General features: G+C 33.7%; 1 protein-coding gene across 1 annotated transcript; it reads left to right on the forward strand.

Annotated features, from left to right (window-relative positions):
* The first annotated feature begins 31,301 nt into the window (after positions 1-31,301).
* LOC131032838 (uncharacterized) lies at positions 31,302-37,446 on the forward strand. Its single transcript, XM_057963906.2, has 7 exons — positions 31,302-33,132; positions 35,519-35,635; positions 35,797-35,975; positions 36,094-36,187; positions 36,299-36,376; positions 36,556-36,657; positions 36,845-37,446. Exons 1-7 carry the CDS (start codon positions 32,626-32,628, stop codon positions 36,992-36,994), a joined length of 1,227 nt encoding a protein of 408 aa, XP_057819889.1. The 5' UTR covers positions 31,302-32,625; the 3' UTR covers positions 36,995-37,446.
* Positions 37,447-72,089: the final 34,643 nt, after the last annotated feature.

Consider the following 72,089-nt stretch of genomic DNA (forward strand, 5'->3'; position numbering starts at 1 on the left):
TAAAATAAAAATTAATCTAAATTTTTAAGAGTTAAATAATTGTCATTTTTTTAATCAATGTTATTTCAACAAATATTTTGTATTATAATACACAAGGTATTTTGTCAAACAATTTATTTGGTTTGTCTACATGTTTCAACATTTTACATACATGTCTACAAAGCTAATTGCACTAGAAACACCAACTAATAAAATTATTTTCTCCTTTATGCTTTGATGGATGACAAAAATCCAATTAGATAATGACATAGTAAAATGCATTATTTCAAATAAGATAAGAACATGACAACATTTCTTGGAGGCATTTTATCAACAACTCATGTGACTTGTTTATGCTTCCACATTTTGTATACATGTCTAGAGGGTAGACGCAACTGCAACATTTGATGATTGACAAATATTCATTTTGATAATGACATATGAAAGTTTTCAATCAATATTGCTTTAAATAAGGTAAAGGTGTGATGACATTTTTTTGAAATATTTTGTTAAATAATCCACATTACTTTTTTATGCTTCTACATTTTCTTTGTATGCGTAATTGCAACTATAACACCTAACTAAATTCCTCTATTCTTTATTTTTTTATAGCTTAAAAAAATCAAATTGATAGAACAAAATAAATAAATATTATATATTGTAATAATAAAATTGTATTATTTAAATTTTAAATAAGATTCTTGTACAAAGTAATTAATACAAGTACATGTCAGATATTCTTAGATGGTTCCTCTCCAATTTAATAAGAACTCTTTTAATTCTCCAAAATAAATTAAAAAAATATTACTAATCTAAAACAAATTTAGATAAGATCATCCTAAAACAATATGTGCACGACTTCACAAACACCCATTCACATTGTTTAATTATTAAACTTTTTGTTTTAACTTTAATTACAGAAATTTGAGAGTCAATATATACCAGTAATTACCATAAACATGATAGCCATGATTAATTTTAAGATATCTATCACAATATAATTAATACATTAAGAAGAGATGTGACTAAGGAAACTCGAATAATGAGCCCACATGCAAACTCCAATTATTGACAAATTCTGGAAATTCTTTTGTCAAATTAGATGTTATCATATCTTTACTCCATAATATAATCATTTTTGCATACATCTCTTTTGAAGCAAAGAAAGTATGTTTTAAGTTTTTCAATTTGAGTTCATTATCCAATTTTTTTTTCTTCCTGTAAATCTATCAGTTCGTATTTTTTTAAGAATAAATTTATTAAATTTTTACAATTATATATAAGTAGATCAAATGTAAAGGGTAATGTAAAGAGTTTCTTCAAATCAATAATGATTATGAAATGACTATCTAGTCTTTAGAATGCATTAATGTATAAATATGCACAAATTATCTTCATACGTAGTAACTTATACATTAGTACATTCTAAAAATTGGATAGCCATTTCCCAAGAACCATTATCTTCCTAAGATCATACATAATACCAAAGTTGTTGTAATGTTTCGTAGGTTGTACTGTCTCCTTCAACTACCCCACATATGGTGCAACTAGTGGATGGTCTTCCTTAGAGCGTACGGTGGTTACCATACGGTACACTTCCCTCACGCAATCAGCGTACGATAAGATTGGTATGCTCCTTAGGTCGTACGATGGTGACCGTACGAAACACTCCCCTCAGGAAGTTGGTGTGCGATGAGCTTGGAGCTTGATCGTACGGTGGTAAGGTTGTACGGGTCATACAGTAGTGGTCGTACGGTGGGTGAGTTAACTGCCGAGTTTCTCCCTTGCACCCTCCAGACATTTAGACAGTTCAGCATTGCAAAATGGAATGATTTTATTATTATTCCAGATACAAGAGACTTAGATGTAGATAATGAATATTCACACATGTACAGGAAATTATATTGATAGTGATCATAGATTACATAGACTCCAAATAGAAGCAGAATAGGGTCAAGAGAAACTCCCACCGAAACTACGGATGCCAAGTAGGGAGGATCTCTCACCTTCAAAATGACAGACAAGCTGAACTCCAACTGGAATTCACAATTACAAAGAAAAAATACCAAATTTTCATACCTACAACAATGACTAACTCGGCCATATATATGGGCTCTAGGAAGTTTCCCGAAGGATTACAAACGGGCCAACACCAAAATGTTTATAACTAACTAATTAATAAAAGGGGCCCGAGATATATTATGAAGTACGGGGTCGTACAATAAATTATTTAAGTTGACTATTTAATAATAGCGGGGACATTACAATCCTCCTAGCCCAAAAATTGCTTGCCCTCAAGCAATTGTAGAATCTGATGCTCTCTGATCTGTTCATTCTCCCAGAAGATTACCTCCATCCATTTGGCTGAAATTTCCCTTTAGTACCACCTTCTTGCCATCCACTTCGAATGAGAATTTCATCCTCTTGAATCTTTGTGTGTACTGGTCGAGGGTCTCCATCCATTGAATGCCCAAGATGACATCTGTATCATCCAAATCAATCACGAAGAAATCATTTGTCACTGTGTAGTTTCCCATGGTGATGTTGAGTTGTGGAACCAAATGAGTACATGACAATAGATTTCCTCCTGCTAGCTTGACTTCGAACCCCTCATGCTCCTTTGTATGCAAACCCCTCTTGGTGATGAGTGATGAGTTGATAGAGTTGAGAGTGGCCCCACTGTCTAACATGACTATGACTCGTTGCCCTTGGAGTGTACCGTGAACCCGAAACACACTGCACTCTGGAGTGCTGGTCAGAGTGGTAATGGTGCTTCCCTTAGGAACTAGTGTGGAAATTCTCTCTACACGATCTATGTTTTCTTTATCCTCCCTCGTGCTTTACTGACCATCTTCCTCATTCTCTTCTTCATTGTCAGACACCACTTTAATGGCTAAGCATCGGTGCCCTAGTCCCCACGGCTCCTTGCAGGTAAAGTAGAGTTTCCTTCTCCTGAGTTCCTACCTTGTGGCTTCATCTAATGATGTCTTCTTCAAGGCTAGGGGCGGTTTGTCATGTGAGTAACTCTCAAAGGAAGAAGATGAGGTCACCATGTGACGCGCCTTCTTAATCGTTTCAAAGAGTGTGTTGGGATTGAACCCTTTAACCCAACCCTTCAATGGTTCCATCAATCTGTCCATGAATAGAACCATCAATCTCCTCTCCGAGATATTTGTTACCAACACGGACTGTCTCTGGAATTTTGCAATGTAACTGTCCACAAGCCCAGATTGCTTTAATTGAGCCAATTCCTTGAAGTTGAGTTCTGGGTCCTTTCCATCAAAATGATCTATAAGCCTCTCTGTGAATTCGGCATATGAAGTTATTTGATCATGGTCAAGGGTGACCATTCCATGATGCCACCATTCATGAGCGACTCCTTCCAGGTGAAGTGCAAAAAATTTGATAGCTTCATCTTCAGGCATTGGGTTGAGTTGGAAGTAGGTATCTTCTTTTTGTACCCAAGCTCGTGCCGAGGTTGCTCTGATCCCATCAAAGGATGAAAAATTAATCTTACCAACCTTTTGTTTGATATCACAGTTGTAGTAGCCATGACTTCTACCACCTGAGTATTTCGTCTGGAGTTCAACATAATCCTTGAAGGATATGTCTCCCTCGAGATTTGCATCCTTCCAATCTTGATTCGGTTGTTCTTGCAAATCCTAGAAAGTGGCCTCTTGCTCCCCGCAGGGTGATTTTGTTCTCTAGGGAAATGTCGGCATCAATGGCCAAAAATGGGAGCGTTGTGGGTTTGACCTTCCAGTGTCCGAATTATCGCCATGATCTCCATTTGTTTTACCTACGGCCAATTGTCGCAATGTATCCTCCATGATTTTTTGTTGTTGTTCTCCTTTGATCATTGTTTCGTTGAGTTGAGCCTGACTTTTGGTTAGCTCCCTTAACAGTGCCATAACTTCCTTGGTAGGATCTTGTGGTTCCCCCATTCTATCGACAGAACGATACCTCCTTCTGGTGTACACCTACATCCACTACCTGATAGGTTGGCAAGATCACTAGCTCTGATACCACTGTAATGTTTTGTACGTCATACGGTCTCCTTCAACTGCCCCACGTACGGTGCAACTGGTGGATGGTCTTCCTCAGAGCGTACAGTGGTTACCGTATGGTACACTTCCCTCATGCAGCTAGCGTATGGTAAGATTGGTATGCTCCTTAGGTCGTATAGTGGTGACCGTATGGAACACTCCCCTTAGGAAGTCGGTGTGCGATGAGCTTGGATCTTGATCGTACAGTGGTAAGGTCGTATGGTAGTGGTCATACGGTCGAGTTTCACCCTTGAACCCACCAGATGTTTAGATAGTTCAATGTTGCAAAATGGAATGAGTTTATTATTATTCTAGATACAAGAGACTTAGGTGTAGATGATGAATATTTGCACATGCACAGGAAATTATATTGATAATGATCACAGATTACACAGACTCTGAACAAAAGAAGAATAGGGTGAGGAGAAACTCCCACTGAAACTGTGGATGCCAAGTAGGGAGGATCTCTCACCTCCAAAATGACAGACAAGCTGAACTCCAACTGAATTCGCACATACAAAGAAAAAATACCAAATTCGCATACCTACAACAATGACTAACTTGACCATATATGTGGGCTCAAGGAAGTTTCCCGAAGGATTACAAATGGACCGACACCAAAAAGTTTATAACTAACTAATTAATAAAAAGGACCCGAGATATATTATGAAGTACAGGGTTGCACGATAAATGTTTAAACTGACTATTTAATTATATCAGAGAAATTACAGCTGTCTATATTCATTAACTCTATTATCTTTTTTACAACTACTATATATTATTTGATTCATTCATAAGAATAGAATTAGATGCATTTAATATCATAAAAGTATTAAATTCATTGATCTTCTTAAAGTGATGGACACCTTCCTTAAATAATCAATAGAATAATTATTACTTTCAATATCTTTCTTTAAGAAGTCATCTAGAATTATAGATGAAGATATGACTTATTCTTGGGCAATCTCAAACTTATTGTTGATGACTGCCTGAGCTCTTTCCAAAAAATAAACACTCCAGAGGGAAGGACAACAGATTCATCTTGTCTTAAAAAAAACAAAGAAGAATTTTTTTATCTTGCACAAAACTTGTTTAAAGTGGTTGGAAGAGTAGTTGTTGATATGACCTCTATATATGTGATATTAAGACAAGACAACTTCTTATCCTTAAGAAAAAAGGACACATAACAAGACATCGCCCAATGACAGAGTCATAGTTGGTTGTCTAAAAGTGAATGGACCCATTCTTATGAGTAACATGAAAAACTTAAGTGGGTTAGCATGAAGATATTGGATTGAATGATAATAAAATTTATTGTACTGAATACTTCAAGATGGAAAAGTTCATAAAAGAAGCATCTTGCAATTTGAATGCATATTCAAACGGTTCTCTTCAAGGCAGTTTTTTCCCTTTGGTCAGCTTCTAATTTAAGTGCAATTTTGTTGGGAGGGAGTTGGTCTTGTCTTCCTTTTAGGTATGGATGTTGATAGGGTTACACAAAAGGCAAATTCATTAGATGGACATAAAATAGTTTTTATATCATATTTAATAAAATGAATTTTTTTAATATTAGTGTATATATAAGTTCATTTTTCTTTTAATGGAATATGGAATGTGCTTGTATAAGAACTAATTTTAAAAGAATTGTTAATTATGTATGAATTCAATTCTTTTGGTTGATAAATCATTTTATTTATGTGATACATATAAACTAGTATACCTATCTTTAAAAGAATATAGATAAAGTGCATCTAAAGATATCATATTTGTTCATTATTACACTTATTGAATGATGGAGAATAGACATAATTGATTGATTAGTTAAACTCAAAATGAGTGGTAGTTGAGATATGGAAGTGAAATGAATTAAATTTGTTTAATTGAGTGCATGAGAAGAGAAAATAAATTTTAAATGTTTTTTTTTCATGCATTTATGTATCACAAACACGTCAAATTAAATGTTTCTAGTTTTTATTGATGGACATTTTTCCATCCATATCTGACTATAATACGCCTTCAACGAAATAATTATTTTTTTCTTTATATAAATATAATTATCTCAATATCAATTTTATTTGATAGTCATTTAACATAATGTGACATCGTTTTATTAACCCATGCAAATATTTTAATGGTTTGTACTACAATATTGTAATAGTATCAAATGTATATCATATACTTTTATCTCTTTATTTGGACCCATTTTGATAAGGTTATCCTTCACACATTTATTCATGCACACATGTACATTTTAGTTTAAAGTTAGTAAAAGTCATAAACATGATTGGATTCCATCTATGCACATCCCTAAGGACTAATGGACAAATTTTCAATTTAGTCATTCATTATCCTATGTCAAATCCACATGTGGAGAACTAACACTAAGTTAGTTTTCTAGCACCCAAGTTCGTTTTAAGGCATAAAAATAAATCCAAAATTTTCAAAACTTAAATTTTAAATTTATGCTCAATTTGAATCCCTTTTATTAGTCATTATGTGTTGAATTGAGCACAAAATTTGTTAACTTGTGCACTAGGGTGGATTGTATTTAAGTAGAAATGTAATTTAATTTAAGAACTATAGAAGAGACATCCTATAACATTGAATCATCAAAGATCATTTGCATTGCATCACCAACTTATGTTAGCATCATAGGTATCTTTGCATGTTTGCTTTATATCTTTAATCATTGGTACTAAATCATTAAATTGACAAAAGGTGTTTAACTAATGAGAACACTTATTTCCTAGCAAACTCCTAAGAAATCTCAGTTGACACCACTCAAATTTTTTAAATGTTGGTTTTAAACATTGATGTGAATAGATTCTTGACATCAAATTTAACACGATTGAAATCTATATGCAAGTTATTGTTCCTTGGGCATAGATAACAATTTTATAGCTAGGAAAGTGAAACATCAAACTTATTGGAGTCTTGAGACATTTACTTGATAACTTCTAGAGTTCTAACACTTTAGAGAATCTGTTAGCAACATTTTTCATACAAAATATTCATCAAGCTTAGAGCTAAGTATCATTGATTTTTATTTTTATTTTGAATTTGAGCATTTATTTCAATTCATTAGAACTTTCAACTCATCAATTGTAAGGCCAATCAATTGCCTTGTTTGATTATTTGTATAGAAAGGGGTATTTTATTTTTCTTTGTATTTTAGTAAAAAAAATTCTCCTACACCCCATTAGTTTTTGGCCTTAGGGTTTTATTTATAATTTATTATTTATTTTCAAACTTGAGATGTTCTAATTTTTTGAGATCAATATCATAATATTATTTCCCTTGTTATATCCTTGTTTATTATTTTAAATTATGTATTGAGTTTATCCCAATCTCTCATTCTCATCATCCCTTCCTTTTGAGATGAAGGTCCCCATCAGTAGCACTACTCATATGATGGATAAAAATTATAATGAGGAGGATGTTTTTATTATGATGTGCATTTAGATCAAATAAATAGATATGATTTTTATTTTGATGTGTAATTACTTTCTCACAAGATTACAAAATTAGTTATAGTTTCTTCTTCTACATAATTGGTTGATGCTTTTCACTAGTTATTGATTTATAAGCTTTGCAATTTATACATAATTTAATGAATTGGTACTATGGTTAAATCTCAAGTTATTTGCATGGAGCATCTTCCCCTCTCCTAGACCCATATTCTCCCTCCATTGCAACTCCAACTTCCAAGGTTCCTCATGTTATTTCTTCTTGTTTTCTCCAATTTTTTTATGTACCTTCCTCTAGTGGCATATCTATCCCTCCATCTACTTGTATCCCACCTACTTTCCATATTCACCCTTCTAGTGTCATCCATTTACCTTGTCCTACTAGTTCCATCACTTTCTCTCATCCTTCTAGGGACATAATCTCATGTTGTTAGAAAAGGTGTCTCAACCATGCAATCTTATGTGTAATAAAAATCCCCCATGATAAGTGGGACTCAAAGGGCCCCCAAATGAGAAGCTAAAGAATTCCCTCATGCTATTGTTAAGGGTGGAAGTCCTCCTAGAGATCTCTTGTTGAAAAGGCAATGTCCCTTAAAAAATAGCTTTTTGGGTAATTTCGTATCATTCTTTTATCCCTTGTTTTTGGTGCCCATGGTATTGTAAGCTACTTTTTTGGTGTGCCTATCAATATTTATGAATGTTTTATAGGTATAATAGTAAGTCTTTAGTGATAATTCTTATGCTACCAAAATTGCCTCAAATCTATAGTTGGTGATACTTTTGTAAAGACAAAGACTCTAGAAGTGTAATGTAATTATTGATTATTGAATAATGCACTGGGATTCTTTAGAGTGTGATGTTTTTTCCCCTATAATGGTTTTTCCCACATGATAAATAATTTTGAACTATAGCATATTATTTTTGTATTTATTTCCTTATAGTTATATGACCAATTTATTTTTTGTGAATACCTCCTCGCATAGATTAGTGTAGGAAGTGAACTATACACCTATGATTCCTTTCATTTGATATTAGAGCCTAATCACCTCAGATGATCTGTGTTATGAATACATCTTGGAGTGGATGCTTGTATAGAAATATCATATTATAAGAAATATGGTAAGAATGTCAAGGATAAAGATGGAGGAATTTATACACACTAATTTTGATATTTAGAAGCTCAATATGGAGTATGTGCTTATAGATAGAGGTCTATGTGCTACCATAGCCAAACCCAAACCCAATAAGATGAATCAAGTTGACTAGGACATATTGCATAGAAAATAAAAACACCTTAGTAGGCCAAATTTGGTGGCTTTGTGTTGTTAAATATACATATAAAGAGACTAATATATTTTACCTTTGCAAGAAGTTGAGTGAGATTTATTAGAATAAATATGTGGTAAACAATATTTTCCTACGAAATTAGTTCCATGCCCTTAGGATGGAGGATGGTGGCTATGTAGTAAAGCATCTATTGTAACATGAGTGTAGTTGTACACCTTGTTGGAGTGAAGAGGATGTAGGAGGATCATTGCATGGATTTCTTATGTTCTTTTTTAAATTCACAGTATCACTCGATGATGACAATTTAGAGTATTGTTTATAAATTGAAAATGGATGAGGTAGCTACATCATTAGTCTCAAAGGAAATGCCAAAAAAAACTTCTAAATCTACTAAGGATTTAATATCTACTCATCAAATATAGAAAGAGAAAGGAGATAATAAGAAAAATATTAACGAAAATTTTTGCATTTAGATCCCAGGTGATTTTCTCAAAAGTTTGGCTTGATTTTTGGGGACTAGGTAGCACAGATCCACCCCGGTCCTCTGAATTTTCCATCATCAAAAGCTAAACCTATTCATCATTGTCGACATCACTGGAATTCTTGAGTACAACTCCTATACTTGTTTCCTACACACACAAAGAAAGGGAAATATGTTAGGGATAGGGGTTTGCCTAAGTTAAACCCTAGATTAAGAATTAAACTTGAATAAAATAATGCAAATATTGAAATAAATGTTAAGGAGATATACCTCAAATCTGCAATTGTTGATGACGATGCAATGTTTTTTGAATGTAATCATAAATGTTGAATTTAATGGCATGACAAACACATGAACATGAAAAATTCTAATCATACACACATGCTTGCATGAAGATTGATGTAACTTTCCTCCATAATGCTTGAATGATGAATATGTAGCCTTGAATATCTTAAAATGCTTGATGATGAATGCTTCATGGATGCACGAATACGAGGGTATGTGATTGATGTCAAAATGGATTGATAGGATGTCTTTGTATAGGATTCCTTAGGTAGATTACCTATTAGTCCAACCTATAATGGTCATGTGTAGCCCCTGGGATCAAATGGCATCAAAAATATATAACCCACCCCATTTCAAATTGGAGCCCATTTGAGAGGGACCAGGGTATTTTGGAGTCCCTTGGTCTAGGCTAGGGCATAGGGCATCCCACACCTTGGCCCTTCTACAAACAAGACCAAAATAAAGAGCAAGGAGGGAGGGGATCCCATGATGGAACCCACCAAAGGGTGTTCATTACGTCAAAGTTGGAGAATAGGATCAAACTGGACCTAAGAGGGGATGGAGATAGGATGCACTAAAGTAGGATAAAAAAACTTAAGGTGTAAATTGGACCGATTACAATTTGCAATGCTATAATATGTATGTTTAGTCTAGAGACTAAACAGATTTAGGTGTTGTTATGGCTTTTCATTTGTGGTTTTGTGCAGGAGATCATACTTGACACAATTAGCATTTAAAGGTGTATGTAGAAGGACATGCTAAAGGTTTTTATTTGTAGTGTTTCTCTTTTTGCTCTTGGTTATCTTCATGTATGCTTGGTTCCACATTACATTAGATTTGAGGTTATTTGGAGCTATGAGTTAACTAGTTTGAATTCATGTGTTGCCATGTGGGGGATTACATGGAGGTTTATTTATCTCTTTCTTTTGTTAGTGTGGAGAACAAGGGAGAGTTTGGAGACTTGTTGTGAGAGTTGTACTTGTAGGTTATTGGTTTATATGTTATACACATTGATGTGGATGTTCCTTGATACTAGATGGTTATTGTTACACTTTCTATGTAATGCTATTACTAGGTTCATTTCAGATTTGACATTACCTATGCGGTTGGAGTTTTTAGGTTTGTATTTGACAAGCATTGCATTTGGAGCATATGTTTTCGCATGTTATAGGTTGTATATGTTGGTGCTATGTCACTTGATATTTTTTGTATGTCTTGGAGGTATGGATAGTTGGATGTGTTAGCACTTAATGTGGGTTCTATTTCAGCTATGGCTATTGGTTCTTCACAACTACCTTTGCATTTGATGCCTTTGGATTGAGTGCTTGTGTTTGGGATGTTAGTTGAGGTAGGACTTATCATTTTTTGTGACAAATTGTGTGGCTTTCTCTTTACATGACCTCTTCTATGTGCAGTGGTAGTGGAATGGTGGAGGATGAGAGCATTCATGTATGACATGGTGGTCACTTTGTTTCTTGTTGTAGGTACCTTGATGGAGCACATGGAGCACTCAGATTCCATGATTGTATATTTGGCTAGAAGGATCATTCCCTTGTTCATGATCAATGTGGTTACTTATTGTCCCTTATGAAATGTATACAACAAGTGGGAGAATGTTGGGAAAATAAGTGTTGTACACCTTGCATAATCAAAATTATAATTGTAATATTTTTTTATTGCATGAGTTGTGCATGGACATATAAAGTGTAGAGATTATCTTAGAATATTCTTGGGGCCAGTTGATGAGTTGTGTTGTAACATTGGGGTATATTATATTGTATTTATTTAATATTAGGGAAAGTAATTTGATAAAGTACCCAATATTAGATGTGGAGTCAATGGACTAGTTAGCCCATGGTATTAGCACATGGTTTTGATGTAATACCACTTGGTGGTTTTGTGGGATCTTGTGTCTATAAAAGAAACCACAATGGTAGTTGTTTGGGTTAGCTAGGTTTAGCATTTAGAAAGTTGGAAGCATGGCATGGGATGTGAGGTTACGTGCTTGTTCACATGGAGTGTTTGTTGATGGTTGGGGTTTCAAAAACTTTCATGGTTGTATTTTTAATGTTACATTGTTGATAATACATGGATGATAGATATTTCTGGAGGCTGCGTTTTTCCCTGATGAAGGCTTTCCTAGGATATATATTGTGTCATCTTGGATGAGTATGTTTTCTATTCTTTGCATGTGGATCATAAGTGTTTATTTTGTTGATTTCTCAATTGGGTTATGTGGAAATTGTCATATGTATGGTTGCAAGTTTCCTTTAACTTAATGGTGCTTTTTATTTTATCAAACTAAATATTTATTTTAGTTATGATCAAATCAAAATTATATATGAGGATGTACATAAGACCATTTCAAAAGGGCAATATCTTTTGGCCTCACAAATGCACCATTTACATTTCAAAGTTTGATGAACTCTATCTTTGGGGCATTATTGTGGAAAAATTATTCTATATTAATTTTTTATGACATCTTAATATATAATAAAACTTGGGAGGAATACTTGTAGTACATATAAAATCAAGTTTTTAGAATTTTTGTCCAACAACAACTTTATGTTAATCCATCCAAATGTGTGTTTAGAGTTAAAGAATTAAAGTATCTAGGTCATGTTTATTCACATGAGGGTCTTAAGGTAGAACCTCATAGGATCAAAGGCCATATTAGAATGGAAAATTCCTAGGAACCAAAAGAACCTATAGTTTTTTTCTTTTTTTAGGGCTTATAGGTTATTATTGTTGTTTCTGTTAAGAATTTTTGTAGCATATTATCATCACCTCACACAAAATTGTTGAAGAATGATTACCTCTATTATAATGAAACAACTACCAAGGCATTGTAGAAGATAAAGCCACATGCACAAGCTACCCCATTTTTTTCTAAAACATTCATTGTAAAATATGATTATTCAAGACATGGTATAGGAGTAGTAATCATGTAAGAAGAAAGACCGATAGTATTTGAGAGTCACCAAATCAAAGTTAAGAACATATTAAAGATAGTTTATGGAAAGAAATATTGGTTATCCTACATGAAAGAAAATAAAATAGACCTTATCTACCAAGAAGATGCTTTAAGGTATAAAGAAATCATGATAGTCTCAATACTTCTTGGAACAAATTTTGTCATCTAAATAACAAAAAAATTGGATAAAAAAGATATTAGGATATGAATTTAATATCATAAGAAAGGAAAGAAGAATACTTTGTTGATGCGCTATCTAGAAGGAATTAAACCATAGAGTCAATAGTGTATGGCATTTTCATATTACATGAAAATTGGGTAAATCGGGTATTTAAGAGTGGAAGGAGGATAATGGATACTCAAACCCTTAGTAATAAATTCCAACGAGATTGAAGTGTTTCCAATAATTTTTCATGGAAAATAAATGTTGTATGGTCCAAGGATAGGTTGTACTACCTATATAATCTCAACCCTTAAGTTTAATTTATTAGCATAACTACATGCTTCTCCAATTAGTAAGAACTTAGGATTATTAAAAAATTATCATAAAATTAGGCAAGACTTGTTTTGGGTTCATCTCAAAGGAGATATTTATAAATTTATAATAGAATTCATGGTATTCCAAAAAAATAAAGGGGAGATAATTAGTATTCTATCATTTTTATCTATTTCATGTAAATATTTTTGATTAAGGGTAAAATAGGTTTTGAAGGGACCCAAAACCCTTTTTACAAAAGTCAAAATGTTGTCACAAGGATATTCACATCTAACCAACAGCCAACATACAACACAAACTCAAAAAAACAAAAGAAAGAAAAAAGCCAACACAAGAAAATAGGAAGCAAACCCACAAGACACTAACAGAGGTTTTTGAGGGCTTTTGCTACCTCAACCTCCAATTGGTCAAGATTTTGAGCTCGATTCTTCATATCACTAAGTTCCATCTTAGCTTGCTTTACAACCTTCTTAAGGTTGCCCCAAGTTTGAGTGCATGGTCCCTTGTCATCAAAAACTTGTTTACCCTTATCAACATTGTCATCAAAAACTTGTTTACCCTTATCAACATCATCATGATCAATGTAAGTATTATCAGAAGACGTAGGATCCTGCATCTTCTACCATTCATCCACCAGGTTCTTTATGCTACCAGCACTGCTATGGATAGTCCTATAACTCACATTAACAAGATTAATCAGATTATCATTGATATTTTTCATCTTTGCCTTCAGTACATCAATACGCTCCTCATAATCAATTTTTAGGATATTAACATAGTTGGCAATATTTTCCAAAATCATCAACATTTTCTTTTCATCCTCCTCTAACCTAGAGCTACCATCTCTTTTTTCAAGGGATTTAATTTTTCTCTTCATGGATCAGATGTTTACATCAATATGGTTATTTTTTTTTTTTTTTAAACTTAGACATTCTAAATTAGTCCATAGCTACATCTCTAGAAACATCAAAGCAAGTCATTTGGGTCCTCTCTTTCAAAGTTTAATAATGGGGAATCACTCTGCAGATATCTAGGAAATGGGGACTGGGAAGCTCTTTCTTCACCATCTAAAGAAGGAGATGGAGGAGAAGAGTGTGCCCCCAAGCCACGAGTACCAATTTTATCATGGCCTTCCCTCAAACAACCTTTATCAAAATTGTCATGGCCTTCCCCACTAGGATTATGATCCTCCTCATTACATGGGATTTTCTTGCCACTATAAATCTCATCCCCTAAAAGAGGACCTTTGGAACCCTAGCCATCCACATTCACCCTCTTACTTTTATTACTCTTGCCATCCCCTAAAATTAGATATCTAGAACCTCGAGTTACCTACATTCACCCTCTTTCTTTTCTTCCTCATACCCTTCATAGTTCAGGTGAGAGGGGGTGCTTCCTTATCTTGGCAAGAAGAAAAACAAAACATTACCAGCTATGAATCAAACCAGAGTTGATAATATCTTCCACATTAGGGGGAAGGGGGTCACCCCTATACCAAATAAACTCATCCCTCCTAAGCACCCCCATATTGAAAAATGAGTGTGCCTAGGTATTTCCCTCCCTAAAGATATGGGAAATAAAAACATTATCAAAGGAATTGATGAAAAGCAACAAGTCATTAATCAAGCTTTCAATAGACTAGCTAGGCTTCTAAATTTTCTTCAAACATTGGATGATGTTGAGGGAATCACCTTCAACCCAAACTTACTTAAACCCCTAAGAGTAAGTGAGTCTAATCGAGCTATAATCAGTAGCTACTTCAGCAAGGTGATTGGTCTAGTTCTTAAAGGGAGTGGCACTGTTGAAAGTAGCCTACTAAATTCATTTCTCAACACACCCACCCCCCCCACCAACAACCAACTGGCCCTAAAATATTCCATGTAAATGATGAGAGGAGATATCCATGGATTTCATCATAGGGTTGTCCTTATCTAAAGGAATATTTTCATCATAGTTGTTGTGGAATATGTCTCTAAATATGATCATATTATGCTTTGACATAGCTCTTTGTAGCAATTACTAAAACAATAACCTTTATGAATACTATTCAAAAACTATATGACACTTCAAAATTCATGGTAAGCAATCATGACCTATATTCACAATAAATTTCTGGACTGACTTTAAGGAATTCACCTTTCTCATAGTTCATATCATCCTCAATCAATTAGATAAAAATTGGGTTGTAAACAAGCACGAGGGCTTCACTGGCTAGGCAATATTATATCATGTGCATTCATATTGGGGGGTTTAATATACTAAAGATTGACAATAATATATTGCCTATCTGGTGAAAATAGGGGGGTTTTTAATTTGGGTTGTGTATTGAGAGGGGGTGACAAAAAAGGAGTTTAGGGCAATATTTTTTGAAAATGGGGGGGATTCTTTAGTATGTCATGAATGCACGTGATATAACTCAGGTTCACTAAGTGAAGCCCCTGTGTAAACAAGTTCTTGGAGACTTATCTCTCTTTTTTACTTTAGATAAACAAGAGAGATGGATGTGATGACTACCACTAGCAAAAATAGTCCAATAATACTTCCTCCAAAATATCTCTATTTTTTGCACTATATGGATACCAACTACCATTAATTACCTCTTGATTGAAAGAACACCCAAAGGTTTGAATAGTTGAAGAACACATTTAACATCATAAGTAGATAATCTCTAGTCTAAAGGAGAACTTAGCAATGTCACAAAATATAATGATGAAACAATCTAATCAAAATGATGGTCAAAAGACTTTTGAAGTGTGAAATTGGACCTTTGTTTGATTTTAACCATATAGGAAAATATCACTAAAGTTGAAAAAATGATACCAAGCTTGCATTAAAAATTACTATTATCCTTACAAGGTGTTGGAAAGGATTAGCAATGCAACACACAAATTGTAGTTAATTGTAAAAAAAATACTCAATCTTTTATGTTTCATGCTTGAAGAAGGTTATTGAACAAAGAGTTGCCAAATAGATTGAGTTGTCAACACGTGATGAGGAGATTAAAATAATTCCGAAAGCTAAGGAAAGTCTTAAAAACACAATAAGAGGCAATGAATGAGGTTGAACACATAGTATTTGATCAAGTAGAATACTTTTTAGTTGAACATACCATGTAAGAAATGAGGATTTTATGCAAAAGCATCTACACTTAATTAATGATGAGGATAATACTTATTTGAAGAGGAGGGCATGCTACACCATTAATCATATAGTGTATACAAGAATATGATAATTAGATTGATTTCATAATAACGTATAAGAAATATACATTTTTTTAAATGTCTAAATAAAAAAATAAAAACTATTTATTTGACAAATCTGTTTTACAATAAAAATTTCTATATGAAGCTAAGGATTAAATTTTATATATAAAGACACATACATATATAAACTAACACTTATTTTAAAAATATACTTATCAAATTCTTATTTATTTATTTTTAAAGAAAAGTTATTAGAAATCATGGAAACACACGTTGGGATTGATAATGTATTAAATTGGTCATGCTTAAGAAATTGGGTAGATTTTTTTAGTTTCTTAATTATTTAGGCGTGATTTTATTATTTTTGAAAAAATTATTAATATTTTTTCTAATTTTTAATTAAAGTTGTAATTTAATGGATTGAATATTATTATATTATCTTAAATAATTTTATTAAATGTTGAGAGATTATTTTAGACGCATTTTCGTTATTTTGTCATAAAGTCAATATAAAATAGATTAGAAATTTTATTTGTATTTTTCTTATTTCTAAATGAAAATAAATTATTTATTTATTTCATATTTAATGAGAATTATTTTATTTAAATGACATAATTAACTTTCTTTTATTAAATATTAATATCTTGATTTGTATGTGTATGTGTATGTGTATGTGTATGTGTATGTGTATGTGTGTATACATATGTATGTATGTATACACATATATAAGAAAGTTAGGTACAATCTTTTATTATCTTCATCTATATCAAGAATTTTACTCTGGTATTTAACATTAATATTGCTTGATCTAATAGTTTTGTAGTATACTAGATTACTAGTAAACAATCACTATAGCCTTACCTCTTTATAAACTTCAATCAAAATGAGAAATAACTTTAGAGTATGATCTTTGATTACACTATTTATTAAAGTTCAAATCTTACATAAATATATAAAATAAGATCAAAATCACGTCTTAACTAATTTTGATGAAATAAATATTCTCCAATACTTAACTGTAATTAAAAAAATTTATTAAAAATAATATTAAATTAACACAAAATCTTCCAAGAAATTTTTCATGATAATGACCTTAAAATCTTTACAAAACTCTTGTAAGAAAGGAACCCTAGAAAGTTGATATTGGAAAAATGTGTTGCGTAGGAAACATGAGGGTAGGGGACTTTTTAATTGAAGTGTAGGACAACAATGGGCCTTTGATTACAATATGAAACACTACCTACAAAAATCAAGGGATTCAAATATATATTAAGAGAAAAGCAGCATTAGAAAAAAGCAAGAAAAAGTGGTTAACACTTCACATGGAATGTGTTGCTTGCATAATAAGACATAATGCCAAAAAAAAACAAAGTATGGAAATGGGAAAAAGTGGTTACATATTTATATCATAAAGTAAAATTTGTATAAAGCTTGCTACCTTATGAAGATGTACGAGAAAATGGTGGTTTTGAGTTGATAGTTTTATACCTCATACAATTTTTTTTAAAAATATTTTCTTTAATGTTACCTCTTAAATTATAATTTGATTATTGTTTTTATTTGCACTTTACAGAATTATTGATAGTTTTATCGTCGTTCGATTTAGTGTCATTTGATAATAGTGATACTTCTATGAGTTATGAAGAGAGTATAATTTGATACTAGAATATAATGATGTTGAGTTTAAACAAAATTCTTTAGTAAACAAAAATCTTATTTTTATTACAATTTATTAAGGTATTAAAAATTTGTAGAATTTGTTACTCTTATGATGGTCATTATTCTATTATTCGATATTAAGTACAAGAAGTGGCAAATTAATATAATCATCTATTTTAAGTGGGTTTGCAATTTGAAATTTCATACATAGCTAATTCCTCTTATACTAATGTTAAGTAGGATGTCCTTTGCAACATGCATCAACGTGTAAATGGGGATCTCCAAATTCTAAGGCTAGTTTAGAAAAATATATTTACATGTAACTAACATCTATGACATGCATTTTCAATGTTGTCATATATGAGTCTTAGATTGAAAGAGATGTCAGGAATCATTATTAACCTACACTTAAGTGCTAAGAGAGGATCTCCATTTTTCCCACCAAGTGGCAAATCCTAAATTATATGAAAAATAATATTTAAAAATAATTAAAAATAAGATCTTAATTATTTTTATTACCATTTAAGAACTTAAGATTCTTATCTCAAACATAAATAAAGAAAAAGTTATTTGATTAATATTTGATTATTTGAAACACTATTTTTTTTACATTATACTATATCATTCCATTGTAAAAAAATGCTTATACAAATATAACTAGCTATATACATGATGAAGCTTTCATTCCATGACTAATATTACAAAATGGAAGTTCTTGTCTTTATTAATATCACCTAGATTAAGCATGTAACACCATAAATTATTACCCCTAACAATTTCACGCTATGTCTAGCACCCATTTTGACCCTTGTAATTGATCAAATGGAAATGCATATATCTCATGACCATAGCGCCAAACTTGATGACATCCTATAGTACTTGTCCTATTGTATAAATATTTGCTAAGGAATACATAAAGACATTATACTTAAGGCAAAGCTTTGCTAAATTTATTCCATCCTTTGAAACTTGTTATAAATTCTAACTTATAGTATGTAAGGTGCACACCAATGGTGGTACAAACATTTTAAACTAATATTTTATCTACATGTGAAGCAACATTAGTTCATTCTATTTAAACCAATGGGATAGTGTCATTCATTGGTGATAAGATCAATGGTAGTGGATAGTTGCCTCAACCCACATAAGAAGCTAGTAGTAAAAATTTCAATTTTAATTCCATGCATGTTATTGATGGTTATGCAAAATAGGAGTTGTATTGTTTGAAGTTTTGTAAGTTGTAAAATATCAACCACTTCTTAAATACGAATGATATAATTATTATAAAATAACTTGCTAGTGTCCAACACTAGTGTCCTCACAATGTAGACCTTTGAATTGTCAAAAAGGCCAAGGCACTAGCATCAAGCACTAGTGGCTTCCATATTTGGCCCCAAATTTAAAAGTTTGGATGTTGGCTTGAAGAAATTAAGATGTATAATCGTGTGTTGGCCTCTCCCGAAAAGGTTGCTTGTGGAAAGGTGTTAGTTGCATATAAAAGCAACTCTCTATCATAAACCTTCTAATAATATATCTCTCTCCAATCCTAAGCAATCAAGAGAAATCAAGTTGAGAATTCTAAGGGAACTATCAAGCTCACAACGATCTACTATCAAGTATCATTTATTGTTTATGATTCATCATTATTATTCTTTTGTAGTAGCCTTTGCAAGACTTCATGAGAGAAATTCAAAGCTACCTTACATGAGATTCAAAAAAAGGTTTCATGTCAAGGTAACTATTTTAGTTTATGTTGTTTATTTTCCTCTACTCATGACAACACATAATGGTTATTCATCAAATCATCATCATTGTTGTTGTTATGGAGATGGGAACACCAACAAGGCTTTTGATTTAGGTAATCCCCTATACAATATAATATTTTTACCCTCTTTTCATGTGTATAGGTTAATATCTTGAGACTATGATGAAGATAGTAATATATTTAGACAAAGTAGATAGTAATAAATAGCTTCAAACTTTGAATGGCAAAAACCCCTAGGATACCAGTGCTAAATGCTAGTGTCTACATACCTTTTTAAAAATTCAAAGGACAAAAACCCAATAGGATCTTGACCTCATTTTTTATATTGACTTGGGATGAAAGCACCTTCAAGATAGACGTGCTTAACACAATCAGAACCAAATTATTCTCTGTATCTCATTTCTAAATTTTTAACTATCTTCTACATTTCTAGTTTGTATTTTCCACATTATGTCAATCTTGTTTAATTAGCCTTTTTTAACCTAGTTTGTCACACACACACAACCAATCCCAATCACATGAAATATAAAAATGTGTAAGTCTAGGACAATATGACTCTTCTTTGTGGGCAAAAAGATATGCCCTTCCACATATTTAATGTTTTATGGGAGAAGGATTAACCGGGTTAATGCACATGTTAGTCTAGCATCACTTTTCCTACACATCATTTTGGTGAACTTGACTTAGCTTGCACTTATAATTGTTATAATTCATTTGCATTATATTCAAATATAATTGCATAGGTCTTATTTATTGATAAATGAATAAGGTAGTTAAATTGATTCATTGATTAAACATTACTATTGTATATGTTGTATAGAAAACGTAAAGAGATTAAAACAAAATTTTCCTTTTCTTTTAGATTAGAAACAAAACATTTAACAATTTTCATTATATCCCTTAATTATCATATTCATTTTGTCCTCACCTTTTTTCTTCTTTAGCATGGTTCATGCTTGTCCCTCTCCCAAAATTAGTCCTACTCATGAGGATATTTGGGTGCAATAGGATGATATCATTATTACTTTTTTAATGCTATTTTCTCTAGAGATGAAGAATCGACACATAAAGAGCCTAATCAAAGTCTAGTCAATGCAATTTATGTTTCCTAATCCCAACCTAAACCTGTTACTACTATTAGAGATTATGAAATCCCTAACCACAAACTAAACTAGATATTGTTGTTCAAGGTGTTAAAAACCCATCTCGACATCTTCGATACATCTTAAACTTTGCAAAATAAATAACTCAAAATAATAATCATTATCAAGATGTTTTGCAACAATATCATTACCATATGGTTGCTCACACATACAACGCTTGTAATAATAAAAAACCAATGTTTGTTCTTCCTCCTTCTCAACCTATACATCCTCCAACACCTCTTTTTTCTCAACATGGTGGTAAAGCATATGATCTTATTGAGCAACTTTGTGCTACTCTAACTAAGATATAACTTTGGGAATTGATACAATGTTCACCTAAATATCATGAAATGCTTCAAGATGCCCTACAAAAGGTAGTTCTCCCACCTAAACTACAAGATCTAATTATATAGTGGATCTATTATATTGTATGCATGCGACAAGTTTGGACATCATCTTCTCACAACATGAGATACCTTCCCTAAAATCTCAATTGAAAAATTATCCTCTTATGATTATGGTTGTAATTAATTAAAATGGAATAAAGCATACTCTAATGGATAATAGATCAAGCCTTAATGTTTGTAGCATAGATAATTTGTTACCCAAGATTAGTGTAGACATGTCTCTCATTAAACATAAATCTCTATATGTTTGTGACTTTGATAATGTGGGTAAATAGTCATTAGGTAAATCATGCTACTAGTAAAGGTAGGACCTATGAGTTTATCTATGCTCTTCCATGCCATGGATGATGCTCTCATACAATTTTCTTCTGAGTAGATTATGGGTTCATGGGGGAAATCCTATCTACTCTTCACCAAAAGATAAAATTTCATATATTATAATAAAATTCATACAATTGAGGTTGATAATAGTGTGAGTAGCTACTTGTGAGTAGAGACCAATTGTTAACCTCCTATATCCACATCTCTTAGCACTTTGATTTCTTAAAAAATAAATTGATCCATTATTATCCACTACTAAAAATAGTGATGGTCTGAAAAGTGCTTCATCTTTGAGTGTTCTCTTTGGTGATGATTAGGGTTCATTATAACTTACACCTCACTTTATTAGAGACTATAAAGTGTCACAATAAAAACCAATGACCCTAACATTGGCTTATGTTGCCTTTAAACAAATCAAATATACTAAGGATGTGATTTCTCCTTCTAAAAAGTGTCCTGATGATGGTTGGGGCTCTTTAAATTTTACCCTTGATGGACCAGTTAAGTCTAAGATTGACCCTCCTCATCTTGACATCTCAACACCCTTAAGGATCTACATTATTTCAAAGGAATCACTCTCTCTTCTCATGTTGATTCTACTATGGTTTCTTCTTCAAAATGTAATAATACTTCTCATCTAGACAAGGTATATAATATAGCCTCTCAACCTACATGTGAGTTAGAGACATGTTATGGGCCTAGATTTAAATTTATTTCTAAACTTGTATACAAAGGAAAATTTTTAGGGTGTATGGAACAAGAATTTAAAGACCTTGTGAAATCTACACATACTTTTATAAAAGAGGTTTTGGTTTCTGACCTTCTCCTTTGTCTACATTCCCTCCTCCATTATCTAATATCTTTAAATATTCTTCTTATAAATAAGAGAAAATATTGTCGAGGATCCTCAAAGCCCACTTGATTACTCTTCCTCCCCTAACATATAAGAAATTTCATAAACATAATTTATTTGTTTCTCTGCATATCATCAAGTGCCACTAGTGAATGTTGGACCTTAAGGGATAATGTAAAACAAATCATTGATTATGGTGATATCACCCTCCATTGGTTGATTCACCTATTTGTTCTTCATGTGATAAGCGATATTGGGTTTCTCCTTTGTCATGTCCCTTATAATTGATAAAAAAATTCTATTATGATGCTCCACACTATGTGACATTGTAGATTTATAAGGGGGCTCATAGTCATTCACGGTGGTACAATCTCAATTGCAGCCATTATTTATATTGGATAATAGCATATTAGTCTCTAGTACAATTATCATCACCAATACACTAGGGGGCAAGGATACTTAATTTTTGAACTTAGGTGTATATCCTTGTTTTAGGATCCCTTCCTCTTGTTTGTAATGTATTTTGATGATGAAGATCCCCTTCCTCTTTTTTGGAAGATGTATATTTAATTAACATCTATTCTTTGCTTTGAGGTGTTCATATAATGAGAATCCATTTCTTCTTCCTTAAGATATCAACATAGTAATATGGAAACATCTTGAGAAGGGGAATATTTTGTTCCTTTTTATGTTGTTCTCATTGGTGAGCTCTCTTTATGGTGGTGTTGTTTTCAATATGCCCCTTGACGCATGGCTATCAACCTATCTCTTATAATTTTGGTGGTCTATGATTCACCTAGCATAACATAGCTTGTTGGCTAGTGAATTTCACATGACTCAATTTGATTACCTACCATGACATGACTTGCTAGTTTTTTTATCATTATTATTTATGCTCCCTAAGGTATTGGTCATCCATGATAATATATCATAACCCAACTTTCTAGACCCATGCAAGCTTTTGCAACATTTATGACCCCTAGTGATAAAGCAAGTCAGTGTCAAATTCATGTACCCTTATGTGTTTTATTGTATACCTAAATATATTTATGTTATTGTATTAATTTATTTCATAGTAATTTAATCCATGTGTTTATTATATTTTGGGAATAATGCTTGTTATTGAGACAAATTTTCATACCAAAGTATCCTTACCTTGTTCAATTGGAAACTTTGTTTTCTTACATTATTATATATTTCACAATTGTCTTACATTCCTTGCATGTCTTATGTGTTTACCTCATACATGGCATGAATTCTTGATTTCTTACATGTTTTCTAAGTGACTTAAATGTGTCTTCTATATTTCTTGCATGTATGCTTTATGTCTTGAATGTCTTCCATGTGTTTTGTGTGCATTTGTGTGCCTTGTGTGCTTTCAATTCATGTCTTCTTTGTGCTTTCTCTATGATTTATATGTGATTTATTCATAATGAGTATGTTTGAAAAGTACCTTGACCTTTGTTTCTCTCTACTTCATTGTGGATATTTGCGTAAGCAAATAACCCTACCAAAGTTGGGGTAAGTGTAGCATTATAAACTGTTACCCTTAGCAATTTCATGCTATGTCTAGCACCTATTTTGGACCTTGCAATTGATCAAATAAAAATGTTTATATCTCGAGACTAGAATGACAATAGATTATGTCCTATAGTGCTTGGCCCTTCAAACTATTATATTTGGCTAGACAATAGTGCCCAATGCTAGTCCTCTCAATTTGGACCTTTGAATTATCAAAATACCTCTTAATTTGGACCCAAATTTAAAAGTTTTGATGTTTCATTTGGGCTCTTAATGCATATAATCTTATTTTAGCCTCTCCCAAAAAGGTTGCTTGTAAAAAGGTGTTGGTTCCATATAAAATCAACTCCATATCTTATTCATAACACCTAAGAATCTATCTCTCCAATCCTAAGCAATCAAGATCAATCAAGTTGAGAAGTTTGAGGGCACTATCTCACAGTAATATGCTATCAAGTATCATTCATTGTTTATGATTCATCATTATTATCATGTAGTATTAAGATTTTTCGAGACTTCGTGATGCAAGTCAACACTACATTACATGAGATTCAAGCAAGGGTTGCATGCATAAGGTAACTATTTTAATTTATGTTTGTTATTGGCCTCTACTTTTGAGGGAGCACGTGATGTTTTTTCATCATAATCACTGTTAATGTAGATGTGGGAACACCAACACAAGGTTTGACTAAGGCAAGACCCTATACAACACAACGATTTCTCCTCTTTTCATGTGTGTAGATTTAGATCTGAATATTGTAACCAAGATAGTGATACAGTTAGATAGAGCATGTAATGACGAATAGATTCAAACTTCAAACAAAAAAACCTAGGACAATAATTCTAGATGCTAGTGTCTGAACAAAATTTTGTTCTAAAATTTGGAGGATATAAACCTAGTAGGCTTTTGACCCCATTTCTGACATCGTCTCATGATGAAACCAACTTTAGGATAGAGGTACCCAACACCTGTGTTAGGCACAATCAACAATAGATTTTAGGACCAGGTTCTCTTTATCTTATTTCCAAATCTATAACTCTCTTCTATATTTATGTTCTATTTTTTCTAGATTTTTTTAATCTTATTCAATTTAACCTTTCTCAACCTATTTTTTCACACATGCACAACCAATCCCAATTGCATGCAATCATCATAAGTATGAGTCCTATATAGCATGGCTCTTCCTTATGGATAGAAAGCCAACCCCACTTACATCTCTAATGTTGTATGGGAGAAGGATTGACCTAGGTTAATGCACATGTTAGTCTAAGGATTATTTTCCTACACTGCAAATTCATGTAATAATATGAAGTTGAGGAGCTATATTGGGGATAAATGATTAAAATTTAGGCTTTATTGTGGAACCAATCATTTATGAGTGTTATAAATAGCATATAAAATATAATGGTTATGGAACACATGATTGTATAATTTATGTTTATACATCATGTATTCTTGAAGTATATATATGATTGTCTATCATTTATTATTTATTTCGATCTAATATTTTATATCAATTATCTATCTAGGTGATCATCCAAAAGATTTCAAATATAAACAATATAAACAACTATTATCAAGAGGAAATCATTGATTTTATAGCTATAAAAATATGATTAATTAAGTTATTTTGAGATACACTTTGTTACGCTTAATGAGAAAAAATCCCCTCAACTCTATAAGGTAAACCCTTAAGTCACATGAATGAGATACATAATTTTAAGGATTAAGGAAATGATGTACTTAACACTTAGTAGCATGAAATGTGAGAGGTGCCTTAACAAAGTGATGATTATCATTAAAATTTGATGCATCATGGGATAAAACTGCATACTTTCTTGTAATGTTCGATGCTAGTGGAAACATGTATGTGTTATTGATAACTTGTCTACAAGTTACAATATCTGATTCTAATACAATGACATCAACAAATATTGTTAAGGGGAACCTACCTAGGTTTTGCAGGACCTAAGGAGTAGAATATAACAATCTTGTGATTGTTTCTTATCCATTGGCCACTTATCCAAGGACTTAAAAATTGAACTTGGTTGATTCATAGAATTTCGTGGGAAACCAGTTGGAACAACCAACATCATCTTTGAACCTTGTCATGTTATATTACCTCAAATAGTAAGTTACCCATCAAGAAGACAATGTTATGACACTAACACATGGGCTATATTGGTGAGAAAGGCTTGTAAAACTTAGAAAATACAATTATCTTAAAGAGATTATTCTCTCAAGTTTGATTTTGTTAGCATTGTAATTTAGTCCTTATAAGTCTTATAGATTGTTGGATCTTATTCAACCCAATATATTTGATCCTATAGATGTTCAACTTCTCAATCAAAATTTTGGTATCATGTATTTTTTATCAATGATTGATGTAAAAGGACATGGATATATTTTCTCACAAGTAAATCCAAGGCCTTTTATTAGTTTAGAGAGTTTAAGGTTCTCTTGAAAAATTAGACTAGTACAAAGATTAACTTGTTAAGAGTTGATAATAATGGTGATCATTATTACATAGACTGAAAAAATTATTTGAGGATGACCTAGAAATTTGAGTAAGACTACTCCATACATTCGTCAACATAAACAAGAAATTTATGGAGAGGGATAGAAATATGCTTAATGGGTTTAGTCTATTGTTGAAGTTCCAAGAATTATAATTGTTATTACATGTTGCTTGATCAATAGGTCTTCTACATCAATGCTTGTGAAAACCCCCAAGGAGGTTTATATGGGAAAAAATCCCTCACTTCATCACCTTCATGTATTTGGTTGTGAATCATATGCTCTTGTGTTAAAGGAGAAGCAATCAAAGTTGGCTAATAAGGTTTTTAAATTTATCTTCATTGATTATGGCATCAATGTGAAAGGGTGCAAGCTTCGAGATATTATGCCTACAAAATTTCTCTATAATTTGAATTTTATTTTAGGGGATGCTAAGCTTTCCACTATCATTGAGCAATCAAAGGATGGCAAGATCTTATTTGTGTGGATATATCAAAGACTAAATGGTTGCACTAGATGCGGAACTAAAGGTTCAAGTTAAAGTGGATGAGGAGGATACTATAAAGAGCTCAAAGAGTTTGAAAGAATGACAATATTCACCTTATCTTTTAAGGATGTCCACTTGGTAGAGGAAGAAACTACAAAGGAATAGCCCACCTAAGTTTATATGTGTATTTACTTTGTTGACTAGCATAGATGATTCCAAAATAGTTAAAGAGACAATGAAATTGGATGATTGAGTCTTGGAAATTTGCCATGGATAAGGAGATGACTACATTTAGAAAGAATGATACATGCAAGTTGGTATAGTTTCCTAAACAATAAAAAACACCATTATTGGCAAATGAATGTTCATAAATAAGTTGATTTCTAATAATAACATTAACACATGTGAAGCATATTATGATCCAAAAGTTATTCCAAGGTTGAAGGAGTATATTTCATGATATTTTCTCCCTTCTTACAAAGTTTATATCTATAGAATTATATTAACTTGTGTTGTTTCTTTTAACCTTGAAGTTGAGAAGATGTATATAAAGACATCTTTCTTAGATGGTGATCTACAGGATGAGATCTACATGCCATAGCTACAATAGGATGAGGAAAGTTTGATTTGTCAACTAAAACAATCCCTCTATACTATTTTAAGTCTCCAATAATGTGGTAGCGTGAGATTTATGACATCTAATTCAAACCATTACATTTACTATAATAAAATAGTGATTATTTTATCATTATCACTTAACTACCAATTCTATATTGTGAGACTTGAAATCTTAGCTATCATTATATCTTGAAAAAGGAAGACTTAAGGAATACTATGTATCCTTGTGGTGGATATCAAATGGCATGGGCCTAATAGAAAAAAATGGATTGGTTAGATGAAGTATGATGAGTTTGTTTTGTAGTGTTTTAGTATCATTGATGAGAATCCGATGACTATTCCTATTTTCGTGTCGACCAAAATTTTATTTGATTAGTATCTTAAAGTACTTATAGAGATGGAGGATATCAGTTCAATGTTGTATGATAGTGTAGTTGGGAGGCTTATGTATTCTATTTTCTACACCAGACTAGGCATTGCCTAAGTAGTGGGAGTCTTGATTCATTAAATGACTAATCCTAAACAAGAACATTAGGTTATTGAAACAAGGCCTTTAGGTATTTGGGCAGTATTGTTTAGTATTCCAAATGTTATCATGTTGATTTTTTAAAGGACTATTTAGAGGATATACAAGGTTATATGGATTTAAATTGGGTAGGGGATGTCACCAACAAAACATTTACTAGTGGTTACATGTTTAGCTTATTTAGCGTTGTAGTGAGTTGGATGAGTAGTAGAAAGCTTTGCTTGCTTTATTTGTAATACAAGTGGAGTTCATCAAAGCTAATCATAGCCATTAGGAGATCATTTTTCTTTTGAGATTGTGTTCAAATGTCAGGTTGTGTAGAAAAGTATTTAGAGTTTCTCATGATAGTCAAGAAGCAATGAACCTAATAAAGGAATTCACTTTAAAACATAGATGAAGTAAAATGATATACAATATCATTTTTTTTGTGAAATGGTGGAAGATAGATTTTACAAATATTTTGATGTAGTTAGTTAGCATAGAGAGATCTAGGTGGTGTACTAAGTCTATGAGACTCTTCACTCCTAGCAAATAGTATAAAATGTTTTTATTATCTTTGTCCTTGCAAGGTGTTTGGCAAAGTGGGAGAATGTTAGAAAATGTGTCCAACCTTACATCCTAATGTTCAAATGTATGTATTAGGAACTACAAAGGTCACTTTTAGCTCACAAATGATCAAAATGAGTTTTAACTAGCCAAAATTGGTTAAGTTGATGTAGAGATCTTCAAATATTTTTAATTTCAAAAGAAAAAATTCAATCAGAGTAGCACTTCAAAAGTTATAGCCTCCAAAAATTAGGCTCTTGCTTTAGTAATGTAAGAGCATCTATGCCACATAAGAGAGATGTAAGGATTTACATATGTTGACCAAGAACATTCACCAACCAATGGTATATCTTTAGAGAGTTTGAATAAGAAAAATCAAAGCATCTAATTGGGAGAACAAACTTGACATTTTATAATAGATTATTATAGAACTTCTCCTACGGTTCAGGTGTTGGAATTTGATGAGGGGATTTGGGTGCCACTTTTTAGTGCTATTAGCTCATAGTTTTTGGATTCTCCTTTGGTGGTTTTATATATTGGTTTCTCTATTATTGGGTGCCTAAGATGGAATTTATATAATGTATTTTGTAGGTATTGTCATGCTACTGCTATTATTCTATATTTGAATGTTGGTGTTGTCTCCTATGAAGGCTCCTTGCCCAAATTGTATTTTACCAAATATTGTTGTTGACTAATAAATTAGTTTGAAGCTTAGAGGTTGTTTTTTCCCCTCAAGATGCTTTTTGTAAGATACCTATTTATCTTATGTTGAATGATTTCATTTTCTTATTTATTTCTTACAAATTACTTCACATTTATAGTTTTTGTTCATCTCTCCTTTGACATTAATGTAGGAAGAATTTTTGTATCTTAGCTTCTTTTTAGAGATGTACAAAAATTTGGTTGGCTCCTATATAGTGGTGCAAGATGAGGTGGCATTGGGGTCTTCTACCCTCATTCATTGAGTTTGAAGTTTTTGAGATCAAAAGCCTCCTTGTTATGGAGGTGTGATCTAGAAAGGATTTGATTTCATAACATGACAAAGTGAGGACTTGATTTGTAGGTCAAAAGCATGCCTTCAATGGAATCAAAACTTGATTATTTTTACAAATTTTGAATCATTTTGAAAAATTATATAATTTTTAAAAAATGACATCTCATTTCAAGTTTGCACAGAAAAGTCCTAGTTTTTGGAAGGTTGAAGTACAAAAGCTACCAACAAGAGTGATTTCACAATTGCTAATGATAATATTGAAATTGCTTGGGCATTTTTAGAAATATATGGGCAATTTTGAAGGTATCAAGTTGTTTTTGGTACCACCTCTCTGTTGAAAGCAATAGTTTCACCCAAGCTTATAAAAACATCTTGATACATTCTAGTTTTGATTTTTATATATCTTTAGTTTCTTAGACTTTTTTACTTCTAGGGGGTTCTTAAGGCTTTATTCCATAAATAGGCAATGTAAGCTTGAATTGAGCATGACAAAAAGCAAGAAGGGGATTCATAATAGCATTTTATGTATATTTTGAGTTCCTAGTGATTATTGCAAATTATCATGTAGGGTTTAGGGCTCTTGAGAGGTTGTTGAGGTTTATGAGGTGACATATTAATTTATTGATATTAATGATAAAGTCCACAGAGCTTGAACCAAGTTATATGACATTTTGAGTGATTTCTAAGTGAGATGTGCTTATGTTTTACTAGAGTTTTCACTCAAACTAGGCTTTTCCAAGGCATAATAGTGTTGTTCTTTGATGGTTTTTTATTTCTCTCTAATTTCTTCTAATTTGTTGATTCTTGCAAGTTAATTATTGTTTATTGTATGTTCTCATTAAATTTCATACATCAATGACTTACACATACTATAACCATTGGAGTTTGCAAATTAGGTTTCATGCATGCTATCTAGTCTAAGGAAAAAGATTGACGACCAAAAAGATACATGTAAACTACTTAAGATTGAGATAGATTGAAGACTTACTAATTTCTAGCCCCACCAACTAACCAACTAAATAAGTCAAATTACATTAAGATATTCTATATAAAATGAATAAAATAGATTTAATACCCAAAATTTAGGCCAATCTATTATCCATCATCATTGTAACAATACTCTTGTGGAGAATATCTATCCACATTTGACATTCATGATAAATTATTGAGATTTACAAATTAGATAGGTTTCATACATGCTATCTAGTCTAAGGAAAAAGATTGCCGAAAGAAAGATACATATAAACAACTTATGGTTGAAATAAATTAAAGACTTACTCTTTTTTAGACCAACCATCTAACAAACTAAATAAGTCAAATCACATTAAAAAATTATTCAAAATAAATATAAAATAAATCTAATGTCCAAAATTTAGGCCAATCTATTATCCATCATCATGGTAAGAGTGCTCTTGTGAAGAATATCTATCTACTCTTCACATTAATGATAAACCATGTTGGCCCTTAGCATACCTGCCCTACCAAATGAACATCCCAATAAGTGTGAAACACATGTAGTACTTTGAAAAAAAGAGTAAAAAAAAAGAAAAAGAAGCCCACACGCACGAAAGGCAAATGATGCATGCCACCGCTCCGCCGGCTGTGGGGCCCGTTATACACTCGGCAAGTTACATCGCCACGTGTCCAACATTACGCGCTTTTTAAGCTCAGCTAAAATCAAATAAAAAATATAAATAACGCTCAAGATCCGCATCACCGAAGCAACTAGATCTAACTAAGACTAGGTTCTGACAGATCCAACGGTCCACGAACAAGCCCCTGATTAAGGAAAGCTCGAGGCTCGGTGCCGAGCCTGAATGGGCTGTATACGAACTAGTCCTGTCTGTCCGTTCGGGGGATTGCCGGAGCCAGTCTTCTACGACCAAATCGCCGCTTTTATGGTCGACAATGTGCGCTTTCGATTCGGTGGGAAGTTTCTGCATATAACGAACAGATCGAGCTAAGTATCTCTAGATTTGGTGCAGTATCGGCTGTAGAATTTTGCTATATCAGGAGCTGGAAGGAGGCAACAGGGTGGCTCTTTTGTCTGGTAAACATACTTTTCTGTCTGGGAAATGCAGATTTTGGGATTGGGTTTTTGATTGTTTTGTAGATTGGTTGCTGAGAAAGGAGTTTGTAGTTGCCATGGTGTTTGAGTCAAAGGGGCAATGGCTGCCCTCCTTAGCAGGCAACTACATTGCATTTGAGTGGGGCAGGAAAGAAGGGTTTTGCAGAATTCTATTGGCTTTGATGGATTTTGGACACAAATTAGAGAAGAAATAGCATTGTTTTTACAGATGTTTGTGTGACTATTGTATTTTGAGGTCAGTCTGTGTAAGGATATTGATGCTTTGGGGAAAATTAAATGTCTTGGTGCATTAATAAGGCCTGATTGGGAATCTCAACGGTTGCTTTAAGGGAGTTATTGGTCGCTTTCACCAGTCGGCCTGGTTTTGATGGATTTGGTGTTCACAGAGGAAAATATTCCTTTTTGTTGAAGACCGTTTCTAGGAAATCACATGTTTGAGATTAGTGTTATAAGAAATTTGATGCCTTGGAAAAAGTGAAATATAGGAACTCAGCATTGTATCGTGGAGAGTTAGTAATTGCTTTCTCTGGTTGCCCTGTGGGATATTTAGTAATATCTCGAAAGGAATTTGTTGAATTTGAGTTCTTATATTGTTTTTCATAGTTTTTTGTCTTCACATTTACAAAAAAAGTAGTATTCTGTTAAAGGCCACAAGAAGGAATTTATGTGTTTGAGGTCATATCTTCCAAGGATTTTGATGCTCTTGGAACATTGATTCACTAGAAGCTCCAAGAAGCTTGGCCTAAGAAACCATTAGTGCTTTTGTGAGCGTTTGTCATTGCTTTCACTGGTTGGCCCATGAGGAATAACAGTATCTATCATGAATAGGAATTTTGTATTTTGAATACCCGTTAGGGGTTTTGTACATAAGGATTGATTTTGGGGTTATGTGATAGGATCTATGCTATAAGCAAGCTTTGACAACTCTTTTGTACATACAGAGGGTATTTTGGGATATATGAAAATGTTTGGAGCCCAAAACAAGCACGGGGAAATGTTACCCCTTATGTGGGAAAGCCAAAAGAAGAATCCCATATGGAAGGGCAATAGTAACGCACTTAGAAGGAATGTCATGGTAAGGTTTTCAGATCTGTACTCATTTACTGTTGAGGGGAGTCTGGAGGATGCAAATGTTTTCAATGAGGTGAGGGAGAGGGTGAAAGAACAAGGCAGGGTGTGGTGGGCATTGGAAGCCAGCAAAGGGGCTGCCTGGTATTTGCAGCCAAAGATATCATCTATGTCTGAAGGAATTGCTGTATCTTCATTATCACTTACCGTTCTCACTAATACCATTGTGTTGAAGAGGCTGATTAGGAAGGGGATTCCCCCTCAGTTGAGACCTAAGGTTTGGCTATCAGTTTCTGGTGCAGCGAAGAAACGGTCTACTGTGCCAGATAGCTATTACGAGGATCTTACCAAGGCTGTTCAAGGAAAGGTCACTGCTGCGACACGCCAGATTGATCATGTAAGTTGCATTGTTTATGTTTTGTCACTGTTGAGAGACACCGGAATGCAGCAAATATCATTACTATGCTTCTCTTTTGCTCAGAAGGTTTACTGTATTATCATTTATGCATCATTATTCTTCTCCTTTTGGACTTAAACAATTCCTTAACAGAAATAAATAAGCCACTTGTGGACATTTTACATTGTGTATGACCAATAGGATTCGTAAGCTTTGGTTGTTGATAAGCTCCATTTTGTAAATTAAATGCAAAGTTGGGTTTAATCCATAATGAATTGAACTATGGATAAAAGTTCCAGGTTACTTAATGCAGAGATTTGTTTATGAGGTTTATTAATGATTAGAATTTTTTAAATGTGAAGAACTCAAATGAAGATGATGGATCACAGAGCGTGATCCAAAAACATTGATGTAAAAAATTGCACACAATCAAAACCAGAAACATCAACAATAACTATTATGGATTGTGAAAAATTAATACATTCATTTCAAACAAAGATGTTAAAAACTAGCTTGTTATTTACATGTCAGGGCAATAGGTTAGTTTCATGTCATGTCATCCTCATTTCAAGTTTCATGTTGCCTGACTTCCGTTTCAATGTTACTGAAACTTGGAAGATTTTGCACTGTTTTTACCATATATGGAACAGGAAATGAGTCACTTTTTTTATGTTTATCCTTTTGTGATAAAATTATCAGGGTTTGAAAGTCCAATTTTTTTCATAGGAGTTCTCACAATATATAGCTTTTAGAGAGTCTTAGAGTTTCTGGTATGCAAATTATTGTCTAACAGTGTGATTTGAAACTAGTCATGCTGTCCAAAATATGTGAGGCTAATATAAAAGATGGTTTCTGATACAACGGGAAATGATAGCAATCTATGAGTAAATATTGGCCATTTTTAAATTCAAAGAATATTATTTTGGGATTCCCATTGGATGAAATATCTTTTTGATAGATCTTGACCTAAATTCAATGAACCTATGGCACTGCATTTGCTTTGAAAGTGTACAATTTCATCATTTCAAGATTTTTTTTAACAAGATACTTATAAATGTGTGTATAATTTGATAGACAAAAAATACAAATCTATTCTTTGTAGTTAAATCAAACTTTATAAATAGGGAATGTGATCCCTACATTTTATTTTTCTATTTATCATGACACAATTTTAAAGTTCTCTTTCAGAGCGACAATTTTCATATACATCCTTTTGCTTCAAACACCATATTGAAGCCCTATATATAATGCAAATTGTGAGCTGTCTTGATCAATATTTTTGATGCATCTTTATCAAAGGCTAGACTGTCATGAAAAAGATCCGCTGTAGAGCTCATATGAATGGGTGGCTATCATCAAGGGGTCTGTGATTTGGTGTAATAATACCTTCAAAATTGCTAGGAAAATTGTGTGCAATGTTTAACAGGAAAATGCATTTTATTGACTCTTGCAAGGGTGGGAATTTTTTTATACATGTCCTCAATTGCAAGACTCAATCTGTAATTATTTGGTGGTGGTGGCACATAGTGCAAATTCCATCTCAAGGTGAGGTTGCACAATTATGAAACTTTATTTGTGATATGGATTAGATAATGATTGGAACCAAAGCTTGCATGGTGAGAAACAGTTTTAACAGCTAAATTACACAAGAGAATAGAAAATAGTTATAGCTGAAATGGGGACAAATGCAAAAGTGAATTGAAACATTGTTGGGTTGTTTGGTTGTTTGGTTGCAGTGTGCATAATTGTTTTGGGACTATATTGTGTCAGAATTCGCTACACTCATTTTTGGTATCCGTTTAGAAGAAACAGTAGTTGTCAACACATGAATGATGAGGCAGAATAGTACAGATATTCTGAATGCTTTTAGGCTATCTGGCTTTTCTTAGAAGACGTAGGTGCCATGCAACCATTAATGGATATGCCTCTAACTTGTAACTTAGAAATTGTCAATTTCATTATGATCAAAGCTGGCTTCTGTTCACATGCTAGCCAGAGTGGATCTATGTTGAAGAGATATTTAACTCTTACTAATTCTGTGATATATTAGTTCTGCCTGTGTGTGCTATGAGAAGGCACTGCTATAGCTGCCAAGACACCATTTGTTGCATGCTTCAAGAATTTCCTTTTACTGTTTACTACAAGATGAGATGTATGCCTTCAGAAATAACGTTAAAAACAAAGATTCATTTGTCAACATGTGTAATGTTCAATGTGATACTGCACTTTTTAAATGAAAGAAGCCAATAAGAGGGGTCTCACTTTAATAAAAGCAAGTGAAGTGAATTTGACAACTAAATGCAAGTCCACAGATATACCATCTTTACATTTATGAAAAGATTTATCAGATTTTGAATGCAAAGGATTTATTTCTATCTTTTCGCAGGATCTCCCACGCACTTTCCCTTCACATCCCTGGCTAGATAGTCCAGATGGACATGCGGCATTGCGCAGGGTGCTTGTTGGATACTCTTTTCGTGACTCTCATGTTGGTTATTGTCAAGTATGGCTAGTTTTTTTTATTTAATACTTATTCTTTTTCAGCAATGTTAACAGGAACTGTTTGCGACTGTGTAGAATTTTTCCAAACATATTAAAATAATGGAAGTACTGTAAATATTGTGTTCAAGATATACTTAAAGAGAACCTTTGTTCCTCAAACAGGGTTTGAATTATGTGGCTGCACTTTTACTGCTTGTCATGAAAACTGAGGAGGATGTATTTTGGATGCTTGCTGTGCTTTTGGAGAATGTGTTGGTCAATGACTGCTACACAGACAACTTGTCGGGATGTCATGTTGAACAGAGGGTATTTAGAGACCTCCTGGCAAAAAAACTACCTAGGTAAGATTATGAACTCTCTTGTACAATGATTGGAAATGTGAGCCTAGAAACCTTTCTTTTCCTACAGTATTTCTTGACCTGTAATCTTGTTTTTTCTACTTTTCTGATTGTATGGCAGAGTTGCTGCACATTTGGAGCATTTGGAATTTGATGTCTCCCTTGTAGCAACAGAATGGTTTCTTTGTCTGTTTGCAAAGAGTTTGCCATCCGAAGTGAGCATCAAATTTTCATCTAAAAGTTTGTTATGTGTGACCCAATTTGTTTATATTTATGTACCCTTCTCATATGTCTTATAAATAATGCTTCTGTGGATGCCACTACAGACTACAATGCGTGTTTGGGATGTTCTTTTTAATGAAGGTGCCAAGGTTTTATTTCGAGTAGCCTTAGCTATCTTCAAGGTAAGTTTGCTTATTTTATTGACAAGTTTCTTTTATTTTCGCAACATTTTCTATAGTATCATTCATGATACCTTTTACAGATTTTTTGATTGGTTTCCTTTTATAACTTTGTAAAGAATGGAATCGTTATATTCATAAGGTTTTCTCCAGACTCAATATATTTTTTCTTGCGACAACAGATGAGGGAGGATGACATACTAGCAGCTCAACAAATTGGGGATGTTATTAGTATTTTGCATAATACTACGCATCATGCATTTGATCCTGATGCATTATTGAAGGTAAGGACGATAGCTTGCCACATAATCATGGTCTTGCATTTTAATCTTGTAAGCATATACTCAAGATTACCTTTGTAAACACTTCTCTGCAATCCCTCTGTATCACTGTCAAATCATTGGCAATATGATTGTCTCATATTACCTTGATTTAAATTTTCACAAATCACTCTCTATGTCTGAATAACAGGTGGCCTTTGAGCAAATTGGTTCTATGACCACAAACACAATTACAAAGCAACGTAAAAAGCAAGAACCTGCTGTAATGGCAGAATTGGATGAGAGATCAAGGCGACTCAATTCCACAGGAAATGAGAAATCATCAATTTCAGATGATTAGATTGTGTGTGTCTATACAATAACTTTTCTGTTCCAAAACAATGCCATAATGGTTGCATCTGTTTTGGTACGCTTGATATCAAGATCTGTTATGAACATGTAAATTTCAATGTGCAAAGCAGATGTGGGTTAATTATAATCAAGCCATTCCAAAGTATGCCATAGAAAATTTCACCATTTTTTGTTTCAGTGAGGTGGCAGGTGTGGAACATGCTATTGTTGCTGCAAGTTCCAAAATCTTCCCACTATCATGAGATGCAGCGGCCAATTCTTCACCATGATTTTTGTGTATTGAAAAGTTTTAAGAATTCTTGCATTATTACAAAACAAGTTGAGATGTTTGAAGTTGTCTTCTCTTGGTCATAATCTTCAGATCTGTTCATCTTTGGATAACAGTACTTGTTGGGCTGTGTAATTGTAATGTGCTTGAATTCACAAACAACTATTTGATCCTGTGTTCTAGAGTTTGTGATAAATTTTCCTATTAATCATGAACTTCAATTGTAATGGTTTTTTAGCATGTTTAACCTTTGTAAATATGCAAATACCCACCTGTTTAATCATTTAGTTCCTTCTTTGGGGGTCAGCTGTTCCCTACCAGAGAAGGAACAAAAGGAAGGGGAATATTAATGCTATCAAATTTCCACAATCCATGGCGCACATGCTATTATCTTTGCTGTTTCTGGATTTGATTGTGTCATTTTTTATCATCAACATTTCACTATCATCAAGAGGAACGAGAGTCACATGAGTCACTTCTAGTTTTTGATCATCAATGTTTCGGATCATACTGATCACTCTGATCCATCATTCGGATGAAGCTTGTGTGACTCGTTCATTTTAATGAAGGATCAGAAAATGTGATCCGAAACGTTGATGATAAAAAAGTGACACAATCAAATACAGAAACAAAAATAAAAGAATATTAATTTGGAACAAAATAGAATCCTAGAGAGGAACCCCAAGGCATGGCCCCAAAACCACCAGCGATGTTAGCTCTAGACAGGGAAGATTTTAAGGCAAGAGTAATAATTAAATTACTTTACAAAAGGCCAAGCTAAGGATAGAGTAAAATGTACTCCATAGAGGACGTCACATGTTTGAAGCAAGGTGGGGTAAGGTTGCACATCTTTTCAAACCATACATATAAAAACAATTCCCTTGTGGAACTGGTCACCAGCACCAAAACAGTGTTTTTCTTTATTGCAATATAAAAGACTACCTTTGTCTTTTACACTAAGATTTTATTGCAACATTAAAAACTACCTTTGTCTTTTACATTAGATGTCTTTACTCTTTAGCTGTATTCAAGTCACAAATTGGTTTTGTAAGGGAAAGATACATCTTGGATAAATAGATAACTAGTTGAGAAGGAATGACATGGGCCAAATAGGATATGATTGCATCATTGAGTTGGGTGACTCAAATTTGTTGATTATGGTCTTTGCATTATAGCATTCTTTAAAGGTCTATTGGTAAGGGTGTTTTATTCCATCTTTAATAATATTATAAATGCTTTTGTTTGAAGGGAGATAAGTTTTAATGGGGTTTTAAAGTTTTTTTAACAAAACACATCACAAAGGCCTAGGTTACTGCAGAGGGTGAAATTTCTATGATTTACTGTGAAAGTAACATCTTATTCTTCTAGCATGGTCAGTAAAAAGGATATGATTTCATTTGTAGGATGTTTCTACAAATAGATCATTAAATGATAGAGTTTGTTGTACTTTAAATATTTATATTTAGAAAAAATTATATAAAAAATTGAGAGATATTATTATTAAGGTAATTATTTTTTATTTTTTTATTATTTTATTTTTTGTTATTATATTTTAATTAAAATAGAAAATTGCAATTAATAAAATCAAATCACATTCAATATGAAAATTAGAAACATGTCCATATTAGAAAACACTGATAAATATATTTATTAATTTAATTATTTTAAGATAATTATTTTATTTGTCTATTATTCCATTTAAAAAATTATAATGTTATTATATTTTAATTAAAAAATATAAAGTTGCAATTATTAAAATCAAATTACATTAATATGAAAATTGGAAACATTTCCATATTTTTACAAATCAAATCCAATACAAAATTAGATTTTCTAAATGGGAACATGCCCATTTTGTCTCCTTTGCTATTGACTATCAAACAAACAAACTTGTTTATTGGAAAATTGGAGATTGATATACAAAATTGCAACTATTATTAAGAAGAAAGATAGTTGCAACTATTTAAATTCATTTTGTTATTTTTTTAAAATAGAAAGTTGCAGCTTGAAATTCATTCATTTACTCTAATTTGAAAAATATAGAAAGATGCATAAAATTGCAACTATTAATATTATTCTTTTATTTTATTTTTTTAAAATTAGAAAATTGCAATTATTAAAATCATTCTCTTTTTATTTTAAAAGTTGCAACTATTTAAATCAATCACTTTCTATTTTGTTTTTCTTAGGATGTGTTGTCCTCCATGTTTGATGGCTACTTTTGAAAACTTTATATAAAGAATTTTTATTTATTTATTTATTTTTTGGTTTAAATCTCATTGAGTACACATTAGTAAGTTATTTAATTAAAACATAGAAATATTATCTTTAATTTTAGGTATATTGAAAAAAACATATCTTTGATTCAATTTTTAATTTTACTTGGATGGTTATCTTTAATAACAAAAGACTTTTCCTTAAGAGGAATTGCCTTCAAAGTAGATTATTAACTGATTTTGTTGAACTTCAAAATTATACTATCTAATTTAACTAGGATATGCATATTATCTTCAATTTTAAATATTTTGAAAAAACAAACATTAATTCAATTTTAATTTTTGTCATGGCTACCTTTAATAACTTTCTATAAAGAAGTTATTATTATTTTTGTTTCCAAAATTGGTGTGATAAGAGCAAGTTTATAAGAATGATAAATTTTATAAGCTTTTTAAAGATTATATATATATATATATATATATATATATATATATATATATATATATATATGGATTTGACTTGTATCTATATATATATTAATAACTTTTTGAAAATCACAATTTTCTTTTTTTATCGTTTTAGTATATACAATACTCTTATAACATTTAATCATAAATTAAAATATTTTTCATTTTATCATTAAAAATATGTATTTTCACTTTATTGTTTATATTATATAATTTTATAATTATTAATATTATTTTATTGAAGTGAGAATTATAGTCAATATTACAAAAACACAATTAAAATTAAATAATTTTAAAATAATAATAATTCAAAATTACAATAAATATTTTTATTACAATACTATAAAGGCAAGTATTGGCCACTATGTGACACTTGTTCATTATACTAATTAATTATTAGAAATTGTCTTAAAAAGAGATTATTAATAGATTTTGTTGAACTTTAAAATTATACTGTCTAATTTAATTGGGACATGCATAGAGATATCATCTTTAATTTTAGATATTGCAAAAAAAAGATATATAATTCGATTTTACTTTTTATGTTTGATGACTACCTTTAATAACTTTATATAAAGGAAACCCTAATATAATTGATTAGGGTTAGGGCTCAATTAGGGTTAAGGTTAGGGTTAGGATTACAATTTGAGTTAAACTAGGGGAGCTGTTAAGGTTTGTGTTAAGATTTAAATAGGGTTAGTGTTAGGGCAAGGTTAGGGTTAAGGTTAGGTTATGATTAGGGTTACCATTATGACAAAGCATGGGATTAGGGTTAGGGTCCAGTTAGGGCTAAGGTTAATATTAGGGTTCAGTTAGGGTTCGAGTTAGTATTAGGATTCAAATTACAGTTGAGTTAAAGTTAGTGTTAGTGTTAGGATTTAGATTCAATTAGTATTAGGGTTAGAGTTGGTATTAGTGTTAAATTAGGCTTATGGTAAAATTAATGTATTGGTTCAATTAAGGTTAACATTATAGCTCAATAAGAGTTAGGGTGTAATTAGGGATCAAGTGTAACTAGGGTTAGGATTGAATCAAGGTTAAGGTTAATATCAAGGTTGAGTTTTAATTGAGGTTAAGAGTATTATTAGGCTTAATAATATTAGAGTCATATTTAACGTTAGAATTAGAACACATTTAAAGTTAAAATTAGAATTAGGGTTAGTGTTAATGTTAAGGTTAAAATTTGGGTTATGGACTTAATCATAATGTTATCCCCAACCCCAACCCTAACTCTAACTCTCATTAATTTAATGCATTGCATGAGTTAGGTTAGGAATAGAGATTGAGTCAAACTAGGGTTAGGGTTAAGGTTACAAAACAATTTAATTACAAACATAACTTAATTTAGGTTAGGGTTAGGATTCTAGGATAAATCTTTAGGTCAAGGTCAACATTAGGTTTGGGGTTAGGGTTTAATTAGGGTTAGAGTTATAATTCAATTAAGGTTATTGTTAGGATTCTATGGTAAAACTTGGGTTAGGGTCAAGGTTAGGGTTGGGATTAGTGTGAGGGTACATTTAGGGTTATGGTAAAAAGGGTTTAATTAGGATTAGGGTTAGCATTACATTTGTTAATATTGTTACCAATAAAATTGAATTAATGCCTTACATCATTAGGTTAGTGTTAGAGTTCATTTTGGGTTAAGATTAGGGTTAAAGTTACAAAATAAAGCTTGGGTTCAAAGTTACAATTAGCATTAAGATTACGTTAGTGTTTGGGTTGAGTTAAAATTATTATTAATATTTAATTTAATTAAGATTAAAGTTAGAACTAGGGTTACAACTAGAATTATGGTTAGTTTTAGGGTTAATGTTAAATAGGGTTAGGTTTCAATTAGGGTTATAAGAGAAATATTTAAGTTAGGGTTAAATTATGATTAGAGTCTAAATAAAATTAGGGTTAAGGTTAAGGTTCAATTAGGATTAGGGTATGTTAGATTCGGGTTCAATTAGGGTAGTACAGATTCACCCTGGTTCTCCGACTTCTACTTTATCGAAAGTTGAACCTGTTCGTCTTTGTCAACCTTGTCAAAATCTTTGAGTACAACTACTAAGCCTATTCCCCGCACATGAAAAGATAGAAGAAAGTGTTGTGGATAGGGGTTTACCTTAGGTCAAACCCTGGTTTAGAAATTAACCTTGAATTGAATAATGTAAATACTAAAATAAATGCTAGGAGATACACCTTAGATATGCAATTGTAGATGGAACGATTGATGATGCAATGCTATTTGAATGTAATCATAAATATTGAATGTAATGGAATGAAAAAAACATGAACAAAAAAACCCTAATAAAAAACACATGCTTGCATAAAGATTGATGTAACTTTGCTCCATAATGCTTGAAGGATGAAATATTGCCTTGAATCTCTAAAAATGCTTGATGATGAATGCTTGACGAATGCATGAATATTATGGATAGATAGTGAATATCCAAATGAATTGATAAGATGCCTTCATATAGGGTTCCCTAGGTAAACTATCGATTAGGCCAACCTCCAACGGTCAAGTGTAGCCACGAGGACCAAATTCCATCGAGGAGGGGGAGTGCCTACCCCATTTTAAATTTCCCGAAGCATGTTTAAGGGGGACCGGGGCATTTTGGGGTGCCCTAGTCCAGGACCATGGTGCTCCATGCCCTGGTCCTCCATGAAATAGGACCTACCAACCAAAAAATAGGGAAGAGGCCTCCAAAATGAGGCCCACTTAGTGGTGTTCATGACATCAGAGTTTGAGAAGAACGCCAAAATGGACCTAGAGGAGGGATAGAGATAGGATACACTAAATTAGGAGCACAAACATAAGGTATGAATTGTACCGGTTACAATTATGATGTTACAGGGGGTGTATGCTTAACTAACTCTTATCCAAAGAGAGTCAAGAAACCCCTATAGGTCATATTCCTTTGCTACTCTAAGAGATTTCTTGATTCAAAATGCAAATTAACTAGATTCAAGCATGCATAAATGAACATATAAACTAATTAAATTGTTTGATGCATAAACTAAACTACATAAATGAAACAGAGACTAAAAACTGCACATGTTCTTGAAAGCAGAGCTAAAACTAGAAGGATAACGTTGCTAGGCTCCCTAGTTTGACTGATGAACCATTGAGTGCTAAGACTAGATCTAGAATCTTACATTCTGCACTTTTGTCTTTCCAAATTTGAAGCTAAACTAGGGGACAAGGGCATTAGGTGCCCTAGTCCTAGTGGACAGAAGCACTAGATACCCTAGTCTAGGAAAAATTTCCCATCTTTAGTCTCCATCATAAAACTATAGTAGAACTTGCGAAATAGATAGGTGTGGTTGTGGCTATATAGGGATTTTCCTTAGTCAACCCCCTATTTTGGTGATTTTCACCTCCACAAATAGTCATATATTGATTTTAAAATAACGTGCACAAGTGTGTCTAAGATTTCCATGAACTAAGATGCATAAATGTAAACTAGAGTCCTACTCAAGTGTGTTAGAGTAAACCCTAAATGAAAGATAAAATATGAAACTTGAATCAACTCAAGAATGCATAAATCACATGACTCGAAATGATAAAAAAACAAATCTAAAGCTTAATTGCAGAAATGTGAGAATTGATGAATACTAAGAGGGGGGGTGAATTAGTATACCAAAAAATACTGTAAACAAACTTTTAAACATTTTAACAGATAACTGGTACAACAAATTCACCAATAAACCGGTTAAGATAAATGCAAACCAAATAGCAAACAAAGCATTCACCCACAAGAGCACAATCACCATTACACAAGATATTTGACGTGGAAACCCAAATGGGAAAAACCACGGTGAGCAGAAACTCACAAGTAACTATCTGTAGAATAGAAACCAAATTGTTTAAGATCATACAATGTTCTTCACCAGAACAGATCCTATTAGGAATCTAGATCTCTGTTAGGAGATAAGTCCTATTAAAGACTACCTTGTTAATGGATTTTAGATCCACAGTTGTGAACCACCTTGTTAGAGGATTTACAAAGGCTTTGCTGGGCCTACCTGGTTAAGGGTTTCAGACTTGTCAAAGATGTGAGTAGACAACAAGTGAATGATCTAGCTAATAACACAATCTGCTTAATTAGATCCTTGACAACTCATTATTAGTGCATTTTAGCATTACTTCAGTCTTCAATATCTCCACACTCTATCTCTTCACATAGACCTAATCTTCTCTTCAATGATCGCACATAACCTTTTCTTTCACACATCTCACATACATTCTCTCATACTTACAAACCCTAAACATGATGTCCTTATAAAGGAATCTGATTTCATGTTGGTCCAATAGGATTAGACTACAAGTTCCTAGGTTCAGTGCATTTGGACACATTTGGTAACACGACACAAAATCACCGCCAAAGTGTTGGTGGATGATAACTCATCACACATTACAATAATACCGGTTAATATAATATACTGATTACTGGTTGTCAAAAATGAAGACTGGAAAATGTTAACTACCGCTTTGTTCCTTCATACCGTTTGAGATCCTCGAACCACTTGGGATCCTCATACCACTTGAGTTCTTCAGTCAATCTGTGACTGGTAAACATCTTTTGCAAAATACTGATAGTCTAAAGACTATACATTCAATAATACACAATATCGGTTGGAACAATTACCGGTTGAGCATAACTCATACATCAAGAAAGTGTGTGTCCATCATCAAGAAAGTGTGTGTCGATCAATGACAATCAAAACATCATCAAAATGCCAACAAGAATAACATGAAATCATACCCAACCCCTTAGGGAAAGGTATAAGCTAATAATCAATTGGTGACTCCCTATCATTGTCCAACATCTCTTTAAGCTTCCATCATGATGAATAAATTTGAATGAAGACTTGATATTGTTTATTTGTCCTTAAATTTGCAGATAATTTGGAACTTCACATAAAGCGGGTCCTTCACATCATAAGGATATCATAAAGTTGCACCTTTAATTGATATCACAAATGAGGAAAACGACTTGCTTATATATGAAATCCTAACTTTAAATTTATTAAAGGCTAACTTAGAATTATTACTTTTTCACATAATTGAGAATAGATTTGGAAAGGGCAAGACCAACACTTTATCCTCCCAAAATTTTAGCCAAAAAGCATTGGACAATGGGCTTTATTGAAATTGTCATGACAAAATAGGCCTAAATTTTTAAGGTCACAAGATAGGGTCTTAATATTGGTTCTGTAATTTATATGAAAAATTATGATATTTAAGTGGGGAAAAAAGTGTTTTGAAATTTGAAATAGGATAGGACTTATAATGAATTAAAGTGATGAAAGATATAAAGGGCACACCTAAAATTAAGGGCCTAAATAAGAGTTTGATGAGATTAGGAAAATGAAAGGAGTCACGTCCTTAAATTAATTATTAATCGAATGCTAGAAAGGGTCCTATAATTTATAGAAGAGTGAAGCACTCAAAAATGAGTGCTAGGAGAGTGTGAAATTGGACTCCCTAATTAAAGTAGTACAATTTACGACACTACATGTCATAAATCCTATCCCATTACTCAAAATTCAAAGTTCACATGCATAAAAAACATGAGGTAATGAGATCATAAATTATAAGCAAGGACCGACTGTTGTATCTCCAAATTGCACTTTGAAGGACATAAAAATATAAAATACAAAAATGTAAAAAAATACTTTAGAAAATAGAATTATAATAATCTTCAAAATTGTGTTAAAAATTTCTACTTGGATGTTTTGCAAATTAGTTGCATTCCTAATTGAGAAAAAATGTACATTATTTCTACTTGTTTATGCAATAAATGAGAACTTTTATTGAATTTGGTCCTTAGTTAGATATTCAAATTGATGCAACATTTTTGTGCTTTTACCACACAACAAAGCATAAATAAATGATTCCTCATTTACTTAAGCAATGCATCAATAATATAATTTCTACATACTAGAATGGTAGCATAAAGGTTTGGTTTTGTGTTGTATAGATGTTCAAGTGCTCAAATATTTACTCTTATCTTTAGATTTTATAATTTGTAAACCTTGTCTAGAAAGTTTAGATAAGAGATATTTTAATGGTGTTAGGGCACCTAACAAAATTTCCATTGTTTCTTCTTTTTTTTAAAGATATCTTTCACATACATACAAAAATCCAACACTAATATTAAGAGAGAAGCCATGTAAAATAAATTTATATCTACACAAATTTTAGCAAACACAAAGTTTACCTGAGGAAAAATTATACAAGAAAAAAATAGAAATAAAAAAAACACTTAATATATTAATTGTAATAACCCACCATAATTAACTCAACAAAATTGACCATTCTTTTTTTTTTGAGTTTAATTTAATCATTATGTTTGATTCAATCGCATACTCTGGGCATCCATCCATTTGGATTAGGCATTCATCCATCCGGGATGAGTATCTAACCATACGGGTTAGGCATTTGTCCATATGGGACATAAGATTTCATCTATCCAATGCGGGATAGGCATCTACCCATACAAGGTAGGCATCTATCCAATCAGGATAGAAGGTGCTCTGGCTAGAGACTTAGACTCATCGGGACCATTCGGGTCCTGAGCCACTCACTAAGTACTATACTCTTCTAACAGAAGTGCACCGAGGTCGCCGTCCTTAGGAGTAATTAAATAACATAACACAAGCTTGAATTCCACCTTAGAATTTGGCTTAGAGCCTCGGGAAGTCAAGCGAATCCATACGAGATTCCTTCCGAGTATGCATTGAATTACTTTTTCCATTTTAATTATCTTTCAAATTAGGATTCTATTCAATCCTTCTATACCAAGCCTAGACCCCACCCACGAACGCCTGAGTACGAGGGACAACTCTGTTCCAAGACTGCCTACATACCCGCTTCGGCATGGGATCAAGGCGTAAAGTATGTAGTTCTATTTTATACTCTATGGTTTGATGTAAACTGATTAGTGGGTACGCAACCCTTTCTAGGGTCAATGTCCCAGACAGTTTCTCTACAGTTGCTACCCACGATGGTAGTGCTTAAGCAAAGGCTCAAGATGGCCTATTACTTGTGGCCTAAAACAACTAGATCCTGATTCTTATCATGAGCGTCACCCTTGACCAATTGTTAATCGACAACAATTCTTCGAGATTAAATCAATTTTATAAAAGCATTCCAATCATCATCCCTATAGGGGTTTACTATAGTTTAACTCAACGAATGAAAGATCGTTTTAGAATTATCTTATTAAATTATCGATCCAAGGGGGATTACCCGCCCCTTGGATTTTAACTTCCAAGTGTCCCTTATTACTCCTTGATGATTTATAGGGACGATGCCACAGACGTTGTTGATGTAGCTTTATTAGGCATTAAGTGCAGTAGTTCAACACGATGGCATTACCCGTAAGCGTGACCCAGAGGCACCAACTCCCTTTATTTAATTTTCTAACTTATGATAAACATCATGCTTGGAAAATAATTATAAATTGAAAGCGTATAATTAGACATTGCAAAGCTCAAATAAATTGAAATAAATACTTGATGAATTACATGGAATAAAAACCATAACTAACATTATTTATTATTCAAAACTTGAACTATAACTTTGCATAATAATAATAATTAGGAAACTTGCATAATAATATTTAAACGTGTAACTTGCATGGAGATGGAGACGCCAATAAATGTAATCAATGTAAGGAATTTGCATGAGGCGAAGGTAGTGTAAGTCACATGCAAGAATATCACCTATAAAGTCACTAGTCCCAAAAATAGAATTTAGCTTCAAATCATATTGACGTGGATAAATTGCTAAGTGGATTTAAGAAGGTATAATTTAATTTACAATTTATAAATTTTCTAAAACTAATTATAAATCTAAAAATTTACCTAAGTTTAATTTTTTTTATTAAACTAGAATCTATATAAAAAAAAATATTAACATTATACAAATTGCCACGAATTTAATTGAAATGGCATTTAAAAAAAAAAAAAAAGGATGAAATGGAGGGAGTGGGAACCACGGGTCCCATCACCACTGCGGGTACTGCGGAAGCAGGCCCACAGTGGTGAGGGGACCCCGTGGTCCCCTCCACTACCCTGCGGCCATTGCCGTGGTAGTGACCACAGGGGAAGTGGAGGGTACCACTTCCCCGACGGTTACTAAACCACCTCCACTAGCCTACACGCCGCCCGACACTCATAAATGACGTGATTTAAAAATTTAAAATTGCTTGCAATGTTTAAATTTATTCATTTTCGTTGATATAAATTTAATAATACACACACACACACACACACACACATATACATATACATATATATAAATATATATACATATATATAGATATATACATATATATATATATATATATATAGATATATATACATATATATATATATGTATATATATATATATGTGTGTGTGTGTGTGTGTGTGTGTGTGTGTGTGTGTGTGTGTGTGTGTGTGTTTATATGTGTGTGTGTGTGTGTGTGTGTGTGTGTGTGTGTGTGTGTGTGTGTGTGTGTGTGTGTTTGTGTGTGTGTATACACACACACACACACACACACACACACACACACATAATTAAATGTGGTTAAATATTTCTGTTTTATTTCCAGTCTATTTACAATATAAGAGAGATATAAATATAACAAAAAGAATATTTATGTTTTATTTCCAGTCTATTTACAATATAAGAGAGATATAAATATAACAAAAAGAATATTTCTGTTTTATTTCCAGTCTATTTACAATATAAGAGAGATATAAATATAACAAAAAGAATATTTTATGTGAATATGAATTTAATCACAGAGATAAAACAACCCAAGGAGATTAATTCGTTCCCAACAATGTATAGATAATTGAAAGATAAATGTTTATACTGAGAAATACAAAGATCACACAAGGGAGTTTATATTCTATTTTTCAGTCTAAAATTCACAGAGACACATTTATATTTCGCTTCCTCAGAGAATAATGGGTATACTGAGATTTATATTTTGTTATCAGATGTCTTCTGTTTACAGAGAAGTTAACTTATTCATACAGGAGAATTTGATTCATTCACAACAAGAAAAATGAACAAGATTTTATTCCTCGAATTTAATTCACAGCGTGCATCTCAACAAGGTTTTATTAAATTAATTTAATTCATAACAAGGAGTTGAAAACAAGATTTTATTCTTCAAAACTAATTCACATGTATATAAAACAAGATTTTATTAAATTAATCCAATTCACAACAACGAGTTGAAAACGAGATTTTATTCATCAAAACTAATTCACAGCATGTATCTAAAACAAGATTTTATTAAATTAATCCAATTTACAGCAAGGAGTTGAAACAAGATTGATCTAATCTAATTTTCAGCAATGAATTGAACCAAGATTGATCTAATATAATTCACAGCAAGAATAAGATGCATGATTCAAGTAAAATGAAATAAACTAAATTAAAAGAACCTGGATACTTGCAACTTGATGTAGAATCCCTTATGAATCCTTCAATTAGCCTCCCTTGATCCTTCAAGCTTGGAAAAATTTCTCCAAAGCAACCTTAGCTATTCTCCAAAATGAAATATGACTACCAAAACAATTACTTGAGGAAAGAATTTGTTTCAAGGAATAACCAACTCCCAATTTTGAAAACTTGCATATCATTTATAAGAAAATCACTCTATTCCACTATCTAGAAAATTTAATTAAAAAAAGAGATTCTTTTCCAATATTGGACTCATGCAAATTGATTAAACTTAGTGGGGGAGTTACATGCAAGGTGGTGGAGATTCCTCTAGAAGCTTCTTATTCTTCCTACAACATGTGCCATAATTGGGAGTGAAAATAAATAAATAAATAAAAATAATTATATTCTCCAAGTGTGTGTGTGTGTGTATTCATTTTTTTTAATTCTTTTATTAACATTCATTCAATCATTTTTAATAGCTTAACCAAAATATAATAGAATTGTACTTAAATCAAAAAGTGATAAAGGAGGGTTGTGACATCCTCCCCCCCTTAATTTGTGCATCATCTCGATGCACTTATTGAACGCATCCAAAAGAGTCTATAGTTCATGATTAAAACAAAAAAGGAAACAATTGCTGCATTTCCTTAGTATCTTCCCATGTGGCATTATTTTCATCATACTGGTCCCATTGTACTTTGCACTGATCAGCCTCTCTATTGTGCAACTGGCACTGGTGCCTCTCCAAGATTTTGAATGGTTATATCATTATTCCTCCCATTTCCTGGACCTGTGAAGCATCCCAATTCAAAATGTGTTTCTCATCAGGTACATACTTTTTAAGAAGAGATACATGGAAGACATCATGGATTCGGCTCAATTGGGGAGGTAAGGCCAACCAGTATGCAACTGGATTAATCCTTCCCAATATTTCAAAGGTTCCAACATAACGAGGTGCAAGCTTGGTCCTTTTCCCAAATCTTATGGAACTCTTGTGTGGCCTAACCCTTAGGAAGACTTTCTCTCCCACCGCAAACTCCCTTGGTGTCCTGTTTTTGTCCGCATAACTTTTCTGCCTATCTGAGGCTTCCTTCAATCTCTGTCTAATTTCCTTAGTTTTCCTCTCCATTTCCTTTAACATATCTGGTCCAATAATTATTCTATCTTCAAGACTATCCCAACTCAAAGGTGTTCGACATGGTCTACCATACAATGCTTCGAAAGGTGCCATTCCCAAAGATGTTTGATATGTATTATTGTAAGCAAACTCTACCAGAGGTAGGTACTCTTCCCATTTCTTCTGTTGGTCCATGCAGTACATACGAAGTAGGTCTTCCATAATTTGATTTGTCCTTTCTGTCTATCCGTCGGTTTCAGGATGGTATGCGGTGCTAAAATTTAGTTGAGTTCCCAGAGCTGATTGAAGAGTGGTCCAAAATCTTGAAGTGAATCTAGCATCTCTATCTGATATGATTTTCTCTGGTATTCCATGCTACCTGAATATTTCCTTAACAAAATGCCTAGCCAAGGTAGATGCATCATCCGTCAGATTCCCTGGTATAAAGTGTGCCACCTTAGTGAGTTTGTCAATTACCACCATTATTGTATCATGCCTAAAAGGTGACATGGGCAACCCTTGCACAAAATCCATACTAATAACTTGCCACTTGTGTTGAGGTATATCATGTAACTGTAATAATCCAGCTGGATGTCTATGTTCTACCTTTACTCTTTGACACTCCAAACATTTGGCCATATATTTGACTATGTCATTCTTCATCCCTTGCCAAAAGTATAACTTCTTTAGATTTGCATAAAGTTTGTTAACCCCTAGGTGCCCTGAGTAAGGGGCATTGTGAGCCTCTGACAAGACTACTTCCCTTAAGTTTCCTAAATTAGGAATATAGATTCTATTATTGTGTCTGAGCATCCCATCCTCATCCAATGTATACCCTTCAACCTTAGGATCGGTTGGATCATACTCTAAAGTCAATTTGACTTGCTCATACCATGGGTCATGTTCCTACTCATCCATTACTTGCCTTTTGAAAGAAGTTTTGAAAGTTGCTATAGTCATCAAGTGTCTCCTCCTACTTAAGGCATCTGCCACCCTATTTTCCTTCCCCTTAATATATTCAATTTCAAAATCATATTCACTTAGAAACTCTAACCACCTTCTTTGTCTGGCATTTAAGTGGGGTTGTGTAAAGATGTACTTTAGTCCTTGGTTATCTGACTTTAACTCAAAGGGCTTCCCTAGTAAGAAGTGTCTCCATTTTTGTAGGGCATGTGCAATCGCTGCCAACTCTAAGTTGTGGGGTGCATAATTAACTTCATGAGTCTTTTTCTTTCTGGATTCGTAAGCTACTACCCATTCATCTTGGACAAGTACTCCTCCTAAACCTTCAATAGAAGCATCAGTTACGACTGTGAAGTGTCCATTTGGATCTGGTACTTTTAGAATGGGTGCTGAAGTTAGTTTCCCTTTCAAAATTTGGAATGCCTTATCACTTTGTTCTGTCCACACAAACCTTTTACCCTTCCTTTGTAATGAGGTGATGGGGTTTTCTATCTTAGAGAATCCTTCCACAAACCTCCTATAGTAACCTACTAGCCCCATAAAGCTTCTTACCTCTGAAACATTTTTAGGGATCGGCCATTCTACTATTGCCTTTATCTTATCTGGATCAACTGCTATTCCTTCCTTAGTTATTATATGCCCAAGGTAGTGAATCTTTTCCTCGAAGAAGGCACATTTTGACAGTTTCCCATATAACTTATGTTCTCTCAACCTTTGCAAAACAATTTGTAGGTGTACTAAATGTTCCTCCTCATTCCTAGAGTAAATCAATATGTTATCCATAAATACCAAAAAAAATTTGTCCAAGTAGTCGTGGAGTACACTATTCATCAGGTTCATAAATGCACCTGGGGCGTTGGTTACACCAAAAGGAACTACTGTGAATTCATAATGCCCATATCTAGTCCTAAAAGCTATTTTCAGAATGTCTTCCTCCTTAATTCTGAGTTGATGGTACCCTGACCGGAGGTCTATCTTTGAGAAAACTGCTGCTCCTTTCATTTGGTCAAAAAGATCCTCTATGCAAGGTAAGGGATACCTATTCTTTATGGTGACCTTGTTCAACATCCTATAGTCGATGCATAGTCTTAAGGTTCCATCCTTCTTCTTAACAAATAAGACTGGCGCTCCCCATGGTGATACACTTGGCCTTATTAATCCCTTAGCTAAGAGTTCCTCTAATTGTATTTTGAGCTCTTGTAATTTAGTTGTGTTCATTCGGTAAGGTGCCCTTGATACTGGTTTAGCTCCTGGTAGAACTTCAATAGAAAAGTCAAACTTCCTTTTAGGGGGTAAGCTGGGTAATTCTTCTGGAAAAATATCCTTGAATTCTTTTAAGAAGGGGGTATTTTCAAAGGTTGGTGCATTTTCCTCTTTTCCTTCATCAATTTCAACCATATAGATTAGGCCTCCTCTTCTTCTTTCCTTCTTTAATTGCATGGCTGATATGGTTTCTATATTAATGGGTTTAAACTTTCCTTGGATTTTTACCCTTTTTCCTCCATCATCCAAACATTCAACAACTTTGCTATAGCAATCTACATTAGCTTGATGGTCTGTTAACCAACTCATTCCAATAATTACATCATATAATTCTAGGGCTGCCACATAGAGATCTACCCTTGTTTCAAACTCAGGAAATTGTACACTTACCCTCGGCAAACACTTAGTTACTTCCCTAGTTGCCTTATCCTCATATTGAACCATCCATGATGACTCCATTTGATTAACTTTTAATGCATATTTGCTTACTAATTCAGGTGAGATGAAACATTCAAATGATCCAGTATCAATTAGAATTGAAATTGGTTGTTCAAATAGTGTACCTGTAGTTTCCACGGGAACATTTTGGTATCTTCCTCTTTGGTTCCTAACTGCTGCATGAATCCTTTGTTGGGAACCTTGTTGGGGTTGATTGGCCCTAAACTATCCTTGCATCCTGGGACACTCTCTAGCAAAATGGTTTCCCCCACACATGAAGCATCCACCTGGAGGACCCCTCCTACCTTGATTCCTAGGGGGATCATTCCTTGTTTCATTGGCCCTGGGTGGATAAGTTATCCTGTTTTGCTGGTCATTCCTGTTATAGTTGCCTCTGTTATTATTGCCCCTGTTATTATTATTATTTCCATTCCTCTGATATTGATTAGGAGGTGGCCTTCTTTTGGAAGAATTATTCCTTTGACCTTTGTTGAAATTAGTGTTCCCATTGAATTCCTGCTTCCTTTTAAATGAGTGGTTCCCATTATAGTTCTGCCCTGCTAGTGTTTGAATCTTCCTCTCTTACCTTAGGGACTTTTCAAGTACTTCGTTCATGTTTTTGGGTCCATGCATGTCAACCTCTGCCCCTATGTTGGTATTTAGCCCCAAAATGAACTTCCTTGCTTGGCCTTCTTCATCTTTCTGGTACATAGGTACATACTTAAGCAATTTGGTGAACTTATCTCAATATTGTTGGACTGATAGGGGTTCTTGACGTAGATTATGGAATTCTGTCACCTTCTCATCAAAGAAAAACTGAGGGAGCCACCTCTCTCGGAAGTGGTGAACAAATTGATCCCATGTGACCGTATCCCTGCTATACCCATTTTGCTCCTTCGTGTTGGTCCACCAACTAGTTGCCTCCCCTGTGAGTTGGTAGGAACCCCATAAAGCCTTGGTTGTTTCGCTAAAATCTCTTAGTTCAAAATAATTTTCCATTTCATTTAACCAATTCTCAGCTCCTTCACCAATTTGCCTCCCATCGAACTTAGGAGGGGTGATTTTCTTTAAGTCCTTGGAGAGTTCCAATATGTTATTTTCTTTTCTATTACCCATCATATTCCCTTGATTGCTACCAGGGTTTCCATTTTCGGTACCACTTCTATTTTCAAAGTCATTCTGCCTTTCCCTAAGGTCCTGCATTGATTGTTCCAAGAAGTTGATTTTATATCTTCGTTCGGTTAGAAGGTTGATTATAGCTTCGACCCCATCTTCGTTATTTCCTGGGTTGTGTTGATCCTCTTCATGGTCTTCCTCATGGTTTTCTTCATGGTTTTCCTCATGGTTTTCCTCATGGTTTTCTTCCCTTTGACTCCTAGTATGTCTTCCATTACCCCTTCCTCTAACTCTTTGTCTTCCTCTTCCTCTTCCTCTAGCCATTCTAGGGTTTACCTAAAAGTTAAATTATGTAGTTAGTTCTTGGTTTAGGATTTTAAAATTTAATTTCTACCATTGCAAAATATTCCCTTAGTTGCATAAATTGAAGTGAGCACAAGGCCTAGATTTGAACCTTTGCTCTGATACCACATGTAATAACCCACCATAATTAACTCGACAAAATTGACCATTCTTTTTTTTTTGAGTTTAATTTAATCATTATGTTTGATTCAATCGCATACTCTGGGCATCCATCCATTTGGATTAGGCATTCATCCATCCGGGATGAGCATCTAACCATACGGGTTAGGCATTTGTCCATATGGGACATAAGATTTCATCTATCCAATGCGGGATATGCATCTACCCATACAGGGTAGGCATCTATCCAATCACGATAGGAGGTGCTCTGGCTAGAGACTTAGACTCATCGGGACCATTTGGGTCCTGAGCCACTCACTAAGTACTACACTCTTCTAACAGAAGTGCACCGAGGTCGCCGTCCTTAGGAGTAATTAAATAACATAACACAAGCTTGAATTCCACCTCGGAATTTGGCTTAAAGCCTCGGGAAGTCAAGCAAATCCATACGAGATTCCTTTCGAGTATGCATTGAATTACTTTTTCCATTTTAATTATCTTTCAAATTAGGATTCTATTCAATTCTTCTATACCAAGCCTAGACCCACCCACGAACGCTTGAGTATGAGGGACAACTCTGTTCCAAGACTACCTACATACCCGCTTCGGCATGGGATCAAGGCGTAAAGTATGTAGTTCTATTTTATACTCTATGGTTTGATGTAAACTAATTAGTGGGTATGCAACCCTTTCTAGGGTCAATGTCCCAGATAGTTTCTCTACGGTTGCTACCCACGATGGTAGCGCTTAAGCAAAGGCTCAAGATGGCCTATTGCTTGTGGCCTAAAACAACTAGATCCTAATTCTTATCATGAGCGTCACCCTTGACCAATTGTCAATCAACAACAATTCTTCGAGATTAAATCAATTTTATAAAAGCATTCCACTCATCATCCCTATAGGGGTTTACTATAGTTTAACTCAGCGAATGAAAGATCGTTTTAGAATTATCTTATTAAATTATCGATCCAAGGGGGATTACCCGCCCCTTGGATTTTAACTTCCAAGTGTCCCTTATTACTCCCCGACAATTTATAGGGACGATGCCATAGACATCGTTGATGTAGCTTTATTAGGCGTTAAGTGCAGTAGTTCAACACGACGACATTACCTGTAAGCGTGACCCAGAGGCACTGTATATACCGAACGCTACTAGGTTTTGGTTTTCCAACTTCCTTTATTTAATTTTCTAACTTATGATAAACATCATGCTTGGAAAATAATTATAAATTGAACGCGTATAATTAGACATTGCAAAGCTCAAATAAATTGAAATAACTACTTGATGAATTACATGGAATAAAAATCATAACTAACATTATTTATTATTCAAAACTTGAAGTATAACTTTGCATAATAATAACAATTAGGAAACTTGCATAATAATATTTAAACGTGTAACTTGCATGGAGATGGAGACGCCAATAAATGTAATCAATGTAAGGAATTTGCATGAGGCGAAGGTAGTGTAAGTCACAGGCAAGAATATCGCCTATAAAGTCACTAGTCCCAAAAATAGAATTTAGCTTCAAATCATATTGACGTGGATAAATTGCTAAGTGGATTTAAGAAGGTATAATTTAATTTACAATTTATAAGTTTTCTAAAACTAATTATAAATCTAAAAATTTACCTAAGTTTAAATTTTTTTATTAAACTAGAATTTATATAAAAAAATATTAACACTATACAAATTGCCACGAATTTAATTGAAATGACATTTAAAAAAAAAAGGATGAAATGGAGGGAGTGGGAGTGGGACCCACGGGTCGCATCACCACTGCGGGTACTGCGGAAGCAGGCCTGCAGTGGTGAGGGGACCCCGTGGTCCCCTCCACTACCCTACGGCCATTGCCGTGACAGTGACCGCAGGGGAAGTGGAGGGTACCACTTCCCTGATGGTTACTAAACCGCCTCCACTAGCCTGCACACCGCCCGACAGTCATAAATGGCATGATTTCAAAATTTAAAATTGCTTGCAATGTTTAAATTTGTTCATTTTTGTTGATATAAATTTAATAATATATATATATATATATATGTATATATGTATATATATGTATATATGTATATATGTATATCTATGTATATATGTACATATATACATATATGTATATATATATATACATATATACATGTATATACATATATATATATATATATCTATGTATATACATAGATATATATATATATACATATATACATATACATATGTATATACATACATATATATATGTATATATATATGTATATATATATATCTATGTATATACATGTATATATGTACATGTATATATATATGTATGTATACATGTACATATATATACATATATGTATATATATATATATATACATATATATATATATATATATATATATATGTATGTATGTATACATGTATATATACATATATATATACATGTATATATACATATATATATACATGTATATATACATATATATATACATGTATATATATATATGTATACATATACATGTATATATATGTATACATATATGTATATATATGTATATGTATACATATATAAATATAACAAAAGGAATATTTTATGTGAATATGAATTTAATCACAAAGATAAAACAACCCATGGAGATTAATTCGTTCCCAGCAATGTACAAATAATTGAAAGATAAATGATTATACTGAGAAATACAAAGCTCACATAGGGGAATTTATATTCTATTTTTCAGTCTAAAATTCACAGAGACAGACTTATATTTCGCTTCCTCAGAGAATGATGGGTATAGTGAGATTTATATTTTGTTGTCAGAGGTCTTCTGTTTACAGAGAAGTTAACTTATTCATACAGGAGAATTTGATTCATTCACAACAAGAAAAATGAACAAGATTTTATTCCTTGAATTTAATTCACAGCGTGCATCTCAACAAGGTTTTATTAAATTAATCTAATTCACAACAAGGAGTTGAAAACAAGATTTTATTCTTCAAAACTAATTCACAACATGTATGTAAAACAAGATTTTATTAAATTAATCCAATTCACAGCAAGGAGTTGAAAACGAGATTTTATTCATCAAAACTAATTCACAACATGTATCTAGATTTTATTAAATTAATCCAATTTACAGCAAGGAGTTGAAACAAGATTGATCTAATCTAATTTTCAGCAATGAATTGAACCAAAATTGATCTAATCTAATTCACAGCAAGAATAAGATGCATGACTCAAGTAAAATGAAATAAACTAAATTAAAAGAACCTGGATACTTGCAACTTGATGTAGAATCCCTTATGAATCCTTCAATTAGCCTCCCTTGATCCTTCAAGCTTGGAAAAATTTCTCCAAAGCAACCTTAGCTATTCTCCAAAATGAAATATGACTACCAAAACAATTACTTGAGGAAAGAATTTGTTTCAAGGAATAACCAACTCCCAATTTTGAAAACTTGCATATCATTTATAAGAAAATCACTCTATTCCACTATCTAGAAAATTTAATTAAAAAAAGAGATTCTTTTCCAATATTGGACTCATGCAAATTGATTAAACTTAGTGGGGGAGTTACATGCAAGGTGCTGGAGATTCCTCTAGAAGCTTCTTATTCTTCCTACAACATGTGCCATAATTGGGAGTGGAAATAAATAAATAAATAAAAATAATTATATTCTCCAAGTGTGTGTGTGTGTATTCATTTTTTTTTATTCTTTTATAACATTTCATTCAATCATTTTAAATAGCTTAACCAAAATATAATAGAATTGTACTTAAATCAAAAAGTAATAAAGGAGGGTTGTGACATTAATCTCAAATAAAAGATTACAATACAATGAAAAGTTCAATGCTTCCAATGTACTCAAATCTATAGTCAATTTGATAGATATTCTTGCAACAAAATTCTCTTATAATCTCCTTCCCAAGCTTTCAATTTATAGACCAAGGAGATCCAAAAAATGATCAAGGGGATTTCTAAAACCATGCACCCCTCCAAGAGTTTCTCTTTGCAATATATAATGATACTTCCAACATTGATTATTTGGTCTTGTGACTAAGGGGGTCCAATGTAACTCCCAAGCGCTTCATGTAGGAGCACTAATACACTCATAACCCTCTTTTATACATGACTATTTAGCCAATCAATATGCTCTTTCTAGTCCACTATGTAACCCCATTTTAATGCTCCCATCCAAGAAGTCTTGATACTCATCCCAAATCTTATGTTTTATTCAATGAAAACCAAAAGAATCAGCATTACAATAGTTAAATAAAATTACATTGTTCCTAACATTTGAAAGGTTTATGTCACTAAGTCCTAAAATCATTCTCATTCTAAGAAAATATTAAACATTTTTATGAATCAATATGAAATTACTCTAGTTTTTATTACAACTTTATTTTGTGCCTTAGTTTTTCATATTTAGACAATCACCCATCGTTACTTTTCCTTTTGTTCCCTTCTACCTTTTCTTCATATTTTAATGCTCCATTTAATTTTCATCCTATTGTTCTTAATAACTTCCCATCACTTACACGCCCTCATATGATCATCCTTCATTGTTTAGGTACTTTAGTAACTCTTTAAAAACACTACCTTCTTATTTATTTATCTAAATTAATTGAAGCATTTTAAAAATATTCTTCCAATCCTTCTAACCAAAACTTCTTACAACTATGTATGGTGGAAGAGGTGATCTTGTATCTATTTTGTATGCTTTTATGCCACATACACTTTGATTCTATTTCCATGGAAGTTACTCAATAGATGCTTACTAATCAAAGTCTCCAACTTGCATTCCCTAAAGATATATGAATGAACTTATATAGCCTCATCTAGTAATGTGTAGTTTTTCTTGATGTTTGGAGTACTTAAACTTGTATATATAGTATTAGGTTATTAATGTTTAGCTTCTTACTCTTGATATGGTGATCATGCCATGCATTTTCTCTTATTTTCTCAACCACTTGACTACATCAAGTCAATATCTATTGATCAATCAAATGTTTTGAAGTCACTAACACACACATTAAGAATGGATTATCATGTAAATGTGCCAACCACACCATTTAGATACTGTTTGACACAATGGATCATTGAGAGGGGGGGTGAATCAGTGATTTAAACTTTTCTCCTCCAACAAGGAGATATCGGTAATACTAAAACATTAACATACCACATGCACAATAATACATCACACAACACCAGATATATACGAGGAAAACCCAATGTGGGAAAAACCTCAATGAGAATAGCTGTTGGAGATCTTCTGCTCCAATCTAGCCTCACAATGAATCTTTGATTACAATATTTAGGGCACCAACCCAAGGAGCACCAACCCCTGATTTATGAGCACCAACTCAAAGGAGCACCAACCCCTGCACAATTTATAGGCTACAACCTAAAGGAACTACAACTTAGTGAAAATAATATAAGACTCAGATATACAAATGAAATCACTATTGCAAATCAAGTTTTGCAACCTTCAATATTGTCCTCTCCCAGTTTTAGCCTTACCAGTCTGTATACTCTCCACTCACTCTGCAACTTGACTTTGCTGATCACTTTTCTCAATCCCCTCTCATAATGACTTCCTTCTCTCAACTCACACTCGACCACTCTTAATCAGGCACAACTTCTACCTATTTGTCACCTTTGTGTTCAATGCACTCTCCACCGGTTGTTCCTTATACCGATTTACTCTACTTCTCCTTATTGGTCAATACTTTGCTCATAAACACTTAAAGTGTTTATCTCTTTGGCTCTTAGTAATTTCACACTTGTCTTCACACTACAACAACAATCATAGTCTCAAGTCATCATATTTAAACTTGAGCTTTCCCACCAAGAATCAATTCAAACTTGGGGCGGTTAGGGTTTCCTTCACCCAACAAAATCTGCATGAGATCCGATCTAGTCTATCTTGGATCGATCACTTGTACTCGAGGAATGCATCTGTACACATTTTCCATTATCCAATGCATACTTGTTAAAGATAGCAATCTCGTACATGATTTTCTACCTTGAAATCTGTCGACTCATAAAAAGCTCAACTGTTTCCTTCTCGAGATCTTCTTGCAATCTGATTTCTTTGCTTCGATCCATGCACCAACTACTCCCTGATATTCCTCTGTCATTATTCATTCCTTGAGCTATATCAGTCAGTTACAAATTCATGATTTTTGGTTGTTTTATTAATGTCGACTAGCTGTTTCAACAACCATGTCGATGGAGGCTTCATCGACCTTTGCATGTTTGCCACCTCAGCTCCACATGGCACCATAACGGTCATACACTTAGCTCACCGACACACAGTCGGTTTAGACTTGAACATACAACAAACTCATATCGGTACAAGCCTTTACGGGTGAGACCTTCTTCTCCTACTAACCGGTAGTGCATACTACACCGGTAGCACATCTTCACCTCCGGTGGTTTGTGATTACTTTAACATTCTGCCTCTTCATCATAAATAGGCAGTCAAACTCTAGACCAGTTTAAACTCTACCGGTTATCACTCAACATGCTCACACACACATGCATCTCATGTCATACCGGTGAAGTCACTAATAGTCTCAACAACTACTTGTCTTTCACCATATTGGTTGACAATCCTTCATGTTAATCTTCTCAATACCTTATTTGTCTTTCACCATATCGGTACACTCTTCTTCATACTAGATGAAATACCTCTACCGGTAGCCTGCCTGTCATACCGGTTGACATCAATGACAACTCAATGCCAACAATCTCCCCCTTTGGCATTGATGTCAACATCTTCTTTTCTAGTCTCTCTCCCCCTTTGACAACAATGGTAAAGGGAACCTTAGTTTGATACCAATAATCCATCCCTTGACTGCATCCGGTTAAGCCACACTCTCTCCTTGTGTCCATGCTTCATGATTTAAGAGTTATAAGATAGTAGCAATGGTTGACTCCCCCTGAATCATGCAATCTCCTATGCATTAAAGTGCTGCCAGATAGTGGGATAACTCCCATCTTTTATCTCAAATACTCAAATGGGCCCAAAGGAAGTGGCTTGGTAAATATGTTAGCAATATGCTCATCAGTGGGAACATACTCTACAATGACCTCCTTGTCAGCTACCTTCTCCCTCAAGAAGTGATACTTGATTGCAATGTGTTTTGTTCTTGAGTGCATTACTAGATTATTGGAGATGTTGATTACACTTGAGTTATCACACTGGATTGGAATAGGTTCCGATATCTCCACTTGTATATCTTTCAATGTCTTCTTCATCCATAAAACCCATGAACATGTAGCAACTGCTATGTACTCTGCCTCAACAGTAGATAGTGACATTGAATCTTGCTTCTTACTGTGCCATGATACTAACCGGTCTCCTAAGTAGAAAGCACCTCCACTTGTACTTTTCCGGTCATCAATACTTCATGCCCAATCTGCATCAGTATAAGCCTACAAAGAGAAGTCTCCTTTCTTTGGATACCACAGACCATAGCTAATAGTTCCTTGCAGATACCTAAAGATTATTTTGACTGCATTTAAGTGAGACTATTTAGGAGCAGCTTGGAATCTTTCTACCATGCAAACAACTTGTACAATATCCGGTCTAGATGTTGTTAAATACAACAGACTACTAATCATAGACCTATACAGTGTTTGCTAAACTTCTGGTGATTCATCTAGTCTGCTCAACTTACAACTGATAACCATGGGAGTACTTACCGGTTTGTTGTCCTCCATTTGAAATTTCTTCAGCTTGTCTTTCGCATACTTGGTTTGGGAGATGAAAATTCCTTTCTCCTTCTATGATATCTGCAAACCAAGAAAATAAGACAACTCACCCAGCATGGACATCTCAAACTCTATCTTCATCCAATCTGCAAATTCTTTGCACATGATGTCCTTGTCTCCACCAAAGATAATATCATCCACATATACAACTACTATAATCATGTGATCTCCATTTACCTATACATACAAGTTGTTTTCTGCATTCCCTTTCTGGAATCCTTGCTCCTTCAAGTATTTGTCTAACTAGGAATACCATGCTCTAGGAGTCTACTTCAAACCATACAGGACTTCAACTGACATACAAAACTCTCATCTTCATGCAACAAGTACCCTTCCGGTTGTTCCATATACACCTCTTCTTCAAGATTCCCATTGAGAAAAGAAGATTTCACATCCATCTGATATATTTTATATCCCTTGTAGGCTAAGAAAGCTAAAAGCATTCTTATTGCCTATAACCTAGTAATCGGTGCAAAGGTTTCTTCAAAATCAATACCTTCCACTTGAGCATACCCTTTGTAAACTAACCTTGCTTTATGCCAGACTATCTTACCTTCTTCATTCATCTTGTTCTGATAGACCCATTTAGTACCCATGACATTCTTGTCTGCTGGTCTAGGAACAAGTTCCCAAGTCTAATTTTTCTCAATTTCTCAATTCTTCATCCATGGCATCTACCCACTTCTCACTTTTGCTAGCTTCATAAAAAAATTTGGGCTCTACTTCAATCATAAGACAAAAATTTACTTTCTCACCTTCCCGGGCTAATCTCCTTCTGGTCTGCACACCTTCATTCCTATCTCCTATGATCTGTTCTTCCAGATGATTCTTCTGCACATACCAGTTGGGGATTTTGTTTGGTGTATCTTCTACCTATCCATTGTCAAATTGTTCTTCATTTTCAACATCTGAATCATCAATGTAAGGTGCTAGTGCAAAATTTCCTCTATGTGAGTCTTCATCTATTCTCACATTTACACTCTCAACCACCCTTCTCAATCTCTTGTTGTATCATTTATAGGATTTATTGTTGGTTGAGTATCCCAAGAAGATTCCTTCATCACTTCAGGAATCAAAACTTCCTAATCTATCAACATATCTCTTGATGAAGCACTTACTTCCAAACACTCTGAAGTGCTTAAGTGATTGTTTCCTTTCATTCCATAACTCGTAAGGAGTCATTCTACTATTCACTCTTAACTATACTCGGTTTAAAGTGTAGACAACAGTATGAACTACTCCTTCCAGTATATATCCAGTATGTTGGCCTCATTCAACATAGTCCTAGCCTTCTCCTTCACTGTCCTATTTTTCCTCTCTACCACCCCATTTTTCTCAGGTGTCCTTGCAACTAAATATTTTCTTCAGATTCCATGTTTCTCACAGTAGTCAACAAATTCATTGGAAGAAAATTCTCCACGCTGGTCTGACCTTAAGCATTTAAACCAGTGTCCACTTTAATTTTCCACCATCTTTCTAAATTTTTTGAATCTCTCAAATGCTTGTGACTTATCATGTAGGAAGGTTACCCAAGTCATTCTTGAGTAATCATCTATGAACAACATGAAATACCTTTCTCCGGCCAATTCTCTTGTCCTTGTTGGCCCACATAATTCAGTATGTATTAACTCCAAAGGTCTTGAGGTGTTATATTCTTTTTTTTAAAGCTGACCTTTCTTGCTTACCTTTGACACATTCATCACATAATAAGCTTGTCGGTTTTATGATCTGAGGTATGTTTCTCACATACCGGTTCTTGCTTATCTTAACCAGATTATCAAAATTCACATGGCCTAATATCCGGTGCCACAACCAACTTTCATCAACTTGTCCCATCATGCATTGGGACTCATAGCATTCCTTTAGATTGTAGACATTTCCCTCTGTTATCTTTCCTTCTGCTACCACCTGACTGGTACTTTGCTTTCTTATCTGACAACCGGTAGAGTCAAATGAGAACTTGTACCCTTTGTCACACATTTGACTTACACTCAAAAGGTTATGCTTTAAACCTTCCACATAGTACACACCATGAGCCTTTAGATTTCCATCAATATTCAATGTACCTCGACCTTTGATCTTTATGGAGGAGTTGTCACCAAACCGAACTGAACCACCATTCCAATCATCAAGCTTGATGAACTTTTTCTTATCTCCGGTCATGTGATTTGAGCAACCACTATCAACTACCCATAAATTCCTCCTTTCAGCATGTACAACAGTCTATACAATTAGGCTGGACTTTGTCTTGTTTTCTCCTTCTCTACCCAAACCGGTTTCTCTTCTTTCTTTTCCTCTTTTGTCACTTTGTGTTTCGATTTTGTTTCCAACTTCTCATCCGACACAAATCTTTTTTGCTTGTCAGTTCTCAGTTGGCAATACCTTGCTATGTGACCAAAATTTTGACACTTATAGCATTTCACATTAGTACTATAAGATGCACTCAATGCATTCTTGTAGGACATTTGCATATTACTCCTACATTCATAACTCTTGTGACCAAACTCATTGCAATTATAACATATGACATTTGTACTTTGTAATGCAGCAAATGAGTTTCTACTCTCAAAACTAGGGTTGACATTCATTTTCCTAGAATCTTCCATTCTATGACCAAACTTATTACACTAGTGACAATAACCATGAAAATTTGGAACATACCAGTTAGGTTGTCTTGAACCTGCAAACGATTGCCTCACTGGGGGTCTTCCTTTCATGTTGATAACTCTTGTGAATCCTTCATGACCAGTACTTGCATTTATCCTTGGATCTGCATGTCGATGCATTGAGTACAGTCTCTGGTTCATTGATTGAGTATACTAGTTTGTATGGTGGTTTCTAGCAGTATTTGCATATGCCTTCTTACTGGTATCCTTTCTTACCGTAAATGTTTTCTTCCCTTCACCTTCATTTGAAGAAGTAAACTATATTTCCTTATCGGATGTGTCTTTGATCTTTTAACTTTGATCTTCTTGAAAACCTAGGCCTCTGGTATCTTTGGATTGCTTCTTTTTGCTTAGCATCTTGTCCAGAGCTTCAGTGTTGCCTTCATATTTGCTTCTCACTTTTATTTCTTCCTGACTTTTCTCTAATTCCTTTTGAAGTTTCACTATTTTTGCTTCCAGATTCTGATGTTCCTTTTTTTTTTTTTCACTCAGACTGACACTAGTGACTTCACACATCCTCTTGGCCTCTTCCAACTAGAGTTTTAGATCTGCAATAGTTTTCTTGGACTCTTCAAGATAATGTTCCAACAACTCTTGTTCTTCAGCTTCAACCCTTTTTACCTTCTTCAAATCTCTTCTTGTTTTCTTTAGCTCATCTAAGGCACTAATGAGTTCCGCTTCAAGGTCAACTTCTCCTTCTTGCTCTTCCTCTTCTTCTTCTTCAGGTACCAAAACCTCTTGAGCCATACAAATGTTTTCTCTGACTTCATCTCCACTGCAGCAGTCTTTTGAGGCACTTTCCTCTTATGTGGTGTCATTTTCATGAGTGTAAAGATTGCTCTTCTTCCAGTAGCCTCTTCTACCATGCCGATAAACATTCTTCTTCCTATCATTACTATATGATCTGCTACCACTTGATTGATCATCTTCATTCTTATCACCATAAGGACATTTAGCAGCAAAATGTCTAATCTTTCCATAGTTGAAATATTTCAAAGGCAGCTTGCCTTTGTATTTGCCTGAACCAGTCTTGAGTCTTCTAACAAAGTTTGCCATGATGTCATCAGAGTCTTCACTGGTTGCATCATGAGCAAATTCTTCTTTTCCTTTTCTTGATGTCTTGAATGCAGCTCCTTTCTTCACAACATCAGTACCGACAGTCCTCATCTCATAAGCAGTTAGAGAGCCATACAATTCATCCATTGTAAAGACTTTCAAATCTTTTTCTTCTTCTATTGCTGAGACCTTTGTATCATACTTAGATGTAAGAGATCTAAGTACTTTGTTCACTATCACCTCATCTTTTATTTCTTCTCCAAGCCCTCTAATGGTATTTGTTGTTTTATCAACCCTTTGGAGATAGTCATCAATCTTCTCTTCATCTCTCATCTTCAAGCCCTCAAGTTGTGCTCTCAATGTCTGTAACTTGGCTTCCTTGACTTTAGCATCGCCTTCAAATATCTTATGTAGCTTATCCCAAGTTTCCTTGGCAGAGGAGTAGTACATGAATTTAACAAACTCATTATCAGACAACCCACTAAGAACGATATTCTTAACTTTAGCATTGTTCTCATATTCCCTCTTAGCATCTGGATCAGTAGGGGGATTATTAGGGACTATATACCCATTCACAACCAACATCCATACATCATAACCTAGAGAGGACATATAGTTTTCCATTCTTCTACTCCAAAAGGCATAGCTGGCACCATCAAACATAGGAGCTTTTGAGGAGGCAGATTCATTTCTTTCCATTGTGAACACTTGACAGTATCTACCCAAGCTAGAGAATGCTATTGACAAAACAGGGTACCTAGGCTTTGATACCAATTATTGGACACAATGGATCACTGAGAGGGGGGGTGAATCAGTGATTTAAACCTTTATCCTCCAACACGGAGATACTGGTAATACTAAAACATTAACATACCACATGCACAAGAATACATCACACAACACCAGATATATATGAGGAAAACCCAATGTGGGAAAAACCTCGGTGAGAATAGCTGTTGGTGATCTTCTACTCCAATCTAGCCTCACAATGAATCTTTGATTACAATATTTAGGGCACCAACCAAGGAGCACCAACCCCTGATTTATGAGCACCAACCCCTGCACAATTTATAGGCTACAACCTAAAGGAGCTACAACCCCTGCACTAAGCTACAACTTAGTGAAAACAATGTAAGACTCAGATATACAAATGAAATCACTGTTGCAAATAAAGTTTTCCAATCTTACAATATTCTCCTTTGTCGGTTTCAACCTTACCGGTCTGTATACTCTGCACTCACTTTGCAACTTGACTTTGCTGATCACTTTTCTCAATCCCCTCTCACAATGACTTCCTTCTCTCAACTCACACTCGATCACTCTTAATCAGGCACAACTTCTGCCGATTTGTCACCTCTATGTTCAATGCACTCTCCACTGATTGTTCCTTATATTGATTTACTCTGCTTCTCCTTATCGGTGAATACTTCACTCATTAACACTTCAAGTGTTTATCTCTTTGGCTCTCAGCAATTTTACACTTGTCTTCACACTACTACAACAACAGTCATAGTCTCAAGGCATCATATTGAAACTTGAGCTTTCCCACCAAGAATCAATTCAAACTTGGGGCAGTTAGGGTTTCCTTCACCCGACAAAATCTGCATGAGATCCGATCTAGTTTGTCTTGGATCGACCACCTGTACTCAAGGAATGCATCTGTACACATTTTCCATTATCCAATGCATACTTGCTAAAGATAGCAATCTCGTACATGATTTTCTACCTTGAAATCTATCGACTCATAAAAAGCTCAGTTGTTTCCTTCTTGAGATCTTCTTGCAATCTGATTTCTTTACTTCGATCCAAGCGCCAACTACTCCTTGATCTTCCTCTATCATTCTTTCTTCCTCGAGCTGCATCAATCAGTTACAATCTCATGATTTTTGGCTGTTTCATTAATGTCGACTAGTTGTTTCAACAACCATGTCGATGGAGGCTTCACCGACCTTTGCATGTTTGCCACCTCAGCTCCACATGGCATCACAATGGTCATACACTTAGGTCACCGACACACAGTTGGTTTACACTTGAACATACAACAAACTCATACTGGTACATGCCTTTATCGATGAGACCTTCTTCTCCTGCTAACCAGTAGTGCACACTATATCGGTAGCACATATTCACCTCTGGTGGTTTGTGATTAATTTAACATTCTACCTCTTCATCATAAATAGGCAGCCAAACTCCAAAACCGGTTTAAACTCTACCGATTATCACTCAACATGCTCACACACACATGCATCTCACCTCATACTGGTGAAGTCACTGATAGTCTCAACAACTACTTATCTTTCACCACACCAGTTGACAAGCCTTCATGTTAATCTTCTCAATACTTTATTTGTCTTTCACCATACCAGTACACTCTTCTTCATACCAGATAACATACCTCTATCGGTAGCCTACCTGCCATATCGGTTGACATTAATGACAACTCAATGCCAACATATACTACATGAACAATACTTATACCAAGTATTATTGGTTATTATATTCTATCCTAATTTGTTTTCCATACATAATCATGATTAGGACATTGACAATCTATTGTTGAACATCTCCATTGTCCCATTCACATGAAGATATTAAGATGTGATCTTGTGGCAACTAATTTTCAATTCATTAAGAAAAAGTTATAGCATCTCTATAATGAAGTGCATCTCTCACTTTTTAAGGGTTTACTTAATTATATAATATTAAGTTGTTTATTGTTCCATAATTTAGTCCCCTCCCATGAAGACAATTGGGTGTACTAGTACTAAATAGGGTAAACTGAAGGAATGCTTTCTATTATTTTTGGAGATCATGTGTTCATTATGGTAGAAGGTATTGTATTGGTGAAAAATTAGGGTTTCCACAATTAGATATATTAAAACCACTAATTTTTACTTAGGGACCATTACATTAAAAGAGGGGTAAATCCAATAGATCTAGCCACAAATTAGCAAGGATAGGGCAAGGAATTCTATTGGATTTACTGGTATTGAATTGATTACCCTATTTTAAGTTTAATTGTGAAAATTAAAAAATTAGGGTAAATGTGCTGGAATTGAAGTAAAACAGATGAATAGTGAGCTACAATCATTAGATTGAGCCACAAACCTAGATCTGAGGAATGTAAGTGTATTTAGATCGATTGCCAAAAGGAGCTCCTAAAATGTTGGGACTAGTATGCCCGTCCCACCAGTCCTCCACACTTTTTTTTCGTCTAAAGAGGAATCTGTTTGTCACTATAAATAAAGCCAATTCTAAGGATCGCAACTCCATACCTGTTCCTACGCACACTAAAGAAGGGAAATAGGTTGGGATTAGGGGTTTGCCTTACATTAAACCCTAGTTTTGGAATTAACCATGAAATAGAAACAAAATATAATTGAACTGTAGTAATGAAAATGTTCTCCTTTTGAGGGAGATGTTGAATATGACTGAAAGACTAATAATATACCTTTTAATGGAGTTTTGTTTGTCTCCACAAGAAATTAGGGTTTCAAGAAGTCTTCATAAACATAGAACATGAATGCCAACTCCAATGCTTAAAACTCGATCTTACTTCTATCCCAATGCTTGAAAGAAGACTGATTGCTTGCTCACTTGAATGGCTGATTGAATATGATTGCCAAATTTATCAAAATGAGAGGTGTAGACCTCCTTTTATACCTACTTGCCAAAAAACAACTTAATTTTTGGACATGAGCCGACACAAGATCTAGGTCCCAACCAAAATCATGTGATCGTTAAGGGGCCCAAAACTGGGTCCTGATCGAGAGGATCAAGGTGCTAGTTGCTCTATTCCCTAAGGACCAAGGTGCTAGCACCTTGGTCCTGACCAATTAGGAACCAAGAAATAAGGTCCAGAAATGTAGTGCATTTTGAAAAACAAGGAATTTGCATGGTGTGAGTAGAATCAAGGCTCCAATCAGGTGAACGCCAATACGAGGAACCAAATGATGACAAAATTGTAAACGAGTACAATTTAGGATGCTACATTTAGCCCCCACTTTAGTAGGAGTATGAGACTAAACATACTCTCAATAAAGTACAAAGGTTTACATTGAAATATTTTCATCAAGATGCTAAAGAGGCAAGACACACCTAGCCCCCAGTGGACTTTAGGTATCTTATGACTTAAAAATCAAGATAAAAGGGATATCATAAGAGAAAGAGAAGAGAACCATGACTCTCAACCTAGTAAGGTTCACTTACCATGAGTCATGAAAAGAAAAATACCAAAATTACAAAGCAAAATACTAAGTTTTCAAAGTAACTTGAGTATCGAGATATGCAAAAGAGTGAAGCATTGAGTGGAGTGTATTCTCCCACATTAAAGGGATTGTGTATGCCTCATCGGGAGCAATGGCTTTAAGGTAGTATACATGTGCATCCAAAATATAAGCACACTACCACATGATATTACCCAAAGAAGGACACATCAAAGGATAATGATCGCAAAACACAACATGCATAAGGGTTCTACTTAACTCTGGGGTCAGTATATCATGTATATATCTATATTGAATTGTCCTAATCCCCCAAATAAAGTAGAACCACAATGGAAGAAGTGCACATGTGTCTTTTAAGTCAACATGGAAGAGACCAAAAGAGATCTCAATACCTTGCATCGTCCTCAAGTAGACAACACTAGGGACAACAAATAGAAGAATTGAGAAATAAATAGAGGAAAGTTACAAACAAGGGAGGAGAGAGAATCTATGGCACGGATGAAGCTAATCAAGAAAATCATCTACCTCCTAATCTTGTTCAACATTTTTTTGTGAAGGTGGACAAGATGCAAAAGGAGAAACTTTGAGCATGATAGATGGAGCTACCACAAGTTCAAAACAAGGACCATGCTCTAATGATGGATCACTTTGTCTGTTACTAGGAGCTAGGATTAATGCTTGTGAGGATTGTTTATATTCATATTCATCAGTTGAATCATTAACATTATTAGCATGAACATCATTTTCATCCATCTCTTCATCAAGATTAATAAAAATAGGATCTTTAATAGGAATAGAACATGAACCATCATTTTTTTCTTAAGCATTTTTAATCTTGGAGATTTAGGTTGAACTTCCTCCCCAGGGTTAGACGAAGGCTGGACAAATGGGATTGAATATCAACATTTGGTGTCTTCGAGGAGGAAATGGGTTGAGAAGAAAGTTCACGAGCCTTAGCACGATGTCTCTATCGATGATCTCTTGCACAATGGTTTCTTTTAGTTTTAGCTGAGGGTTGTGAAGGTTTAGGATCAATAGGATTATGCTTCTTCTCTTCCTTTAAAGAAGGAGAAATAGGAGAGGGTCTATTAGGTTGAAAATTAGGAGATGCCAGATACTTCCCTTTGTAAGATGTAGGAGGTGGAACTGCAACATATAAAGGAGGAATATAAGGTGTAGGAAGGAGACTGGGTCCATCATGAGGAGGAGGATTGGGTCTAGGATCTCTAGGTTTACTCAAGGATAAGATCATATCATTCTTCCACTTTTGGTTTAAGAGGTTCAAATTGTTTAGACCAAAAGTAATCAAGGTTAACATCTCCACATCTCACTGTGGGCTGGTACATGCTATGATTAATAGTTATGATTTTGTCATTATGAAGTAATTTTAAACACTTATGAATGGTAGAGGGACCTCTTTCATGGAAGAGAGCCAAGGATGTCCCAACTTCACACGAAATTGATCTGATGTAGGAATGATAACAAAAACGACATCTAAGCACTTAGTACCAACCTCAAAGGGAGGAGTTATAGAACCAATAGTGGGACAAGAGAAACCATCAAAGATCTTAATCACCACATCAAATTTATCATATTTTACTTGATGCAATTGTAAAGTATAAAAATATTCTTTA

Source organism: Cryptomeria japonica, chromosome 5 (assembly GCF_030272615.1).
Source record: "Cryptomeria japonica chromosome 5, Sugi_1.0, whole genome shotgun sequence".
NCBI classification, from domain to species: Eukaryota; Viridiplantae; Streptophyta; class Pinopsida; order Cupressales; family Cupressaceae; genus Cryptomeria; species Cryptomeria japonica.

Excerpts from the sequence above, each read along its gene's own strand:
- LOC131032838 (XM_057963906.2), top strand. The coding sequence starts at position 32,626 with ATGAAAATGTTTGGAGCCCAAAACAAGCACGGGGAAATGTTACCCCTT. Across the intron at positions 35,976-36,093 it reads CTGGCAAAAAAACTACCTAG|AGTTGCTGCACATTTGGAGC; the intron begins GTAAGATTATGA and ends ATTGTATGGCAG. Across the intron at positions 36,377-36,555 it reads TAGCCTTAGCTATCTTCAAG|ATGAGGGAGGATGACATACT; the intron begins GTAAGTTTGCTT and ends TTGCGACAACAG.